The sequence below is a fragment of the Triticum urartu genome, chromosome 3 (assembly GCF_003073215.2).
Source record: "Triticum urartu cultivar G1812 chromosome 3, Tu2.1, whole genome shotgun sequence".
NCBI classification, from domain to species: domain Eukaryota; kingdom Viridiplantae; phylum Streptophyta; class Magnoliopsida; order Poales; family Poaceae; genus Triticum; species Triticum urartu.
Genome location: NC_053024.1, coordinates 609,297,938 through 609,368,844, shown reverse-complemented (window position 1 = coordinate 609,368,844; position 70,907 = coordinate 609,297,938). Strand labels below are relative to the sequence as shown.

Sequence of the window (70,907 nt, the reverse complement as noted above, 5' to 3'; positions counted from 1 at the left end):
GCGGCACACCTGACACGGGCTCGAATCCGTCAAAGATCAAGTCTCCGTGGATGTCGGCAGTGTAGTTTAAATTTCCAAATCTGACCTGATGGCCAGGGGTGTAGCTCTCGATCTGGTCCAGATGGCCAAGCGAATTGGCCCGCAGTGCGAAGCCGCCGAATACAAAGATCTGTCCGGGGAGGAAAACCTCACCCTAGACCGCATCGCTACCGATGATCGAGGGAGCCATCAAGCCTTATGGTGATGACACAGTGGAACTCTCAATGAAAGCACCAATGTCGGTGTCAAAACCGGCGGATCTCGGGTAGGGGGTCCCGAACTGTGCGTCTAAGGCGGATGGTAACAGGAGGCAGGGGACACGATGTTTACCCAGGTTCGGGCCCTCTTGATGGAGGTAATACCCTACATCCTGCTTGATTGTTCTTGATGATATAAGTATTACAAGAGTTGATCTACCATGAGATCGTAGAGGCTAAACTCTAGAAGCTAGCCTATGGTATGATTGTATGTTGTCCTATGGACTAAACCCTCCGGTTTATATAGAGACCGGAGGGGGCTAGGGTTACACAGAGTCGGTTAAAAGGGAGGATATCTACATATCCGTATTGCCTAGCTTGCCTTCCATGCCAAGGAGAATCCCATCCGGACACGGGACGAAGTCTTCAATCTTGTATCTTCATAGTCCAACAGTCCGGCCAAAGGATATAATCCGGCTGTCCGGAGACCCCCTAATCCAGGACTCCCTCACTAGCAAAGTGCATAAGTTTGATCAATGGTAATATAACATCAACTGGCACTGGGCACAATGTCAATAGGTTAGTCCCAAAAAATGATATAAAGTTGCTATAAAATGATTGTAAAACATCTAAGAATGATAATATAACAACATGAATACTTGATAAATTATAGATACGTTGGAGACGTATCAAGATGCATAGCAACAAGGGGGAGAGTGTGTCTACATACCCTCGTAGACCGTAAGGGGAAGCGTTTGACAACGCGGTTGATGTAGTCAAACTTCTTCTAGCTCCGACCGATCAAGTACCGAACGTACAACACCTCTGAGTTCTGCACATGTTCAGCTTGGTGGCGTCCCTTGCCTTCTTGATCCAATAAGACATCGAGCTAGTAGATGAGTTCTGTCAGCACGATGGCTGGTGATGGTGATGGTGAAGTGATCCGCGCAGGGCTTCGCCTAAGCACTACGAAGATATGACCGTGGGAGTAAACGGTGGAGAGGGGTGCCGCACACGGCTAGGCAATTGTCTGAGGTGTGCTACCCCCCCCCCACATATATATATACATAAACACTATTCTGATCACGGGATCAGAATAATATTCTGATCACAACATGAACTTCCCGAGTAACGCGCCTGACCTTCCCCGAGTACTAGGTTGAACTTCAGCTAAAAGGTGTCCAAATGGGGCTTGCGATATACCGTTGGATAGCTATGGACATCAGTATCATGACCCAAGTTAAATTTTTGGCAAAATGTAAGCGGTTTAAGAGCAGTTTTGAAAACCGTTACTTCTTCACAAAAAAACGTGAATCGTATTTTCGATCGCATTTTTAAACCGTTTATCAGAATGAGGCAAATAATATGGCGTTGGAAAGCTGCTGCAAAACCGCTCTTTCCATATGTTGAAAGTTTTCTCTAATTCCCTACGGTTAAAGAGTAATTCAGAAAATCATAAAATTTCGCAAACCGAACACCCGAGTTCGTATTTTCGACGCCATTTCTAAACGGCTAATCCAATTGAGGCAAATAATATGACGTTGTAAAGCTTATGAAAATGCGCTACTTTTTTATGTTAAAAGTTTTTTCTAATTTTGAATGGTTTAAAAGTAATTTAGAAAATGGTACAAGTTCCACCGAGTTCATATTTTCGAGCTAATTTTTTAACCGTACGTCCAAATGCAGCAAATGATATGGCATTGGAAAGCTCAAAGAAATGCGAATTTTTTTTGTATATATTGTTTCTCCTAATTTTGAATGGTTGAAAGTTTTCGAGCTAATTTTTTTGTATATATTGTTTCTAATTTTGAATGGTTGAAAGTTTTCTCTAATTCCCTACGGTTAAAGAGTAATTCAGAAAATCATAAAATTTCGCAAACCGCACACCCGAGTTCGTATTTTCGACGCCATTTCTAAACGGCTAATCCAATTGAGGCAAATAATATGACGTTGGAAAGCTTACAAAAATGCGCTACTTTTTTATGTTAAAAGTTTTTTCTAATTTTGAATGTTTAAAAGTAATTTAGAAAATGGTACAAGTTCCACCGAGTTCATATTTTCGAGCTAATTTTTTAACCGTACGTCCAAATGCAGCAAATGATATGGCGTTGGAAAGCTCAAAGAAATGCGAATTTTTTTTGTATAAATTGTTTCTCCTAATTCATTACGGTTTTATGTCAGTTTTGAAAATGGTTAAAAACGTATTTTTGCCGTAATTTCTACAAACTTTATCGGAATGATGCAAATAATATACCGCTGAAAAGCTACGGAAAATGCGAAACTTTTTCATGTTGATGGTTTTCTCTGATTCTTAGCCGTTTTCAAGTAATTTCGAAAATGGCGAGATCATTCGTTCTGCCCTTTTCGCGAAACACATTGTCAAAAATGCATCGCGTGAAGAACCTGAACTTCTCGGCGTGCGCACCTGAACTTCACTCTGTTTTTCAAGTGTTTTTTTTGCTCGTAGCTCTCCATCCACTGCTCGTAGCTCTTCATCCACTCACTGGAATTGAGCAAGTGATATACCGATGGAAAGCTGCTGTAAACACGCAACTTTTCCGTGTTGATCATTTTTTCATACTCGCGACGGTTTAAAACATTTTCATCCGAAATTCATTTAGCGTAGTAGTTGAACTTCCTGCTGTTTTCACGTTGAACTTTTGTGACATATTTTTGTTTGTAATTTTCTCATCCATTCATCGGTGTTACACAAATGATATTCCTTTTGTACAAACCTCTCTCACAATATTTTTTTTAACAAACCTCAATGGCGAGATCATGATTTTTGCGTTCACCGCGAATGGATATGCACTGCGTGAAGTAGTTGAACTTCAGGGGCATGCTTGTTTGAACTTCACTCTGTTTTTTACATGTAATTGAAGGTCGGACGTCTAGCACTAGAGTTCTCGAACTTCACTCAGAGAAGCACGTGAACTTCTTGCAACAAACGTTTTAGGCTTTTAGTTTTACATTCTTTTATCCTCACCTGAAACGCATTCCGCGTAGTAGTTGAACTCCCCGTTGTTTTTCTCTTGAACTTCTGTCACTCGCTCGTTGGCAGTTTTTGCTCTTGGGTCGTGATGAACTTGCGTTTTCGCAATTTTACTGCCTGATTTGTTTGACCTGAACTTCCTTCAGTGCTAGGTTAAACTTCCGCCAACATTGCCCAAATGGGGCTTGCGATATACCGTTGGAAAGCTATGGACACCAGTATCATGACCCAACTTAAATTTTTGGCAAAATGCAAGCGGTTTAAGGGCAGTTTTGAAAACCGTTTTTTCTTCGCACAAAAAACATGAATCGTATTTTCGATCGCATTTCTAAACCGTTTATCGGAATGAGGCATACAATATGGCGTTGGAAATCTGTTGCAAAACCGCTCCTTCCACATGTTGAAAGTTTTCTCTAATTCCCTATGGTTAAAGAGTAATTTGAAAAAACATAAAATTTCGTGAACCGAACAGCTGAGTTCGTTTTTTCGATGTCATTTCTAAACGGCTAATCCAATGGAGGCATATGATACGACATTGGAAAGCTTATGAAAATGCGCTACTTTTTCATCTTGAAAGTTTTTTTTTCTAATTTTGAATGGTTTAAGAGTAATTTAGAAAATGATCCAAGTCCTACCGAGTTCGTATTTTTGAGCTAATTTTTTAACCGTATGTCCGAATGCAGTAAGTGATATGGCGTTGGAAAGCTTGAACAAATGCGAAACTTTTTTGTATGTATTGTTTCTTCCAATTCTTTACGGTTTTAAGTCAGTTTTGAAAATGGCAAAAAACGTATTTTCGCTATAATTTCTACAAACTTTATCGGAATGGGGCAAATAATATATCGCTGAAAAGCTACGAAAAATGTGAATTTTTTTTCATGTTGATGGTTTTCTCTGATTCCTAGCCGTTTTCAAGTAATTTCTAAAACAGCGGGATCATGCGTTCTGCCTTTATCGCGAAACAGATTCTTCGAAAATGCACCGCGTGAAGAACCTGAACTTCTCGACGCGTGTACCTGAACTTCACTCTGTTTTTTCACGTTCTTTTTTTGCTTGTAGCTCTTCATCCACTGCTCGTAACTCTCCGTCCACTCACCGGAATTGAGCAGGTGATATACGGATGGAAAGCTGCTGTAAACATGCAAGTTTCCCGTGTTGATCATCTTTTCATACTCGCGACGATTTTAAAAGTTTTTCATCTGATATTCATTCAATGTAGTAGGTGAACTTTCTGGTGTTTTCACGTTGAACTTCTGTGACGTATTTTTCATTTGTAATTTTCACATCCATCCGTCAAGTGTTACACAAATGATACTCCTTTTGTACAAACCCCTCTCACAATATTTTTTTTAATTTCTTGCCGTTTTGAAATAAATTAGAAAATGACGAGATCATGATTTCTGCCTTCATCGCGAATGGAAATGCACTGCGTGAAGTAGTTGAACTTCTCGGGCATGTTTGATTGAACTTCACTCTGTTTTTGACGTGCTATTCTTTGCACTGCGTGAAGTAGTTGAACTTCTGGGGCAAGTCTGTTTGAACTTCACTCTGTTTCACTTTATTGTATTTTTCTTATATGAAACACACACCATGTAGTACGTGAACTTTCGGTTGTTATCACGTTGAACTTCTCTCTGCTTTGAGAGAGTTATTTTAAAACACAAAAAACAACATATTTTTTATGTATTTTGGACATCTAAATACACGGTGAACCTCTCACAAGAATTTTTTAACTTTTCCTCGCCGAGCACTTGAACTTCTAGCAACCATTTTTTTTGTTTATGAGATTGTTTTTAAAAGTGCAAAAAATGGCGTTGTGTTTTTATTTTTTGAACAGGTAAATCCTAGGTTTTAATGAACTCCGAACTTCTCTGTTATTTCAATTTGAACTTCACATTTTTATATTTTGAGTAAAGAATTGTATTCAATTTTTATACGGGAAAAAACTTAGTTTTGAAATAATTTTGGCTATTTTTTTCACGCACTTCACCATTTCGAATGAACAAACCCTTTGAATTCCTCGGACGTCCGCCTTTGAACTATCGTAGAAGATGAAGTGGAAATTCTCGAACATATTCTTTTTTTCTACTCTATAATGCTTTCCTTGATTTTGTTTGTAATTAATTGCAGCCATGCTATGACCAATTTGAGATGAACGAAATTAATAGTTTACATAGGCATAAAAACAAAAATTAGCATAAAAATTGAGGTTTTTATATACTACGATCTTCTCTGTTATTTTAAATTGAACTTCTTTAATCCTATTCTTAAAAATATATTTTTAAATAAGCATCAAACTTTTTAAAATTAAACTTCATACTTTTATTTTTCCTAGAAACGAAAATAATTTATGTTTTTCATATACATCAAACTACTCCATTATTTTAATTTGATCTTTGTCATTTTATTCTTTGGTAACAAGGAAATTTTGACTTTTTATAAATATTGAACTCCTCTATTTTTCTAATTTGGACTTCTTGGTTTATTTTCTGTTAGTAACAGAAATACCCTTGTTTTTTGTAGCAAATTTTTTGAACGATTCATTAGGAAGGTCAAGTCGGCCGTCGCTAGAAGGTCACAAGTTGTTGTTGATCCATAGGAGCACCAAGTCGTCGCCACACAAGGAAGAGTGTCGTGTCGTCATCGTCACTGGGCGGGTTACTAAGTTAAACACCCTAACTTTTCTTTTTCTGTTCTGCAGAATGCAAGTGTGATAACTTGACAACATGATGTACAAAGAGTGCCACTGTTCCAGAAAAATATACTTAACATACTTTTGACCTTCACGAATAAAACATTTTGACCTTTCAGCCCCTTTTTTTGTTCCAACAACTGACTAAACTAGGCAAAAACTTTTTTTTGCAGTTGAACTGATACACCAGGCAAAGCTGCAATAGTGGCTAATTTTTCAGATAGATAAACACAAAACATATGTTTTATGCACTGGAGTTTTGCTGCGGACACTTGAATACTTTTTTCCTTTTGCACAAACTACTTTACGAAGAATCATCACATTTCACAAAGGTCATTTAACCACAAGATTGTGGGCACACAGACTCGCAAACGGGAGGTGCACCATATTTTTTAGGAACACCAAGCTTGAGTGATAGTGGAAATAAAGAATCATAAACTAAAGAGTATATTGATCTAAGTGTTTTACGTACACACAAGAGTACATAAGCTTTTCAGACAACAACATGTTGCCTTAGAAGTTATCTAATAAATTATGAAGAAGTTAAGAAATGAAGAACAAGAGAGGAAAAACATGTTTGAATATACTAAAAAAACATCTTTGAACCTTCACATCCACATCACTCTGAACTTCAGTCCTCCTTCAAACCGCAAACTTTTTCCTGGTACACATATGTGACCTTCTCCTGTTTATTTATTTGAACTTATTTTCAAGACAAAAAGTTCTGGCGTCAATTTTCCTAACATGTAAAATGGAAGACAAACAAAATCATTAGCAAAAATAGACGGTGGGCCGAATATTGTTCCCACGTTATCCACATAAGTACACAAGTTGCTGAATTTTCTTTGATGTAATTTTTCAAATACAAGCACACAAAAAATCACCGAAGCAACATACTCTTTGACCATTTTCTACTAAGTAGCTATACTGATGCATTCTTTTTCCATTTTCTTTGACTCTTCAATTTTTTTCGTAAAAGAACAATACAAGGACTAAACTGACAAAATTAGAGTCTCAGAACTAAACGAAAGTTGCAGCATGCTCCACAGTGGAAGTATGATCTCATCTGATCAGATGATCAAAGTTTGTGTGCAGTAAAAAACAACTGTGCTTCGGCCTTCCATTTCAGAAGTCCTCTCCTCTTGGGTTGGATCAATCAAACCCAGAGGAATCATCCATCCATCCTCTCACCGAAACACAAGGCACGGATACACTAGTAGTCAAACATGGAAGCAACATTGACCAAAACCAAAACTAACAGTGTAGCCATCAGTAATTGCACCATGCCTTCCCCTCCCAAGTAAGCAATTCTTGCTAATAAATTGCTCCGGCGATGCACGCAAGGGACCAAAAAACTTGGGACATCTCCTGCCCTACTACCACCATCAGTAGTAATTCAGTACTATGCTCTGCTCCTCTTTGCTCTGTTGTATCACTGCTACTGCTGCTGCTACTCCACTTCCTTGACAGGCCGCCTGTCAACAGCACCGCCACCCTGCTACCGGCGGCAACTATTGGCGGCGTCCAAGACCCGCTGCACGATCATCACCTCCGCCGCATCGACCGCCTCCCATGTCCCACTGGTCACCACCTCCCTGCACCACACACACGTTGCAGGTCAAAATGACATCAGGCAGGACTGATTTCATGGGTAAAGAACATGCAAACCCGGTTGAGACCTGTTGTAGTACCTACCTCTCGCTCGTCCCAGCTTTGAGCTCCCCCTTAGAGATACTGATCTGCACGCCCGTAACCTGCACTTTGACGACGAACCATTAGTCCAAACCATAGCCTTGTCGGTTAACCATTTGTGGCTGCGCTTCGGTGGTGCGGGAGATATGTACGTACCCGTTCGATCTCACGTATGGTCCTCCCGGCATAGCCGATGACGGCGCCCACGTACTCGTCCGCGACACCCATGGTGAGGGTCCCTTGCACATCGTTGTCGTAGTCAGGCGATCTCACGGGTGTGTTAGGCTGGAGTAATTCAAGAGAAGATGGTTCAGGTTTTGCTGCAGAGGCCAATAGCACTAGTTGGTAAACTGGGGATAGTAGATATTTTGCAACCACTACATATGGAAAAATAGCTGCTGCAGGGGAGCCATGATGGATCTCGCCGGCCATGGCTCGATTTGCGAGTGGGGACGACAGCACGGTCCAAGAAACATGGGCGGAGGGCAGGCCGCGTCGGAGGGGAGGGAAGGTCGCGGCGGAGTGCTAGGAAGGTCATGTCGGAGGGGAAGTTGGGGGCGGGTGGAAGGGAGGTGGTCGGGGCAGAGAGCGGTGGTGGAGGTGGTCGGGGCGGTGGTTGGAGGCAAGGGCGGAGGTGGCTGGGGCGGGGTGAGCCGCCGAGGTGGCGAGCACGGCCGAGCTCGGCCTCCTCGCGCCGTCGGCCTGAGGCGGGTGCTGCCGGGGGAGCAAGGTGGGAAGGCGGCCGGATCCAGGAGTGGGGCAGCGTGGGGGCCGGCTCAGGCGCGCGAGCAGCGAGGCGGTCGGATCCAGGAGTGGGGAGGGGCGGGGGCTGGATCCCGGCCCGCGGAGTGGCGCGCGGGTTAGATGCGACGGCGGCGGCGGTTCTGGGGGCTGATGGTGGGGGACGATGGGTCGGAGTGCAGGAGGTGGGATCGAGGGAGTGCGGGAGATGCGGGATGGATGGTCATAGTATTTTTTTACTTCGTTCCAGCGTGGTTCGGGAGTTCGGGAACCTATGATCGAGCCCTTATAGGGCCGGTGTGATCCAAATAGTTATTCTAATCACAGGATTAGAATAGTCACCCTATATATATATATATATATATATATATATAGGTGGAGGGAGAGGGGAGGCAGCCAGGGTGCTCCCCAAGTAGGATCCGAATCTGACTTGGGGTTTCCCCAAGTGGCGTCCCTGCCTTATTTCACCGGAGAAGAAAGGGAAGGGGAAGAGAGAAAGGAAAGGGGGGCCGGACCCCCTTTTTCCTTCTCCCAATTCGGCCTCCTGCCATAGGGGGGCGCGCCACCCCTTGTGGGCTGGTGTGCTCCCCTCTCATGGCCCATATGGCTCATATATCCCCCCGGGGGTTCCCGTAACCCCTCCGATACTCCGATAAATACCCGATACACTCCGGAACACTTCCGGTGTCTGAATACTATCGTTCTATATATATATATATATACAAATATTTACCTCTCGACCATTTTGAGATTCCTCATCATGTTCGTGATCTCATCTGAGACTCCAAAAAACATTTGGTCACCAAATCACATAACTCATATAATACAATATCGTCATCGAATGTTAAGCATGCGGACCCTACGGGTTCGAGAACTAGGTAGACATGACCGAGACACATTTTCGATCAATAACCAATAGCGGAACCTGGATGCTCATATTGGCTCCTACATATTCTACGAAGATCTTTATCTGTCGAACTATTATGACAATATACACAATTCCCTTTGTCCATTGATATGTTACTTGCCCGAGATTCGATCGTCGGTATCTTCATACCTAGTTCAATCTCGTTACCAGAAAGTCTCTTTACTCATTCCATAATACATCACCTCATGACTAACTCCTTAGTCGTTTTCTTGCAAGCTTATGATGTGTATTACTGAGAGGCCCAGAGATACCTCTTCGATACTCGGAGTGACAAATCCTAATCTCGATCTATGCCAACTCAACAAACACCTTCGGAGATACATGTAGAGCATCTTTATAATCACCCAGTTACATTGTGATGTTTGATAGCACACAAGGCATTCCTCCGGTATCCAGGAGTTGCATAATCTCATAGTCGAGGGAATATGTATTTGACATGAAGAAAGCAATAGCAATAAAATTGAATGATCAATATGCTAAGCTAACAGATGGGTCTTGTCCATCACATCATTCTCCTAATGATGTGATCCCGTTATCAAATGAGAACTCATGTCTGTGGTCAGGAAACCTTAACCATCTTTGATCAATGAGCTAGTCAAGTAGAGGCTCACTAGGGACACATTGTTTGTCTATGTATTCACACATGTATTTAGGTTTCCGATCAATACAATTCTAGCATGAATAATAAACCTTTATCATGAATAAGGAAATACAAAATAACAACTTTATTATTGCCTCTAGGGCATATTTCCTTCATTACTGTCAAAAGCAAGTTCCCTATCCCAGTTATTGATGAGCTCTTGGATGAACTTGCAGGCTCTTGTTGGTTTTCCAAACTTGACTTGAGATCTGGATATCATCAAATCAGATTAGCCCCTGGAGAAGAGCATAAAACTGCATTTCAGACTCATTTTGGACATTTTGAGTTTCTGGTCCTTTCACAAATACTAACTGGTGGACCTAACACGTTTCAGTTTTCTATGAGTGACACCTTATCCCCTTGTTGAAGGAAATATGTAGTTTTCTTCTTTTATGATATATTGGTCTTCGGCGCTTCTTATGCTCTACATTTGCAACACTTTGTAGAAGTACTAAAATTATTAATGCAACATCAATGGCAGGTGAAACTGTCTGAATGCTCTTTTTCTCAAACACAAATTGCTTATTTGGGGAACATCATTAATGGACAAGGTGTTTCTACTGATCCAGCAAAAATCTCTGTTATTCAGGATTGGCCTACTCATGTATCTGCTTAGGGGTTTTCTGGGTTTGGCTGGCTATTACAGAAAGTGTATTCGTCATTATGGGATTGTGAGCAAGCCATTGCCAAATCTGTTGAAAAAAGGGGTGTCATTCCACTTGACAGCAAATGAACAACAAGCTTTTGCACTACTTAAGCATGCCCTAGTAACAACTCTTGTTTTCGCTCTTCCTAATTTCTCTTCAACTTTTGTGATAGAAACAGATGCTTGTGATGTGGGTATTGGGGCAGTACTTATGCAGAATGGGCATCCATTGGCTTATGTTAGCAAAGCTCTAGGCCCCAGGAATCAGACTCTTTATGTGTATGAAAAATAATACTTAGCAATCTTGTTGGCTGTTGACCATTGGAGACAGTATTTGCAGGTTTCAGAGCTTCTAATCTGAACTAACTAATGCTACTTCTTGAACTTGCGTTGATTTTTTCCTTGAAGAGGAAAGGGTGATGCAGCAAAGTAGAGATAAGTATTTCCCTTAGTTAAGAACCAATGTATCAATCCAGTAGGAGGCACAAGCAAGCCTCCGATCTACACACCTGCAAAAACTAACAACCACTTGCACACAACGCGAGAAAGGGGTTGTCAATCCCTTCACGGTCACGAACAAGAGTGAGATCTAATAAAGATAGATATAAAAGATAAGTAAAAGAGCAAACTAAAGTAAATATAAATAAATTGTAGCAAGGTTTTTTTTGGTTTTTTTGGTTTATAGATCTGAAAATATATGATGGAAAACAGACCCGGGGGCCATAGGTTTCACTAGAGGCCTCTCTCTTGAAAGAAAGCATACGGTGGGTAAACAAATTATTGTCGAGCAATTGATAGAAAAGCGCAAAGTTATGACGATATCCAAGGCAATGATCATGAATATAGGCATCACGTCCGCGTCAAGTACACCAAAATGATTCTGCATCTACTACTATTACTCCACATATCGACCGCTATCCAGCATGCATCTAGAGTATTAAGTTCATAAGAACGGAGTAACGCCTTAAGTAATATGACATGATGTAGAGGGATAAGGTCAAGCAATATGATGAAAACCCCATCTTTTTACCCTTGATGGCAACAATACAATACGTGCGTCGCTAGCCCTACTATGTCACTCGGTGAGGACACCGCAAGATTGAACCCAAAACTAAGCATCTCTCCCATTGCAAGAAAAACTAATCTAGTTGGCCAAACCAAACTGATATTTCGAAGAAAAATACGAAGATATTTGATCATGCATAAAAGAGTACAGAAAAGACTCAAATAATATTCATAGATAATCTGATCATAAATCCACAATTCGTTAGATCTCGACAAACACACCGCAAAAGAATATAACATCGGATAGTACTCCAAGAACATCGAGGAGAACATGGTATTGAAGATCATAGAGAGAGAAGAAGCCATCTAGCTACTAGCTATGGACCCATAGGTCTATGGTAAACTACTCACGCTTCATCGGAAGGGCAGCAAGGTTGATGTAGATGTCCTCCGTGATTGAATCCCCCTCCAGCAGGGTGCCATAAAAGGCCCCAAGATGGGATCTCACGGGAACAGATGGTTGCAACGGCGAAAAAGTATTTTGGTGGATGCCTCCGATGGTTTGGGAATATTTGGGAATTTATTGTGCAATGATTGGGGTTGGGGGACTCCCGAGGTGTCCATAAGCCAGGGGGCCTAGGGCGTGCCCTGATGGCTTGTGAGCCCCTCGGGAGTCCTCTGACCCCCTCTCCAAGTCCTACGGGTGTCTTCTAGTCCAAGAAAAATCATCACGAAAGTTTTATTTCGTCTGGACTCCGTTTGGTATTCCTTTTCTGTAAAACTCAAAAACAAGGAAAAACAGAAAGGGCTCTAGGTTAATAGGTTAGTCCCAAAAATAATATAAAATAGCATATTGATGCATATAAAACATCCAAAACAGATAATATAATAGCATGGGACAATCAAAAATTATAGATACGTTTGAGACGTATCAACCAATGAAGTTTGGCTAGTTTATCTGAACAGCGTTTTCACACCAAGTGGCAACGGAAAGCTCTTACAAAGCTATTGGGCCTTCAGTACAGGATTTGTTACAAAAGGGGGGTTGACAACAGTGTTGCTGATTCACTTTCCAGAAAACCACATAGTTCCTCTGGTATGTTACCCGAAATGCACCTTATCTCTTCAGCGCAACCTGCTTGGCTTGAAGATATTATGCAGAGCTATGTGGGTGATAAATTTTTCACTGAGTTACTTCAAAAATTATCCATGAGTTCCTCTTCTGATAGTAAGTTTACTTTGACAACTGGCATTCTTCGTACTGAGAATTGTGTTTGGGTAGATGATGTTCCAGAGTTGCACAAGCAAATTGTATCTGCTTTCCATGATAGTCCCATTGGAGGGCACTCGGGCTTCCCGGTTACTTATCGTCGTATCAGGCGACTATTTCATTGGAAACACATGAGGGGATTTATCAAACAGTATGTACAACATTGTCTGATTTGTCAGCAAGCAAAGCTAGAACATGTATCCTATCCTGGTCTGTTGCAGCCATTACCTGTTCCCAAACTTCCTTGGGACATGGTGACAATGGATTTCGTCGAGGGGTTGCCATCATCTGGTCAGTACAATTGCCTGTTTGTGGTCATCGATAAATTTTCCAAGTATGGTCATTTCGTTCCCATATGCGCCATCCATTCACTGCAGAAACATTCGCCGAAACCTTTCTCAATTCAGTATATCGCCTGCATGGTATGCCTCAATTTATTGCCTCAGACAGAGATCGTATCTTCACTAGTGTCTTTTGGCAAGAATTATTTTCTAAGTTTGGTACTCTACTTCGAATGAGCTCTGCTCGCCATCCACAGTCTGATGGGTAGACCGAACGAGTTAATCAGCGGGTGGAGTGCTTCTTACAATGCTTTGAGATTGTGTATGGGCATGCACCTCGTCACTTTGGTATCTCCCCGGTGCGGTGATTCAGTCTGTGGACGTGCAACAATGGTTGGATGATCGCAAAGTTGTGTTTGATTCTGTCTGTCAGCATTTATTGAGGCTCAGCAGCGTATGAAAACCCAAGCTGATAAGCACCGCACTGAACTTGTGTTTAATGTGGGCAACACAGTTTTTCTGAAACTCGGCCATATTTACAGTCTTCAGTGGAGTCGCGCGCCAACCACAAGCTTGCTTTCAAATTTTATGGCCCCTTTGAAGTGGTGGACGTGTGGGTGAAGTGGCTTACAGACTAGCCCTACCACCTACCGACCGTGTGCACCCAGTCTTCCATGTTTCACTATTGCGCAAGGCCCTTGCACCGGATGTCAAGTGCTTCCTTTACTTCCTGCTCCTGATGATCAGTTCCAGTATCCAAAGCAAATCCTTCAGCAACGAATTGTTTGTCGGGGCGCTGATTCCCTGATCCAAGTACTCGTCAAATGGAACGATGCACTTGGAGAGGTGGCCACTTGGGAAGACAAAGTGACACTACGCCAGAAGTTTCAACGTGTGCCGGCTTGGGGTCAAGCCGCTTCTAAGTCGGGTGGGATTGTCAGCGAGCAGGAGAAGCGCGAAAACGGGTTTCAAGCATTGGGCCGGCCTAAGCGACAGCCTCGCTTGCCCGCTCGGCTGGCTGGACCGGAGTGGGCCAAGTAGGACGTAGTACTTATATGTGTGGAGGGTTGGTGAGAGGGTAGGAAGGAAGAAACGGCTAGTGGCTGGCGTGTGTTGCGTGTGTGCTCTACCTCCTGAGGAAGACGACTCTCTCCTCCCTTGTGATCACCCCTTTGTAGCTCGAGATTTTGAAATCAATGGTATAATCTGAACCCTAGCCTTCACAGCATAGAACCGGCCCGAGCTCCGCCTTGGACATGGCCATGGCAGTCGTGGCCGGATTCGAACGGGGTGGGCGGTTGGATCACGTATTCGAGGAGGGGGGGGGTAGGTGCACATGTAGCTAGACGAGCTCGGACGGAGTAAGCACAAAAATGGACAGACAGCTATTCAATCACATAGCTTCCAGAAGGTCAGCGGTCGATCGCCACGCCAAGATCCCCTGCCGTATAGATGCGGACACGCGGTGAGGTGAGGTCAACTGGAAGGAAGGAATGAAGGTGCATCACGCTATTATTAGGAATTACGGATGGGGCGGCAGTTTGAATGATCACTACGTACTACTAACAAATCAGGGACTACTACATCCCGATGAATCCATATATAATCCGATAGTAGTGTCATACTGCTGGTACGACTTTTTTTTTATTATCTCAATTTCCTTGCTGCCCAAGCTTGTGACTCGCATGTTCTTCCTTTTCTATGCGCCGCCGCGATCGATCGTGTCATGATTCGCGAGGCCACACATGTCAAGTAGCAACAGCTACCAGCTAGCTAGCAGGCGACATATATCCACGGAACATATAGAAGGCAATTCAAAGCCATAGGGAGAACCTAATTAAGAGGCCGATCGGAGGCATGGGAGGGAGGGGGAGGGAGCAAGGCGGGGAGAGGAGCGACGTCGACGGCGGACGAGAGGACGGAGCTGACGACGGACATGGGAGGAGGCCCGCGGCGCCGCGCGTGCCGCTCTACCGGATGTTCGCCTTCGCGGACAGGACGGACGCGGCGCTCATGGCGGTGGGCGCGGCCACGGCGGTGGCCAACGGGATGGCGCAGCCGCTCATGACCTTCATCTTCGGCGACGTCATCGACGCCTTCGGCTCCGCCGCCTCGTCGCGGGACGTCCTGCACAGGGTCACCAAGGTGCGTGCGTGCGCGTGTATGCGCGACCGTATTTTTCATGTTTGTATGATATGACAACCGTAGAGCGAGCGAGGAGGCGTAGGAGAATTGAGAGTCCTGAGAAGGTTTGATTTTGATTCCATTCATCAACAGCTTCAAAGTTGTGAGTTCTAGTAATATTTCAGTTAGACGCACTAGTGTTATGAGATGGTGTATTGATGCATGGTTTGGTGGTAGTCACAAATTCTGAGATTTTGTATGGCCAGACGTTGGCATCTCAGGAGAGAAACAAGTAACAATAGCATCAATTAGGAGCGGGAGTCCTATTTTGCTTCCGTGCTCAAAGTTTGGTTAAAAGAAATCAGAATTTTTTTGAATTTTGTCCAATGAGCTCGGGATGAACAGTAAAATAAAAAAAATTGAAACAAAATTCTGATTTTTTTACCAAAGTTTGACAAATGTTTTGTATGCGTGACAAATTTCATCACGAAATGACATTCATGGAAGTCATGACAGAAAAATGAGCACTCCAAATTACTTTCAAAATAACATTTTTGGAGCATTGTTTTTTTCCACGACTTCCACCAATATTCTTGGTAAATTTTGCAAACACATAAAACATTTGTCAAAGTTTTAAAAAAAATCTTTTTTTTATTTTACTGTTCGTCAAGGAGCATCTTAGCTCGCAAGCAGATAATATTCCACATACGGCCAATTAGGAGCGCTATTAGTTCTTCTTCAATGAATGGTATCTTAGGACTTGCGTACAAGAGAGTGGGCTAGTCTATTCTTTTGTGACCATTGACTTTTTTGCTTTGCTATATATTCAACTTCGAGCTCCGCACTTGCAGTTACATCCCTCACCCTGGAATTTCAAAATCTAAACACGAAAGTATGTACCGGGAAAAGATCTACCATTCAACACTTCTTAAAGATCCATGCAAACTTTTGGATGTATATTGATGTAGTGTGGTACAAGAAGCAATACAAGAGAATAGTAATGGTGCATGTCACCGGAAATCCGTTCGTGCTCCCGAGAGCACGCGCTCCTGCACGCGAAAAAAATATTTAAAAGTGTGAAAAAATTAAACAAAAATTTGGCGCATACATCTCGATATTATATGTGTGCACGTCAAGTTTCAAAGAAAAACCGATATTTTTTGTGGCTTGTGTAAAAAACAAAAAGATGTCTTGCGAAAAGCATTTTTTAACACCAAATTTTTATCTTTTTCACACGCGGCACATAAGTTATCGGTTTTTCGCGAAACGACTTTGTGAACATATACAATATCGAGATGTACGTGCTAAATTTTTGTTTGAATTAATTTGACATTTTAAATTATGTTTAAAAAACATTTAAAAAATCAGGAGCGCGCTCCCATGTGCCAAAACGTCACTCTCGCATCTACAGAAATCCGTTGGTGCTCCCAAGAGCACGCGCTCCTGCACGCGAAAAGAATATTTTAAAGTGTGAAAAAAAATAAACAAAAATTTGGCACATACATCTTGATATTATATGTGTGCACGTCAAGTTTTTAAAGAAAACCGACATTTTTGTGGCTTGTGTAAAAAGACAAAAAGATGTCTTGCGAAAAGCATTTTTTAACACCAATTTTTTGTCTTTTTCACACGCGGCACATAAGTTGTCGGTTTTTCACGAAACGACTTTGTGAGCATGTACAATATCGAGATGTACGTGCTAAATTTTTGTTTGAATTAATTTGACATTTTAAATTATGTTTTAAACACATTTAAAAAATCAGGAGCACGCGCTCCCATGTGCCAAAACGTCACTCTCATCTATCTATGCTTTCTGTTCAATCTCTCCCCATAAGGGCATCTCCAATGGTAACCCGTAAATTTTCTCCCACACCTGTCCACGGACAGGAGGAACCAGTCTGCAAACATGAATGCGTGGGGCCGACATCCAACCATAGCCGCATACTTCTGGCCTTCCTCTTCTTCTTTAATCCGTACGATCAAATAGCCGCACACATAGAGTTCATACGTTCAAATAGCTGCATGCAGCACTAGTTTAAATTTAAAAAAGTTCAGATATTACATCCCAATATTGTTGTCCCCTTTAACCGCTCATTGATGCTCAATACGATCTCCCTTCGGTTGCTTGTGAGTTGGTCGATGCCAAATTTGTTGATGCATTTGAATAAACTCCTCAAATGTGACCGGATTCTGGTCCGAAAGTTTGATAGGATCACCCATGTTCTCAAATTCTAGAGCTGCAACATCATCGTCACCCTCATCCTCGACAATCATGTTGTGCATGATCACATAACATGTCATCACCTCCCATAAGGTCCCTGGGTCTCATTGTTTAGTAGGTCCACGAACAACTTCAAAACAGGCCCGGGGAACTCCAAATGCCTTCTCAACATCCTTTCTAGCTGCTTCTTGTCTTTGGGCAAAGTGAGCCTTCTTCTGGCCAACTGGATTAGAGATGGTGCTGACAAAGGTAATCCACGAAGGATAGGTACCGTCAACCAGATAGTAGCGCATGTTGTACCCATGTCCATTGACAGTGTATAGTTCGTGGCAAGGAGGGGCTTTTCCTTCAGTCAGCCTCGCAAACAACGGTGATCACTGCAGCACATTGATGTCATTGTGAGACCCAGGCATACCAAAGAAAGCGTGTCAAATCCAAAAATCATGTGATGCAACTGCTTCAAGAATGATGGTGGGCTTCTTAACATGACCCTGATATTGTCCTTGTAAAGCCTTCGGGTAGTTCTTCCATTTCCAATACATGTGGTCAAGAGATCCAAGCAAACATGGCCACCCTCTTGCTTCTGAGATTGCCAAGAACCTCTCAGTGTCTGCCACAGTTGGTTCTCTCGGGTACTGAGGTCCGAACACCTTGATCACAACAGTTGCAAACCTGATCATGGCATCTTTGCATGTGCTTTTAGACATTCGTAGGTACTCGTCCCATGAATCAGCGGTCGTGCCATATGCAAGCATCCGTAGTGCGGTCGTGCACTTCTGGTAACCAGAGAAGCCAATTGTTCCCATTGCGTCCTTCTTCAAGATAAAGTAGTCGTCATAGGACCCAACTCCATGGTACAAACGATCGAAGACAGTCTTGCGCATTCGAAAACGTCGGCGAAAATGGTCAGCAAAGAGTGCATCCGAGGCAAAGTAGTCGGCCATCAGTGTCAGATGGTCCCGCACACTGTTGCCGTTGAGCACTCGATGACCCTTGATCGAGCCCGTAAAATTGAGAACATGCTCCTCCGCATGCTCCGCGTCTTTAAGGACCACTTGCATCATCGTTGTCTCATCAGAGTACTCCTTCTCGTTGGACGATCCATCGGTCGACTCAACATAGTGCTCGTATATGTACTCCAAATCGGAATCCATAGCTAGAAAGAAGAAGCGAACATAGTTTTTAGCTCCGTTAATTCATCGAACAGTTGTCGGGCATGGTGAGTATAGCATTAGCGGATGGTACCTGACAGGGTAATCGGAGGACAAGGTTGAATGGCGACGGAGGAGAAGCGGGGTGAAGCCTGACTGGAATACTAGAGACGGAGACGTAGAATTCCGTTAGGGGTGTGGTGTGGCATGGCGGGCAGGGTGTGGAGCGGCGGTGAAGGCAAGATAGAAAGATGGAAGGAGAGAAAATAGGGAGGATGGAGGCGTGGGGTCCGTGAAGGGTTTTGGGTGGGCCGGAGGTGTCGGAGTCCTATGTGTCTGGTGTCCCGAGTCCCCCAATGCTCCCCCATGTTTGTCTCCGGTTTGAGGGAGAAAGTACGGCCGTGTCACGGACCGATACAGAGCGGCGTTGGATGGCTTCCGCGGTCCAGACGGATGCAGGCGGTTTGCGGGTCCGCCTTGGAGATGCCCTAATATAACAAGAGCAACATTTTATATTTCTAAGTGACATTTTAAACCAGTCATATATTTAAAACCAAAAATATGTTTTACATTTCTTTATATATTTGAATTCCCAGAGACAAGATAAATTTGGATACATTTCAAAGTTGTTTAATTTTCACTATTTCAATTTGACATTGATAGTTGTGATTGTGAAATTTCACTATTATATTTCGGTCTCACATTAACTGAAAATATACTCATAAGTAACTAAAATAAATGTTTTGAAATATATATTTACAACATCCAAAAATAAATGTTATTGAATTGTATTGTTAAAATTGTACTGAAACTGAAATATGTGCATGTTACTGAAATGTATGTGTTACTGAAGTGATTTCGTATTTCAAAAAAATGGTCTGGTAATTGAAATTCATATGCTTACAAAGTGATCTGGTAGTGAAATGCATCTTGTAAGAAAGTGATCTGGTATTGGAATACATCTCATATCGAAACGCAGCTTGCACTGAAATTTATCATCTGTATTTGACTTTTATGTCATTGAAATGGATGTGATACTAAATTTTATTGAAATGTATATTTAAAACTGTACTGAAATTGAAATATGTGTATGTTATTGAAATGGGCGTGGTATTGAAAATGGTTTGGTAATTGAAATTAATCTGGTATTTGAATTCATATGTTTAAAAAATGATTTGGTAGTGAAGCATCCGGTATTGAAATGCATCCGCTAACAAAGTGATATGGTACTAAAATGCACCTCATTACTGAAATATATGGCATTTTTTGAAATTTATAGGGACCTTATTATTGAAATATATTATATATAAAGTTGAAAAGTATCCGGTAACAAAGTGATTTAGTAATTGAAATGCATCTGGTAACTATGTTATTGAAATGTATGACATAAAGTGAGCGTAACACAAATAACAAATACAATATTACTTTCTGAGGCCAATACTTGTAGAAGACACAAATGACAAATACTTAGTTTTAGTTTGTCTTCCCAATCAATACTTTCATTTCTTTATCATAGCATAAGAGAGCGAAAAAATTGTAATTCCAATGCTACTGTAGACCTCATCCTTCTAATGGATCCATGACCATGTACGGTCTCCTAACTAATGTACACCCTCTTGTGTTTCAATATACGACATGGTGTTTCACTATAAATCTAGCAAAGGACCTAATATGACCGTTTAAGATTCTCCAACCCTGTCGCATGGAAATCTCTCATTGTATTTTCTCTCTCTTTTTTAATTTTGAATCACCCAACGAATTACAGGACACCAACGTCTTTCAATCTCCTAAGCCGATTTCATAGCAAGGCACAAGCATTGTGCTATCAACACTTGTAGTTGGGATAGTGTTCTTTGTCCTTTTATCTAATTTCTAATCAAAATTTTCTTGTTTTCAGGTGATCATTAACTTTGTTTATCTTGGTATTGGAGCAGGACTTGCTTCAACACTTCGTGAGTGCCTTTTGTATGCAATAAAATTGAGAAATATGTGTGTTAAAAAAATAGACATATGTCTGGACAGAAATTGCTTTATCTTTTTAATTAGGAATAGTGAAAATGCCCCCCCCCCCCACACACACACACACACAAATATGCCCAGAAAAATATCCCTGGCCCATGAAAGCTTCCAAATCGTTTCTAAATGTCCATACCACCATAAAGTCAGCCTAAATATGGAGTAGATAAAGGGCAATCTGGACATGCACTCCATGTGAGCTCCAGACCACACGTGACCCCAGCTATAGCCATTTTCACCTCTCATTTCTTTGTCTCCTATCTATCCTCATCGAAGACGACACCATGTTGCACGTCTTCCTCGCCTCACCCCTCCCATCCTTTCCCTCGGTGGGCTCGTCCAAATTGCAGAGCGGACCCACCATACAGATGCAACAAAAGCATATTGGATGGGTTTGTTGTGGGCCGTGTGATCAAACTATGATCCAGCAACCGTGAATGTTGTCGATGCGCGAAGAGTTATCAACCAACTTTTTTCAAGTGTTTCCTTTTATTGAAACCTTGAGTAGTTTAAGGTCTTTTTGGTTCTATGCTTTGGATTGCCACATTTTGTCACACATTTTTGCTAATTTGCCTAAGATTAGTTTAGCAAAATAAGAGCCATAAGTTGGCAAGTCTAAGGGAATCATGCCACACATTTTGTCTGTATGTAATGTGTGGCCCTAGTGTGGCTTGCCTAAAGTGTGACTTGAATCAAACACCCACCTCAGTTGATCAGACTTGCCTAATCTTAGGTGTGGCAACCTTTGACAAATTTAGTCTCAAACCAAACTGTCTCCAGTGTGCTACTCACTCCATTCACAAATATATTTCTGATTTGAAGGTACATAAACGCATCTTAGTCTGTCTGTTGCTCATTTCAATCCATAGTACTCCCTCTATAATATAAGAGTGTTTTGACATTATACTAGTGTAAAAAATGCTCTTATATTATGAGACGGTGTAAAAATGCTCTTATATTATGTGACAGAGGGAGTAGCATATATCAAAATATCTAAAACAACTTTTTTCTTTGGGCGATGATAGGCGCCGATGCGCCGGCACAAATTTGGGCCGATCGCTGCCCATCCGCCCGATTCGGACGCGCTCAGCCGTTCGATTGGGTTTCCTTCCCCGTGTCTTCTTCTTCCCCCACGCTCGCACCTCCATGAACAAGCACACAGCGGGCCTCGAAGCACCACCCCGCACGCTCGTCCGTCGTAGCACTAGTCGTCGGTTGACGGCCTCGGCGTTGTCTCATGTCTTTCTCGTCGGATCCACGCATGCAGCAACTTTCACCCGCGGTTGTAGCTTCCTCGTTGGCGGTGGCAGCTCCGGTAGCGCTGGTTGCCGGTCACAGCACCCCCGGCGACGAGCTCATGAAAAGGTGATCTCCTTTGGGTTTGTTGGTGGCAACAAAAATATCAGCGAGTAGTAGCAAAAAATTGTGCTGGTTCCAGCAATAAAAGCTCATCGGTGCCGCCACCCCGTCGCCATTGAAGCAAAATAGATCACCAGTTGTAGCTTTTGTGATTGCCGATTGCAGCAAAAACAACTTCTGGTCCAGCTCGGGGCTTCTTTGGTAATAGCAAAAAACCGACAACGGTTGTAGTTTTTCTAAACGCTAGTTGCAGCTCTGCCGGTGACTAGTTGCAGCTTCTACGGATGCCCGTTGCAGCTTTCTCGACCACAGCCATAGCGAAAAATGCTATTGTCAGGGGTTCCAACTTCTACGCCTCCCGTTCCAACATTACAAGAACACAGTTTCAACATCTTTCGGACACGGTTCCAACATCGCCAGAACACGATTCTAGCATGGCACCCTCGCAACTCCTCCGTCCATCGGCTGTAGCTCTCAGCGTGGCCGGTTGCAGCTCCAGCGTGGCAGGCAGAACTCCGTGGTGCGGATCTGACCGAGGACGGCCGGACCGGCTGATTCCCATGGCAGCGGCACCCTGGGAAGCCTCCGGCGGTGACGGTTGACCATGGCGGCGGGGTCCCTGAGAAAAAGGAGAGAGAAGGAGAGGGGGAGACGCGCTATTGACCGTGTGGCACGTGCGTAGACAAGGCGTCGGCCGACCAAGCCTAAACGTTTCCCTTTTCTTTTGAGGGAATATTCAAAAATCTTATATTCATGAATGGATCGAGTAATTGTTTAGAGCATGGTTAATAGAAACGCCGGCTACCGGTTGTATACATGTGCCATGTCAACAATAGCCTTTATAAAAGTAGGCTCATGTAATAGGCCGGCTCTATACCAGCTGTTGCATGATCAAAGTAATCAATGCTTGCATGCATGGGGAGAAAGTAAAATACAATTGATTGGATTGTGAGACATAGGAGACTGTGAACAGCAGGGCTAGCGCTGGCTTTGGGCTGCAAGCGAGCTGCTATTTCTCGCGTCACGTGGTGCAGCTAGGCGACTGACCAAGCGCCCGCTTCCTTCTCTCTCGTATTTAGGGTCCATTCTGCAATGCTCCAGCTCTAAGCTTCCTCAACTTCACAAATGAAGCTGAGGCGAACGCTCTAACTCCTAGAAGCTGGAATTGAGAAGCTAGCGATTTGTCTTAGAGCCTGTTCTAAACTCCTCCAACTCCAAACTTCTCTAATTCCCAGCCTGAAGCAAGCCCGAACGCCGTAGCTCCGTGAAGCTGAAATCCAAGAAGCTATCGTGGGCTGTAGTTCATTTTTCTGAAGCGAGACATTCCTAGCTCCACGTTTTGGTGAATCTGGAGTTCGGGTTATTTACGGCCGTAATGCCACCGCCCAAAAAAACGTTTCGATCAGCTCCTCCTCCCTCGATCCCGCACGCACCCACTCGTCACATCTCCCCTCTCCCTCGTCCCTCCTCTCGAACCCTCGCCGCCGCCGTTACCGCCGCCACGCCCGGCTGCCCCCGTCGCCGGCCCGATCCTCTCCTCCGACTACAGATCCGGACATCCAAGGCTGTTTCCCGCCGGATCCCGTCGTCGCCGCCGCCCGTCGCGCCTGCTACAAGGAACTGCAACCCCATGGCTCGGAGCCCCGACGTCATTGACGCCCGAGAGAACCTCAGAGTCAGGAGCAGCACCAAGACGACCACGCCCCTTCTCTTCTTCCCCTTCCCTTCTCTTCTTCCCGAGCCAAGAGCCGCTGTGAAGCCTGCCGAGCCGCCGCCTGTCTGCAGTTCCGCCCGAGATGGGCTCCTTCAGCCAGCCCAACGTGCCAACCAGCAGGCCTTCAGCCCCCAGCTGGGCTGCCAGCTCATCCAAGCGCTGGGAGAAGCTGCTGTAGCTCCAGAACGTTTTTTTGTTCGCCACCTGAAGCAAGAAGCGACCCAAGAAGCTGGATATGGAAAGTTTTGAAGAAGCTAGATGGTTTTAGAACAGGCCCTTAGTGTAAAAAAGGAGAAGATGGGGAAGCAGCTCTTTTCCAGATCCGTGAAAGGAAGAAGTTGGAGTTGAGGACAAATTACGCTGGGTTGCCACCGCCAAGTGACTCTCAGCGTACCGGTTCAAGTTTCTTTGCCGAACTCCCTCTCGCATGCGTTGGCAATTTGTATTGGGCCCCAACCTGGCCTGCCAATCCCGTCAAATGGGCTGGCAGCCTCGTGCGTATCGACCGAAAGCGGAAGCTGAGTTGCCGAACGCTTTCCAAGTCGCCACCAGAAGCGAGTCGTGCGAGAAGCTGAATTTAGGAAGTTTTGGAGAAGTTAGGCAGTTTTAGAACAGGCCCTTACTCTCCTCCAGCTCAGATTTTTGCTGATGTGGGATGCCTTGCAGCCTGCTGAGTAGGACTATTGTACCCCCTCCGGTCCTTTTTACTCTGCACATTGGATTTGCCGAAAGTCAAACTTTGCTAAGTTTGACCAAATTTATATTAAAAATTATTAGCATCTATAATATCTAATAAATATAATATGAAAATATATTTCAAGATGAATCTAATGATATAGATGTTGTTATGTGAATGTTTATATTTTTTTATATAAACTTGGTCAAAGTTGAATGAGATTGATTTCGGACAAACCTAATATGCAGAGTATGGAGTACCTGCTCTTAGGAGTCAGGACCAGAGGGGTTTATAGCGTCTTTACCAATGTATTAAAATCGTATTTACCGAATTAACGGAATCGCGAGCCTCTCAAGGCGGGCCAGGCCGCCCGCAACGACGCCGGCACCACGGCGGGGGGGAGGCACTGCTCCGGTGCTGAGGCAGAAGCACAGCGGCCGGTGGCTCGGTTCGAGCTCCCCGAGCACGCGCGCACGTCGATCTCCCCGCGCGGTCCACCGAGCCAGCCGCCCGCCCTCCGCCCGCCGGCGCAGCGAGCGGACGCACGTCCCCGAGCCCCGAGCTCTCCAGCAGCCGCACCATGAACCGGAGCTCGCCGCGCCCGGGCGGCTGCTAGCGCGGGCTCTTGCGCAGTGCGTGCTTGAGCTTGTGATGTAGGCTGCTGCTACCTGCTAATAGTGTGCTGCTGCTGATGCGTGCCTGATGCTGCTGCACGAGCGCGTGAGCTGTGTGCTGCTGCTGCTGTTGCATGCGAGGGTGGTGTTGCTCGTCGCTGGACGGAGAGCGCTGCCGTCCTGCCGCCGCGTGTGTGCATTCTGTATCTGGGGCGCTCCGCTACTTCCGGGGCTGTGCACGCAACGTGTTCGGTGAAATGTCTGAAAAAATGGGGAGTGCCATTGTCTACCCGGATAAATGGGGGAGAGGGGCGGACATGTCCGGGCAATGTCCGCAGAAAAATGGGGGGACAAATTTGAGGTTTGTGGTTGGAGATGCTCTGACTCCCTGGCTGCTTGTTCCTGAAAAAACAAATGTTGCAATACTGTTGTCCAGAGTAAATTTTATTTTTGAGAAAACGCAGATGCTTTGTGTCTTAAACTCTCAATGTACTGCTATGAATGAGATGGTTCAGAATACGAGCCTAAGAGTTAGATCATCTAGAGTAACTTTAAGGGTATTACTCAAAGCATCCTTCATTTGATTGATCAGTTTGATGTTTTGATAGAGGTATCATGCTGGACAATTACTGGAGAAAGACAGGCAGCACGAATCAGAGCTATGTATCTCAAGGCGATTCTCAGACAGGACATTGCTTTCTTTGACAAGGAAATGAGCACTGGACAAGTTGTTGAGAGGATGTCTGGGGACACATTCCTCATTCAAGATGCCATTGGAGAAAAGGTAGGCTGTTTTATCACAAGGAGTGCTTGTGACACATTATTCAAAGCATTGTTAGATGCTATAATCTTACAGCCAATATGCATAAGCTTGTATATAAAAAAGCTCTTGTCATTCATTTTGTCACTGTAGATGACCGATCTCTTTGACCAATATGGGAAAGTGTGTGTATTTCCTGACATTGAAGGTGGTATAATGATTTTACATTCTTTTATGTGCTAACCTAACAGTATGTTCACGAACTAGAAGCTAGCTCTTTAGAAAAGATTGGTAGCTGAAAGTCATAGAGAAAATAAATTGTCGTATTTTTTTACTCAAAATGAACCTATGATATGAGTCTGGGCTCAGCTCTGTTATACGGACAACACATAATTTTGCACCTGTCTTCAGTCGACAAGTAATGGGTGCACACTGCATTCACATGGATCCATATTAATAATAAGCAACGAAATACCAGTTTGATAGACTTGCAGAAATGAAGACCCACTCAGTCAATTGGATATATAACATGAACTTGCTACCAGACATTGCAAAGCTTAGTCCATTAACCTTCTGTATAAGTATCTAATAATAACTAGGATTCCATTTTATTTTAACACTTTGCTATACATTTTTCTCATAGGTTGGCAAGATCATACAGCTCCTTTCTACCTTTTTTGGAGGCTTCATTGTTGCATTTGTGAGAGGATGGCTCTTGACACTTGTTATGCTCTCAAGCATCCCTCCAGTAGCCGTGGCTGGTGCTATTGTGTCAAGGATGATGACAACGTTGTCCACTAAAATGCAAGCAAAATATGGTGATGCTGGAGACATTGTTGAGCAAACTATTGGGACCATTCGAACGGTGAGTGCTAGTGGATACATGGTCTACTTCGTTTGATGCCCATGACCATGCGAGTCAAAGTTTTACACATTTGGCCCTTATAAGGTGTGATGACAAAATTTTATGAAGGTTCCATTTTTGGGGGGCTTTCTAAGCCATTTTTAGCCAAAGTTAGAACAACTCATCTGGCCAATTTGGACGCCAATATTTTGTGGAAGTCTATGTTTGCCTTCTGTTTTCCTGTTCTTTGATTTGTGGCCCAAACCAAATAGAAATTATGCTTTATTTTTGGTATTGATTCTTGTGGTCACTATTCTCTTCTTATGCTTATGCTTTGAAGGTTGTCTCATTCAATGGTGAGAAGCAAGCTATAACAACATATAACAAGTTCATAAGAAAAGCATATGAGTCTGCTCGTCGAGAAGGTGCTGTCAGTGGCCTTGGAGTGGGTTCAATAATGGCAATCTTGTTTTGCAGCTATGGGTTGGCAGTTTGGTATGGATCTAAATTGATAGTTGACCGAGGATATAATGGTGGCATAGTTATTACTATTATAATGTCCGTCATGGTTGGCGCAATGTAAGTTCCGTACATTAGTCCTTACCACTTTAATATTCTGAGTACATACTTAAAACTTGTTTCAGATGTTGTTGAAGGGCGGAGATTATAACTAGGGGTGCATTTTTTTAGAGGAAAAAGCAGGACTCTGCTGCGTGCATTTTATTGATTTTTCAAAATAATGTATACAGAAAAAATAGTTCAAAAAGATAAAAGAAAAGAACTACACAATACATCAACAACAAATATCCTGGGGAGCAAGCTATCTAAAAGAGTTGACCCAGGCCTCAAAATCAATATACTTCTTTCTGTGAGCTCTGAAGATAATCCATTTGAGCTCCTCTTTGAATCTAGGGGTGCAATGTTGAGAGCATTATTGGTGGGCTTTAGATTTTTGAATGAACTTTCTTGAGTACTGGGTCATTTTATTCTTGAATTATATGTGGTTAAGAATGACTTCAAAGAACATTATATCTGATAAGTGGCAATTTAGACATAGTTAGATTAATAGATGATTACTGTGCCACGTTTCCCCATGGACGTGCCTCTCCGTGTGTCATGTGGGCATATGACATATGATGCTAGAAGGTCACGGCTGCCGCACCAGACCAGCCCACAGTTCTCCGAAGGATGTAACATCATGCTTGCTAATTTGTTTCTGATAAGGATGTGGGATCCGTAAAGCAGCAGTCAAACTTTCAAACATAGTATGTCAAATAGGGTCTTCCATGTCTGTTTTCGAGATCTTCTGGTTTCTGACTCGAGTTGTGTCTCTTCTGCAGGTCCTTAGGTCAGGCAGCACCATCAATAACAGCTTTTGCACAAGGTCAAGGAGCAGCATATAGAATGTTCAAGACAATTGAAAGGCAACCATGTATTGATGTATATAACACCACAGGTATCATATTGGAAGACATCAAGGGTGATGTTGAACTGAAGGATGTCTACTTCAGCTATCCTACCAGGCCTGAACATTTGGTATTTGATGGATTCTCCTTACGGGTACCAAGTGGAACTACAATGGCACTAGTTGGAGTGAGCGGTAGTGGAAAGTCAACTGTGGTCAGTTTGGTGGAGAGATTCTACGATCCACAGTCTGGGGAAGTCTTGATAGATGGAGTTGACATTAGAAGAATGACTCTTGGGTGGATAAGAGGAAAAATCGGTCTCGTCAGCCAAGAACCAGTGTTGTTCTCGAGTACGATCAGAGAAAATATTTCCTATGGGAAGGATGGTCTTAATCTCGAAGAGATCAGAAGAGCAATCGAGCTTGCAAATGCAGCAAACTTCATTGATAAACTGCCAAATGTACAGTGCGAAATTAAGATGTACATAATGTTAATTCTGTTGCTAACTCACTCATGATTAATTAAAAGTATGTATATTTTGTGAAACATTGCAGGGTCTTGAGACAATGGTTGGGGAACGTGGGATTCAGCTGTCTGGAGGGCAGAAGCAAAGAATAGCAATTGCTAGAGCGATTATAAAAAACCCTAGGATATTGCTACTTGATGAAGCAACCAGCGCGCTGGATATGGAATCTGAGAGGGTAGTTCAAGAAGCTTTGGATAGGGTAATGTTAGAAAGGACTACAATTATTGTTGCGCATCGCCTAAGCACAGTAAAGAACGCTGATGTCATATCCGTCCTACAACACGGGAAGATTGTGGAACAAGGTATGTCATATGAGAATTGACAACTTCTGTATTGGATGTACATACTCCGTTTCAAAATAGATGTCCTGACTTGCTACTTGATCTGTGAATTTGGAGCAGGTTCACATGTACAACTGGTGAACAAACCTGAAGGTGCATACTCTCAGCTGATTCATCTGCAAGAGACTCTGCAGGTAGCAGAAGCCCCTAACGTCGATCCTGATGCGATAATAATGGAAAACAGTTTTGGCTCTAGGTTGTTCACAAGGAAACCAAGAAGCCAAGGCAGCTCCTTTAGGAGATCAACCAGTAAAGGCTCCTCTTTTGGGCACAGTGGTACACATCCTTACCCTGATCCATGTGATCCCATGGAATTCAACAATGATCAAGACCTAGAGGAGAGTGCAGATAAAATATCTAGTGACAGAAAGAAAGCTCCAATCGGCCGACTCTTTTATCTGAACAAACCAGAGGCTCCTGTTCTTGCTCTTGGTTCGATTGCTGCTGCAATGCACGGGGCTATTTTGCCTGTATATGGCATATTGATTTCAAGTGCAATAAAGACGTTTTATGAGCCGCCAGCAGAACTACTCAAGGACTCGAGGTTCTGGGCAAGCATGTTTGCCATGCTGGGTGCTTGTGCACTTGTTCTGATTCCAATAGAGTACTTCTTGTTTGGATTAGCAGGTGGGAAGCTTGTGGAGCGCATACGGTCGCTGACATTCCGAAGTGTCATGCACCAGGACATCAACTGGTTTGATAAACCTGAACACTCTAGGTCTGTGTTTAGTCTTTTTCGCATCATGATGTGTTGTCACAAATCTTCCTTTTGCCCTAACAGTTAGTATACAGATTTTTTTAAGAATATTCATTCATGCTAACTAGCTTGAGCAGTCTTCTTACAATTTTTATCAATACTAAGATTAATCCATCTGGCATTTTCAAATAAAAAATTGTGAAGAGTTATACTTGTCAACTAGTGCAATATTCTACAGATTAACTTAGACAAGTTTCAACTTTTGTTCTAGTGGAGCAATAGGTGCAAGGCTATCGACTGATGCTCTGAACGTGAAGCGGCTTGTAGGAGAAAATTTAGCACTTAATGTCCAGACTATATCAACCATCATAGTAGGTTTCACAATAGCTATGGTGGCAAACTGGAAGCTGGCATTGATTATCACAGTGGTGGTTCCATTGGTGGGTTTCCAAGCCTATGCTCAAATGAAGTTCCTGAAAGGTCTCAATAAAAACGCAAAGGTGCATGCTGTGAATTAGCAATTACTTTTATTCATTTTTCCTCAAAAACAACACCAACAAAATGACCAATGTTCATACACGTATTCGTCAGACGGAGAGTTGTTTTGTCTAATAGTTTGGTGGGATGCAGTTAAAGTACGAGGAAGCAAGTCATGTAGCAACCAACGCCGTTGGAGGAATCAGAACTGTGGCGTCGTTTTGCGCAGAGCAGAAGGTGATGGATGCCTATGAAAAGAAATGTGAATCTCCAACAAGGCAGGGAGTGAGGGAAGGTGTTGTTGGTGGCTTGGGATTTGGGTTCTCGTTCCTTGTGTTCTACCTTACTTATGCTCTCTGCTTCTACGTCGGTGCAAAGTTTGTTCATGGAGGAACGGCAACATTTCCTGAGGTGTTTCGGGTACGAGCACATTATTCTTATTCAGAACTTGAGTGTTGATTGTTCTAACCTCGTATTTTTGTTAACTAATCCACCGATTCTCAGGTCTTCTTCGTATTAGTTTTGGCGGCTAGTGGGATCTCACGAACAAGCGCAGTAGGTGCAGATAGCACCAAGGCTAGTGAATCGGCCATCTCCGTGTTCGAAATTCTTGACCGTAAGTCCAAGATAGATTCCAGCAGCGAGGAGGGCATGGTGGTTGCAAATCTCAGGGGTGACATTGAGTTCCAGAATGTGTGCTTCAGCTACCCCTTACGCCCAAATGTTCAAATATTCACTGATCTGTCCTTGAGCATTCCTTCTGGAAAGGTTACTTTCTTTCTATGTCAACTTTTTTTTGACAACCTTCTTTCTATGTTAACTAATAAGTATGCTAGCTAGTACGAAGGTTAATCTGGTGACACTATCTTTACAGACGGCTGCCCTTGTTGGAGAGAGTGGAAGTGGAAAGTCCACTGCCATTGCGCTGCTCGAGAGGTTCTACGACCCGAGTTCAGGCAGGATCCTTTTTGATGGCATTGAGCTTCCGGCCCTCAAGGTCAGTTGGCTTCGGCTGCAGATTGGGCTCGTGGCGCAGGAGCCAGTGCTGTTCAACGACACCATCCGCGCCAACATAGCCTACGGAAAGCAAGGGGAGGCCTCCGAAGAAGAGATCGTGGCTGCAGCCGAAGCAGCCAACGCGCACCAGTTCATCTCCGGGCTGCCCGACGGCTACAACACCGTCGTCGGCGAGAGGGGAATCCAGCTGTCCGGCGGGCAGAAGCAGCGGGTAGCCATCGCGAGGGCCGTCGTCAAGGACCCCAAGGTGCTCCTGCTGGACGAGGCAACGAGCGCTCTAGACGCGGAGTCAGAGCGTGTGGTGCAGGAGGCACTGGACCAGGTGATGGTCGGGAGGACGACTGTGGTGGTGGCGCATCGCCTGTCGACTGTGAGAGGCGCCGACATTATCAGCGTGGTGAAGAACGGGACGATAGTGGAGAAAGGAAGGCATGAAGAACTGCTGCGGATCAAGGATGGAGCCTACGCTTCCCTTGTCGAGCTTAGCTCCACTTCAAGATAAGATACTCATCTTTCTCTACCAGAAAATTCCATGGAATGAAAGGCCAGCAATTCAGTGTATTTGAGTTTATAGGCCAGTTAATGTGGGTGTAGGATCTTTCCTTTCATTTTAGTAGATGGGTATCTGCAGACAAGCAGATGCAATCAGACAAACTGTATGCAAATAATTACTGATTGTCGTTCAAGCGAGGATGCCGATGAAGCTTTTCCAAAACACGGCAATAAGAAGAAATTATTTGCCTGATCAGAGTATAAGAACATGAGTTAGAACTCTGGGCAACCTATTCCCTTGGAAATGTAAGCTTGTGGCTATTTTAATATGTTCAGTTTCTTGGGCTGCCTGTAGTTTGCTGGACCTTTATGGAAGTCCAGAAATGTTGCTTTGCTTTGCTCTGTGTTCAAGTTTCCAGCCTTTTTGCAGCACTGGCACCCGCTTGCTAGGCAGCGGGACATGGAGTGGCTAAGGGGTGTGATCAATGCTCTCATTACGGTCGAACGCCGCCTTGCTTAGGCTCCTAGCCTGCGTGTCGTCTACTCCGTGGAGCCTTGTATCATTTTTTTGGCATGTCTATGCTGTTGCTTCAGCAATTCTTCTATTTTTCTTTGTGCACTTAAACTCTAGTGATCTAAACGCTCTTATATTTCTTTATGGAGAGAGTATATAAAGTGAGGCAAAAACCCGTTTCAAGGGGTAAAAGGATTTGGTCGGTCTGCGACGAGCATCGTGAGTTTGCTTTGTGTGCGCTTGAAATACTGGGGCCTGAATCTGAACAAAATAAGAAGTGAGGACGTTTACAAAATTATAAGTCAGCTCTATTGCCAACTTGTTCTCCAAAAGAATCCCCTCAGATCAAATTAGTGATCATGATTAAAATAGGATTGTCTGATGTAGGAGAAGCGGCATACAAATCCTGGTAAGCCAAATCAACTGTATGGTAATGCGATTATAGTGGACAGTCAAATACGGCAAGCTCAAAAGCTGCAGTTACATCACAAATGGCTATACCACATTTACAAATCTGGCATGTAGTCAAGATATTGAAGAGCATGTCACAGGTACAACGACACTGACTTGGTAAAACAGAAGCCTACGAAATGTAATGCTGGAAATTCAAAGTGCGTTGATTTTTGTCAGAAAACTACCATCAGAGCTGCAAAGATCCCTGCGTTAAACAAGAATGTACTCTTAACAAGTCAAACTAGTATAGGCGTCATATTTCATAGGTCATGCACCAGAACCTAGCTGCTCAACCTCAACCAGGAGTCTGCATTCCCAACCGAACTTACATTCATATACCTGTTTCAAAATTGACGCAGAGTGTTGTCTCCAAGCTCCATACATCTAAGTTGCCAAGTTGGCATATAAAAATATGTGAACTTTATCCCACTTCAATACTTTGGTACATTTAACAGATAAATGTCTCTACAGAACATTATCTTGCTGGGCATGCAAAGCAAGTATCCTTGAATCAGAGATACACATATAACATTCATAAGTCACGAAATAATTAGAGAAACAGAAACAGAAAAATCACATCTACGCAGCTAGCCTGCGTAAGACAGAGTTATCTTATCAGGATGTACTGTGAAACTATTATCTCCATAAGTGCAATGTTTTTTTTTTGCAGGAACATAAGTACAATACTAACCACATGTATCTACCACGTGGACGGCACAATAATGTTAGGAATGATGTTAGCATTCAGCTCTTCAGCTTAGCCATTTCCAATGATGAGATGGGGACCTGGCATCTTCAGTAATGAGGTGGAGGAATATAATTGGAGGTATCATTACTCATGACATCACTGTTTACAGCTGTTTTCACATGATTTGCTTATAACCATATTGATGTACTTAAATACTGCTACTTGCAGCTTTGCAGATGTTCTCAACATGGTTAATTGGCACAAAAGCTATTTTAAGTGATAAGCTCATAAAAACACAAGTATATTAATGAAACATAATCATGCAGTCGCTTCTGTCTGTTGATACTGACAGAAGGCAAAGGAGGGTTGCCTTTTCTTTTTCTGAAAACAAACACTGCTCTGAGTTCATCATGGTCAACCAAGCATTCTCGCTGGAGTAGGCAAACCAAGATGTTGAACGAACAAGATACAATGCATTGCATGATTTTACGGTTAGCAGCCCACTACATATCCAGTCATAACAGGCCAAATATTATCAGACAATTAGATACACAGAAGTCAAAAACACCGAGAAATATCCCCTTGTTCAATTTGCTACGGCTTGAGATATACACTTGGATAATAAGAACGTTTAAGGACCAAATACAAATCGAACAGTACACTTAAAGAAAGTTATAAGAACAAAACCGATCCATAGTATAAATAAAGACACCTAAAATCAACAATAAAAATCTCTAATAATATACATGTGCACACACCATATCTGTGGAAAATATGAACTAAAAGAATCTATGACAAAGACATGTAGAATAGTAGAGTTACAGGTGCCACCGCCTCACCGGTCCTTTTGCTCACCGAATCAATCGACGAATCTATGATTTGCCGCCGGCCGCGGGGCGGCCGCTGTCGTAGTCGACGATCTCGTCGTCGGTCATGGATCGGGAGTGCTGGACAATGGAGCGGCCGATGGAGTTGATCCAGTCCTCCTTCTCCTTGTCGGAGTCGGCGACGAAGTACATGGTCTCGCCCGGGGTGGAGAGCTCGAAGGCGAACTTGCGGTTGAGCACGTCCTCGGCGCCCTTGACGGTGAGGCAGGAGGCGACGGCGATGACGCCGCGGGGCACGGACGCGCGCGTGACGGACGAGTCCTTGAACCAGAAGATCTTCCCCTGCTTGAGCACGAACCACCGCCGCCGCCACGTCTTGATGTACTCGCCCTGCTTGTCCAGCCACCCGCCGCGCTCCGGCTCGCGCCAGAACTCGATGCCGTCCGTGGCGTCCGCGGGCGGGGCGCCGGTGCCCATCACCGCTCGCCACAGGCTCGCCGCCATGAGATGCGGAGGGATTTGGGGATCGGGTCGGGCGGATCGGGAGAGTTCGTTCGGTTGGTTTTTTCCCCTGGTTTTGACGGAACGGGACGGGCTGGGGGTCGGACTGTGTACCGAACTGATGATTTGTATCGGTGTATCTGCGTTGCTCACGTGGATAGAAACAACTTAAAAGGCAACTCAAGAAAATTTAAAGAGAGTCATCGCAGAGAGAGAGTCTCCAGGTTTTTTTTTTCTGCCTTGTAGCATCTTCAATGCGGACCCTTAAACATCCGTAGCCGTCGCGGCCGTGCGATGTCGGGATGTGTTTTGCCATTCAAGACGGGTATACATCGGTTTACTGACCAGTCTGAACGTGTTTTTTCCGCAAATCCAAAATGAAATGAGGCCTTTGCGGGCGTGCGGGTCGCTGCACTCGCGCTTTTCCATCGAATGCATGCGTCGCTTGCCGTGTCATATTCATGCCGGCCCAGAGTATGCAAACGGCCGGCAGTGATGCCGTGCGATGTGACCGAGTGTGAGGGCAGCGCTGATAGACGCGACTTCTCGGGCGTCGTCGCTTCAATGTGGACGCCGCGTCCTTAGCAAACCAACTCCAACAGTTGTGCCGCATTGAAGCGGGCTGAATGCCCATTCGACTGGACTGGTCATGACTATTTAAGCCGTGCGCCGGCGATGCACATCCGCACTTCGTCCTCTTCGAGCCCCTCCTCCTCTCCGTCCTCTCGGAGCCCCTCCAACTCCAACAGCGATGTCGAAGTCTTGGTTCTCCATGCAGGTAGGCGCTGGCGGTGGCATCTCTTCATCAGGCGGTTCCTGGCACCGCCATCCTCGCTCTCTGGGCCCCTCGGCATCCACGCGGCCAGCTCCTTCGGCAAGGAGGAGGACCAACGGCAGCAACGGTGGTCCCGTCTCCTCCCAGAGGCAGCTCTATCGGACGAAGAATTTGTCTGTCGGATGGGGTTGGCGCCACCATCGCCGGTGCATGTCAAGGAGGAGCCACCCTCCCCGTTGTGGGTCCACGTGAAGCAGGAGCCGACATCCCCACTTGGATCAAGGTGGAGCCTGTGTTACCCCGTGCAACCGCGGCGTCCACATCGCATGTCACGTCAATGAGGAGCCCTTGTCCCATCCACGCCCTCACGCGCAACCGTGACGTCCAGATCGGACGCCACGTCAAGGAGGAGCTCGTGTCGCCGCCGGCACACAACAGGTATGCCCGCATTGACGGGCCCGCGCATCCGCCACCGTCGCCCCATCACGGAGGAGCTGCCGCCCGTGATCACGAAGGCACGAGACTGCATCCTCCACTACCTCGAAGGAGGAGGCGGTTATGGCGGTCCCTCGGGTTCGAGGGCCATCGTGTCCGAGGAGGAGTGTGTGGTGAGGCAATAGGCGCAGTATGACTGGTGCAACGCCGCTAACCGCTCTACGTTCGCTAAGTTTGATGTGGCACCGGAATCGGTCCACAATGATCCGGACCTCGCCTCGCATGGGCCTTCGACCGCTCCATCACCACCACGGAGACGGCCGCCAAGCGCCGGCGCCGACTTTACGGCGAGGAGTGGTCGCTTAGCGACTCCTCCGCTAACTCTGGCAGGGGCAAGGCATCTGTCAGAGCTCTGCGGGCGCCGTCTGCATTGGCCACGGCGATCCTCCGCACCATGCAGGAGGAGGCCCAGCGGCTCCTCCGTGAGCGGCAGGCAGCTACCGGACACAACTGTTGCGGCCCTCCAGCGCCCTTCCGCCGCTGGAGGGACGACAGCGAAAGCATGAATGGTGACAACGCTGCGATAGGCAGGACGACCATGTGTATAAGGTGGTCAATCGTCCGGTATAGGGTCTAGGGTTTTTTCTTCTAGTTTTTAGTTAAATGGTCAAAATATCGACTGATTTTGTGTAAATTATGTCTGACCTTTAATGAAATCCGACTTGTTTGATAAATTTCATTTGGTTTGTTAATTTTGTTTTGAAATGAAAGTGGATAGCATTGGATGACCGTCTCCCACATCCATGTCCCCAGACCGCTCCCTCCCTCGGTTCGCGAACGGATACGGTGTCCAATTTGCAAGTCAATGTTGGAGATGCCTTATCCACTCTTTCTATCCAAGGCATTGACTTGTCTACTGGGAGTATTTTTTACATCTACTGGTAGTTGTTGTTGAAAAAAAACTAGAGAAAAACTTCCAATATTTATCAAACATCATGACAACATAAAAGAACACAAGAAGCGATGAGCCAAAGACGTGTCGTTATCGTTGACCCTCCCTCATCAGAGTCGGACAAACCTAGGCAATCGAGAAGTCGTCATGCTAAGGTCCTAAGACCACTGCACTAGATCAGAAGGATCCAACTTGTAAACACACAAACATCGACGAACAAAGACTGGATCAAGTGGATACACACATCAATCCCACATGATCTGTCAAAAACATACCTTCACACGCACTCTGACGATGCTAGATGATGATGACAATATACTACTTATATGATTAAGTGTATACATATGATATTAATTCCCTTGGCATTATTTAAATCTTAAGTTATACCATCTCGTGCTATTAAATAAAGGATTAAAAGGACAGGGTTTCATTTAAATTTGCTCATCATCTTTGTCACATTCATCCTACTTTTTCACATCTCTACACATCACAAAAATGACTTAGTAAAATTTATTGTAAATTTATTTTGAAGAATACATCAATGACGTATCATATTTTCTATAGTAGAAGGCGAGTTATAATTACAAGAAACCATTAACAATGCGAACATACACGGCGACACGCCGACACCAACACACTACACATGGCCTACTCTCCCACGAAAGGATCTAAACCTCCTGCTCCAAACCCCGCGCGCAGCATGTCCACCGTGTGAAAAATTTCATCCCATGTGGTTCCTGCAGGAGCGGCGAGTGGGAGAACAATGGAGTTGATCCACTCCTCCTTCTGCTCCTCGGAGTCGGCGGCGAAGTACATGGTCTCGCCCGGGGTGGAGAGCTCGAAGGCGAACTTGCGGTCGGGCACGCCCTCGGCGCCCTTGACGGCGAGGCAGGAGGCGAGGAAGATGACGCCGCGGGGCACCGACGCGTGGTCGACGTCCGAGTCCTTGAACCAGAAGAGCATCCCCTGCTTGAGCACGAACCAGCGCCGGCGCCACGCCTTGCTGTGCTCCCCCTGCTGGTCCAGCCACCCCGCGCACTCGGGCTGGTGCCAGAACTCGATGTAGTCCAGGAACTCCGCGTCCGCGGCCGGGGCGCCGGCGCCCATCGCCTCTCGCCACAGGCTCGCCGCCATGAGTTGTGGTGGGATCTGGGGATCCGGTCGAGCGCGTCGGGAGATTTATTGGGGACAGCTCGTTCGTTAGGTTGGGTTTCCCCCCTGGGCCCTGCTTTTAACGGAACGGGCCGGGCCGGAGTCGGACTGTGTGCTGTACAACCGAGCTGGTCTGTATCGGTATCGGCATGGGTATAGAAGGACGCCGACAACAGTTTCAATCATCGCAAAAAATAAAATTAAAAAAAAAAGACAAAGACAAAGAGCGAGTCGGGGCGTCTCTCCTCGTTCACCTTGCCTCTGGAAGGCATTTATCTCGTCTAATGTGACTTTGTATTGAATTTTTTCGCGTGTGAAAAAGACAAAATCTAGTGTTAAAATATGCTTTTCACAAGACATTCTTTTGTCTTTTTTACACAAGTCACAAAAATTGTTGATTTCTCGAAACTTAACGTGCACACATACAATGTCGAGATGTATGTGCCAAATTTTTGTTTGAAATTTTTTCACACTTTGAGTTTTTTTTTGATGGCAGGAGCGCGAGCTCCCATGTGCCAAAGCGAATTTCTGAAGATCGGAGTATACGTATTTTGTTAGAAATAAAGATTAGTTACACGGTAACAGTTACATGAAAATTTTCATATGTTTTGTTTACATATAAAAATCGCTAGTCTGGGTCCTTGTTGTTGCATTAAACAAAAATAATGTAATTCAGTTCTTGTACAACTCAAGTACTTCATACATGCTTAATTATTTTGGTAGGAAAGATTTCTTATTTCTAATTAAGAAACAATTATACATTCTACAGTATTAAAATTAATAGAAGAATCTAGAAAGATGGTACATGCTAAATTGTCCAACATATAATAATATATTCTGAACCTAGACTTATGCCTTCGCCTAATACAGAGGGCAGAAGGATTAGCTATGCAATGAAGATAATCTGATATGTAGCGTGTGTTATGAAGAAACAATGGACAACACACAATGTGTATCCTCACTGTGAGAAACGTCATCTGATTTCATTGGCTAAAAAAATCAGAAAATATTACTTACCTTCATCCGGCATTAGTTGACGCTCAAACTGATGTACCTTGCACCGAAATACATCTAGATACTCTCTTTGGTCATTTTTACTCCGCATATAAATTTGTCTGAACTCAAACTTCATAAAATTTGACCATATTTATATGAAAAAAATAGCAACATCTATAATATATGCTATAGTTATACAATATGAAATTTTTAATTCATGACGTATGTAATGATGTTGATTTCATATTGTGAACGTGGATATTTTGTTCTATAAAAAGTTGGTCAAGTTTACGAAGTTTGACTTCAAACAATCTTATATACGGAGTAGAAAGGACAGGAGGAAGCACATCCGTTTGAGCATAAACTAATTCTGGACGCAGGGAGTAGATAACTTCAACTGAAAAAATCATTAAAGTGTTATATAAACATCAAAGTAAGCTGGAATCCAAGTCCCTTATGGTTGTGCTAAATCTCAGCTGACTGAGATTTAACAAAGTCTCGGTAGACTGAGTTTTAACAAAGTCTAAGTCCTTCTCGTCAGATTTGGCACAGAGATTTGGGCTGAAACTTTTTTCTTTTGTATGAACTATGTACTAGTACAAATGCATGTGCGTTACACCGGGCAAAAAAAGGGGGCACAACCTGTTTCATGTGCCAAAAAAAGTGTATTCCTCAAAACATTATTGCGCAATAAATAAAGTTTGTGGTTAGCTTAGAAAAAAACCTACTTCATGTGCCATTGTGCATCATTTTCTATATCCATTTTTAATAAACGTCGATGATAAGGTAAAACATGGAACTTTTCTTATTTTAATAAAAGTTAATGTTTACATAAAAATTGGAGCACCTTTTTAAGAATAGTTAACGTTTTTACTAAACCGGAACATTTCTCTAAGAAGGAACATTTTTTAACATATGTTTTTATAAGAATGTTCTGTTTTTTTAAATCATATTTTATTTGTAATTGTTTTTTGCACTATTTGAGTTTGGCCCAAACATAAGGACTTGCCTACACAAATCCACACACGCTCTAAAAAAAAGACGTTGTCGCTGCGAGGCGAACTGCACGCATTGTCTCTCTTCCTGTTCCCCATCTCACTATCCCTAATAAACGAATTGTCCGTGCATTGCAACATGAACCGTAACATAATTTGCATGTTCGAAAGTCGGCTGGGATTCATTTATCTTGGCTAAAGCAAATGCCTAACTAAATTCTGGCGTTGTTGCTCCATGTAGTCCCCCTGTATGCCTTGCTGAAGAATAAAGAATGAGCTGTGATATAATTTGCATGTTTAAAAAATATTAACCGAGTAACCCTAAATATAAATGCAGAGTTGCAAAATATACATAAACAGAGCATATTCTGATCAGGTGTCTATTTAAATTAATCATTTTCCATGTAAAAAACTATTTTTGCTCAGTCCAATAGTAAAATCATCTTACAGTTTCATCCCTTTCTTAAAAGCACAAATGTAAAACAGTGTTTGAATTGAAACCTTATCTCTGTTTATCAGGAAATCAAACTCTCACATCACAAAGTTAGCACCAAATTATTTTCAGTAGCCACAATTCACCTTGTAGAAGTACTTTGTGCCAGGCTGCAATCCCTTCATTACACCGTCGAAGTCGAACCCAGGGTGGCTAGGTTGTCACAATCGTGATTTTGAATCGGATCGGAGCTCTGATGGTAGAATCGTAAATCGTAGAATCTTCACTACCAGAATCATAGAAATGTAGATTTTATAAACTAAAATCGTAGAATCAGATGGGTAAATTTAGATCGTAAAGTCGTAAAATCGTATAACAAAATCATGATTCTAACAACCTCCCAGGGTGGTGCCACCTGACACTCTGGTTCGCCATTCGCCGCTACTTGTACGACCTCGTGTCTGCTGGCACGTCTCCTCATTCCTCGTCGCGCCAGCCGGGGGACAAGATGGTGGGCGCTACGGAGCATACGCTGCCATGACCAACTGAGGGCAGGCATATATATAAAACAAAATTGATGATGTCAACAAAAATTCTGGTTAAAAATGCCTAAGAATAACACGTGCATGGCCGCACTCACATGCACGCATTCATTCAGTTTTGTTGCCAACTTACCATCAAACCTTTCCACATATCACATTCTTTTAACGTCAGGTATCCGGTAAAAAATTACCCCACAAAAAAAGTATCCAATAAAAAATTAACAAAATGTGCAGTATCTGTCGATTGGTGCGGTCAACCGAGATGTACCGTTCCTACTATTTGTGCGACAGGAATTATATGGTACACATATTAATCACGAGGATCAGAAGGACAAATAACAAAACTTCCTTGGGCAAGGTAATTACTATTTGTCCTATTATTTCTACCAATTAAAGTAATAGTATGCATTCAGTAATAACAAGGGTGGCACGATTGTCACATTGTACATGGTTATGCTTGTCCACACTTCCTTAGGCAGGCAACACCTTCTTCCTGATACTCTTGCTTTGTGATCCAGAATTCCGGCGCATCCTGTTTGTTCGAGACGGACAAGTCAGCAAAATATACCAGCAGACCCAGACATGATAACAAGCCCATGGTTTCTTTTTTATGCTAAGCTGCGGTTCAATATATTCCTATTGTTAGTAGCTTACATATTTGAATGCACCACCATGATTGGTTAGCGAAAAGAAAAACAGTGAACTAAGCACAGCTTACTCTTTTTTTTCACGAATACGCAAGAGCTTGCGTATCATTGCATTGATAGATAGAGAGAACGGAAAAACAGAATACAACTATACGGCTAAAGCCCATGTACATGAAGCAGGCGAGGAAGCAACCATGAACAGAACGGCTAGAGGGATTGGTCAGCTCTCAACATCACGTAAGAGAATTACATCGGAAGGATTCAAAACAAGCATCACAAGGGAAATGTGACCCGCATCAAAGGTGTTACTCAGTCTCTCAAAAGTGCTCTCAAGGGTACGGTGTGCAGTGGGCATGACCTCCACATTCCCCCTCTCGTCCTCTCCCACCCAACCCATCCTCCCACCCAGTTTTCACGATTTCCTTCCTAAAAGCCGCACACCCCAACCCCCACCTCGTTTATCATCTGAAAACTGCCTGTAGCTCTTCTCCACTATCCACCGATCCTTCCTCTCCTCTCCTCGCAGGGTTGCAAACAAATTGAGTTCAAGCGTATTTGACTAATCTCAGCTCAACTCACACTAAAGTTGGAGAGAGCTCAGACTAAGTCGAGTCAAGGAAGTGTGGACAACAGCCGCTGGCCTCTCAGTCTGTGTCGCCCGCGCCTCCCGCACGGTTTGTTCAGTCGCGGCACCTGTTTCAATTGGGCGTTGACTCAAGCCACTGCCTTCTAGATCGGCTTCCAAAAAAAGCAACAAAAAAACAGGTACTATGTCTCCATCGTTAGGCTATGTCGCCATCCCTCTATGCCCGATGATTTTTTATGGTACTAACTACACCGAGTTCGTTGCCTTATGCGCATTCATATGTGTGGCATCTGTCTATGGGGCTTTTATTCCGGCGTGATCCCTTGCCCGCCCCGGCCAGCTCCTCTTGTGGCTCCTACCCCGTCAATGCCACCGGCTCTTGCTGCGGATGCTTCTCAGGCTGCTAAGAATGCAACTAAGGTTGTTGATGATGTTGCGGTTCATGCTTATGACCAGTAGGCCTTGGCATATGAGGAGGCTCTTCCCACTTATATGATGTTATGTCTGCTTACACTCATTGGTTTAATGATGATGCTCATGTTGCGGTTGTTCTTACTTCAGTTTTCTGCCTCAGTTTGCCTCTGAGTTTATGGGCCTTACTACCGTCTTTGAGATGTGGACCTGTCTTCGCCAGCGCTATCAGTCCTCTAGTGATGCCTTATACCTGTCTGTGGTCCGCCAGGAGCATGCTCTTCACCAGGGTGACTCCGATGTTGATGATTTCTACGCACAGAGTAGTTTGGCTATTTGGCATCAGCTTGACTCTCTTCGCACAGCTAGTTGTGGTACTTGCCAGTGTTGCCAGGCTCTGTTCACCCGGGTAACAAGGTGCACACATCTTCTGGAACCGTGCTTCCACTCTGACACCCTCAGCCATCGCCTTGACAGAGCAGGATTGTGACTTGTCCCTTCTATCAGCATCCATCTTCTACGACCTTTTTAGTGGAGGATATCCCTTTCCTCACTTTTCCCGACACGCTTATCACTCCTATTGAACCCCTGTTCACGCATCCAACTGCTCCTATTTATTCGACTATTGCAAATCCGCCGCCGCCATCTCCTATGGTTTCCTCATCTCGCTTGACACAGGATTCTGCCCTTTCATGCCCGGTGGCTTCCCCGTCCGTGTCCCCATCACCCGAGTCTATCCCGGTGATTCCTCTTAGTATTCTTCCCTCTTTTTCTCACTATTATATTCATCATCTGCATGTTGTGGATGAGTCTACTACTGAGCCATCTACCTCTGATGTGCCATCCTCCTTGTCTCAGCCTACTTATGGCTTATGTCATCGCCCGCTTCTACCTATTGACCGCTATGGTTTTTATAGCGCTAGCGTGTTGTTCTTGAGTGACTTTTTATGGCGATGTTGTTCATCCCGAATGGCAGCTTGCTATGGCAAAGGAGATTGCTTCTCTTGAGCGCACCGGCACGTGGGATCTTGTTTCTTTTCCTCCTCGTGTTCGTCCCATCACTTGTAAGTGGGTCTACAGGGTTAAGACTCACTCCGATGGTTCTCCTGAGCGCTATAAAGCTCGTCTTGTGGCTCGTGGCTTTCAGCAAGAGCATGGTTGTGATTATGGTGAGACTTTTCCTCCTATGGCCCATATGACCCTGTCCGCACACTTCTTGCTGTGGCATCTGTTCACCATTGGTCCATATCTCAGCTTGATGTTAAGAATGCCTTTCTTAATGGTGAGTTGTGTGAGGAGGTTTACATGCCAGACACCACCTGGATATTCTGTTCCCGGTGGCATCGCATGTCGTCTTTATCGCTCTCTCTATGCCTTAAGAAAGCCTCGCGTGCCTGGTTTGAGAGTTTCGCCTCTGTGGTTACTGTCGATGGATTTTTGGGGAGCGTTGATGATCCTACGTTGTTTGCCCACCTTTCTCCTCGTGGTCGGACTCTTCTTTTATACGTTGATGACATAATCATCACTAGCAACGACTCTGAGTACATTGCACGGCCGAGCTGCTGAAGAAGCAAAGCGAAGCTAGCCATACGATGATCCTGGAGCTGCAAGGGCTTGCTCAGGCAAAAGAGGAGGCACAGGGCACCCTTAAGGCCAAGATCAAAGCACCAAATTGCAGATCGGATGGATCGACAGAAGGCGCAGGAGCCAGAGATCAAGGGCCTGAAGGAGACCTCCAAGAAGGCCGACACTGAGTGAGGTTGGTGCCAGACAAGCTCCAGGCAACCCAACTGGTCGTGTCATGTAAGTGTTAAAGACTTCCCAAATTTATTGTTTTGGTTTTCTACCTCTGCTCGGCTCTTTTGCTTAGTAACCATTACTTAGCCTTGTACCTAGATCTGGAGGAGGCGAGGTAAGCATCACTGCACTTTCAACACCTTCTGATTTGACTACCTCAATGAGGACATCGTTGTGACGCTGCCGGATTGCCTGTGAAGGATCAACCAGATATACAAAAGCATCGATTCGTTCTATTTTGGAATGACTAGGACTAGGTTACTAGACAACATCAGCTTGAGGTTGTCTAGGGCCAATCGGGCCTTCATTGGTCTAGACGAGTTTGTATGACTTCTTGAGGAGTCGATACAGCGGCAAAGCCTTCTCATTGAGTCGGGAGACGAAAAGACTCAGGGTGGCGACGGAGCGAGCTAGCTTTTGGACCTCCTTCAGGTTCCCGGGCTTGCCGAGTTTGGAGATCGCACTATCTTGTCGGGGTTGGACTCAATGTCGTGCTAAGAAACGATGAAGTCGAGCAGTTTTCCCAAGGGCCACGAACACACATTTGTCTGTGTTTAGCTTCATTTCGAATCGACACGGGTTAGCAAACGTCTACGCTAGATCTGCTAGGAGGTCAACCTGTTTCTTCGTGTTGACCACAACGTCGTCGACGTAGGCCTAGACATTGATGCCAATTTGGTCGTGGAGGCATTTTTGCATGATGCGCTGATATGTTGTGACAGCATTCTTGAGCCGGAAGGGCATCATGATGTAACAGAAAGCTTCAGAAGGGGTGATGAAGGAGGTCATCTCCTGATCCGATCCCTTCATCCTAATCTGGTGATAGCGAGTAGGATGCAAGGGAGTGGGAAAGGATCTTTGGGGCAGGCTTTGTCGAGACTGATGTAGTCAATGCACATGAGGCAAGTGTAGTTCTTCTCCATGGATGAACCCAGCCGCCAGAAGCCGGGCTAGCTCTTCTTCGATAACCTTACATCGTTCTTCATCGAATTGGCGTAGGGATCGCTTCACGGTCTGCATGCCCTTCATGACGTTTAGGGAGTGCTCGGCGACGTACGCTGGTATACCAGGCATGTCATGCGGAGATGTCCCAGTTCTCACAGAAATCTACAAGCACGCTTTCCTATGCACTACAAGGTCGATGATGATCTCAGCGCTCGTCATGGTGTCGATCAGGTGCACCTTAAATTTCTTGGTGTCCTGGCCCGACTGGAAAGCGAAGGCTGATTTGGCCTTCTAGCTCAGAGAATAGCCCTATGGATCCATTGTTGCTTTCGACACACTCGACGGCGACGAGCTCAGATTTAGCTAGGTCAACATTGGCCACCTCGCAATCATGCAAGTGTTTGAAGTCGTCGATGACCATGATTATCTTGTTGGAACGCAACATATCTTGAGTTTTAAGTACACGTAACATGGGATCGCCATGAACTTTGTGTACGCATGGCAACCGAGAAGAGCATGATAAGCGCCCTCGAAGGGACGACCTCGATGGAAAGCATTTCAACTCAGAAGTTTCCGAGGGTGCTAGAAATAACATCCAAGGAGATCTAACCAAAGGTTGGGCATAATTCTCATGCACAATGTCGCGGAAAGCAGTGGAGTTTGGCCAAAGGCGTAAGAGCGAGATGCCCATCTTCTCCATCGTCTCAGTGTAGAGTATGTTTATGACGATGCCACCATCCATCAGGACTTTGGACAACTGGTAGCCCCAATAATCGGGTCGAGAACCAAGGCAGATCTCCCTAGGTGGGGAATATAGTCTGGGTGAACGACCCGGTCCAAAGAGATCACTGAGTCGGACCCGTCAAGCCACTGGGGCATGTCGGTACCTACGCCTTCTGAAAGTTCGAATCATATTAGCTTAGGCTTCCTTTATTCTCTCTTTTCTTAACCTCACGCAATGCGATCTTTCGGGCCGGCTTGGACTCGAGGACACGGAAGACCACGTTCACATTCTTTACATTCTTGGGGAATGTTTAGTTCTCATCATAGCAGTCCTAGATTCAATCCTAACCTACTACATGTCGGTCTTCCTCATTCCCAAAAAGGTTCTCAAAACAATAGATGCAATTCGACGTGCCTTCTTTTGGACGGCAGAGGACATTTGTTCTGGTGCACATCTGACTGGTTCCCAAGCCGGTCATAGGCCACGCGAGGCCGGCGAGGGCGACAGTCGGCTTCTACCCGGTCAATTTGGTGGCTTGGAATGTGACTAGGACATGAATATCCAACCATGTTGGTGTCGGTGCGCATCTGAGGTGGTTAACAACTGGTTGCATGATTTACTAGTCACACCATGTTCCACAATCATCGCCTTGATCATGGCTTAGCGCGATTGAACTGCTTAGCCGTCGGGTGATCTGGCTTGAGCTGGATGTTGTCGGCCAGAGCCAGTCACCGGCTTCGATTGAGCTCTATGGTGATTACCCACCTATCATGTCTAGCTGCAAGGGAGTCGCACTCCTTCTGAAGGTGGAGTTGTGCCTGCGCAAGGGCCTTGTGTTGAGCTTCCAAGGCCTTAGTGGTCACATCCTCGCCGAGATTGGCGTATGCAAAGCTAGTTGATCGGATGTCGCCGCCTCGAGGTTGGCCTCATCCTCAACGTCAACGTTGTTGCCGGTGCTAGTGGCCACGGCTCAATTGTCGATTGCTTGCAGCGGTATTGGTGTTGCTAAGGATCAACATACGCAAAGCTAGTTGCTCGGCTACCGCCGCCTCAGGGTCGGCCTCGTCCTCAACGTCAACGTTGTTGTCGGTGTTGGCGGTCTGGCTCCGATGTCGGTTGCAACATTATGGTGTTGGCCATGAGGACCTCTGCGATAGGGCAGTTGTGCCTGCTCGCATCCCCCATCAGACTTGGATTCATTCCAGATGGGGACAAGTGATTCCACCATTGCAATGAGCTAGGAAGCCTACTCAGCCTAGTGGATTGTTGCTTGTTGCTGGAGATCCCAGGGGTTGCTGGATGCTCGCTCCTCTGCTCGGCGAAGCGCCGGGTTTTGAAGACAGGTTCCGCTGAAATGAACGGTAATGAATTCCAGGCTCCAAAAGGTGAGAACCTCGCCCTCACATAGGATGGTGGTGAGCGCGAGGCACCAAAAGTAAAAGTTTGGCTCGGAACGTAGACGTTGGCGATAACACGGGATCCCAGATGGATTTGATCTTTGGTCCATGCTTGGCGCGCCAACTGTCGGTTCATTATACCGGTACTAATCTCAATGGGATGTCACACGTAGCAGGAAGACCAGACGGGATTCACACAAGGCAATTACCCAGGTTCAAGCCCTCACGGTGGAGGTAAAACCCTACTCCTACTATGATTATATTTATGGCGGTGAGCCTCATGCGAGAGCTTGAATATGGTGTACAATGGAGATCGCTAGGATCACATAGGTGTGTGTGAGATTAGATGATCTATAGTCTAACCCTAGCCTTGCCTTATATAGGGGACAAGGCCTGGGGTTTACAGGATGTCCGTCTCGGTTACGCACGGGTAGGATCCTCCGAGATACCTGAGATGCTTTGCTTTGATCGCCAAGCTGATGGTCCGCCAGGTAGTGGCCTGGGTTGTACGTGGCTGATGGGCCGACTCCCGGCCTGCCGATGTGCCCCCCCCCCCTTCCATGGCACTATCACATGCTTTCTTTGGAAGTTAAGTGAAGACTTAAACCCAGGCTGGATATTTAGTAGTTCAAAATTCAAATTTGGCCAAGACTTCCTAGGCAATACTTTCGGTAGTAAGTCATCTACTTAGGCTCTGCTGTGTTGAACTTATTTTATATTCTGCTACGAAAATATAGCCACAAAATGCTAAAATAAGCAAAAGCTGGTTGGAAAAGCTGGATTACCATAAAGTAACATAGTGTGAGCATAGCCTTAAGACTATATTGCAAGCTTAAGATTTGTGGATTTGGCACCCCCTAAACAGTCATTTCTCATATTAAAACTAGATAGTATTGGCGCTGCATCCTTATAATTTTCTCCTCTTGGTTTTCTGTCTAACTTCGCTGCTCTTGGATAAACATAAAAAATATGTGTCATTTTGTATTTAGAATTTGTCGGTACAAACCACTTTAAATTTAAGAGGTGAACTAAACTACAATACTTCAGGCAAATAAAGCTAAAAAATTTCTAGAAGTTATTACCTTCATAATTCCAGCAAGTACTGCACCTCCTAGATAGACCATATGCTTTCTCCGTGGAGGATCCTCTATACGCAGGCGTAATTTCTGTACATACTCAAGAACAGACAGGTTATGAAAGGAGAGCGGGAACAAACATTATTACTGAATATAAAATGTGGTATTCTGGTACATGCGTTCAGATTCTCCTTTGACTGTTACCAATTTTAATAAGCTAATAATGCGATCAGATTGCCTGTATTTGCAAACCCTAAGCTATATTCTCATTGATGGAAAGGTGAGGCAACAAGACTTGATAGATAAGGGCTGAATGAGTTGTACTGCTCATTAGAGTTTGCCAGCTTAAAAGAAAAATGGTACAAATTGGAAATGTAGTTGTACAAAAATAATAATATCAACTGTGTAGTCCATCAGAGGAGAATTAAACAAAATTACCTTAAGTCCATCCTTGTTTCCCTTCAAAACCACGTCGAGGTAGCGATCAAGAATTTCCTTCTCCAGCCTTCAGAAAGGTGGCAGTTTGTTAGTCATACGAAACCTAGATCCTTGTATAGATCAGCGCAAAAGAAAAACAATGACTGGTCAACAGGGAGAAAGAACCAGAACAACAGCAAACAGCCAAGAAGGGAGAAAAAAACAGTGTGGTGTGTAAGTGATGATATTGGAAACAGGTGACTCAGAATGTACTGTAGTAAATAGCACAAAATGCAAGAAATGAACTATACAAGGAACTATGCAAGAATTAACATCTTACCGACTTGGCAGACCAGGATACATGGTACTTCCTCCACTAAGAACGATATGTTGGTAAAGCTGCAAATATTATTGAACATCGAATTAAAAAAAAAAGCCAGCATGCAGTGATATATCTAGGGAAGTAGACACTCTAAATGTATGAAGACTAAAACTTCAATATGTTCTCAGGTTCTTCTTTAGTTAATATATATCAAACTGAAAATTTAGTGTATTTGTTCCCTTACAAGGCATTAACAGAATTCAAATTAAGAAAAAAAGGAAGTGGGTATATGCTAGTCTAAGGGGATAACGTACATACATAAAGCTTATAAAACTCAAGATGCAATGTCAGACACTCGATTAAGTCTCCACCAATAGCAAGTGCACCTCATGATGCATTTTCTATGAGTATATTTACATAGATAATCACAAGTAATGCATATCTCTAGATAAATGTAGTCCGGAAGAACTGCAGTTGTACAATATAATCAATCAGTTATTCGTATACTTGTTCCATCTAAATACTTCAAGCAATAAAAATAACAGAAAGAATGGACAGGCAAAATTTACTATATTGTACTGGGACTACTGTAAGGTTTGTATACCGTCATGCGGTTGTCAATGTCCATTTCCTGAATGCAATGGAATGCCATATCTGCCAACCCATCACCTTCAACATCTATGAGTTCCTGTTCAGTAAATATTTTTACCAAGATTACCACACTGATGATACTTAATATTTTTGCAGAGAACTGCATAGCTATCTATCACCGGAAGACTTTCGGCAAGAATGGAAGGAAAACAAACTTACAGGAGTAAAAAGAGCCTCAGGAGCCTGAAACCGTTCAGTGCCCACTTTAATTACTCTTCCATCTGGAAGCTGATCACAAAGAATTTAGCTCAAAATAAAAAAAACAATAAAACAAAGTAGGATAATATACTTACAGTGTAACTTTTAACAAGAATTGTAGTTTCAAGTCCTAGCTGGTATTCACGTTTGTAGTCATAGCTGTACATCTTTTAATGTCATGCCTATGACATATAACAGCAATCTGTAGCCAAGAAATAAGAACAACAAAACAACTCACCTTATATAGCATAGCTTCTCTTTTATTTCTCTTACTGTCTCAAAATCAGCAGATTTGTTCATAGCATACCTTTTGAAATAGAACAATAAAGAGGATGAGGAAAATGCAAGAAAGCTGAAGACTGCATCATCACAGCAACTTTAACATCTTAAGATGGTAACTGGTAAGGGAATACCCTCTTCTTGAGAGTAGATCAACAAGATAGGATGTGATATGCCTTCCAGCTACATTCATTCTTTTCGTTAGATGTGGATAAGAATATCCATCAACCACGGGCACCTGCGTGTGTAAATAAAACATCAGCAACAAAATGAAAGCTACGGACAGAAAGTAAGTAGTAAAAACAAGGACAATTAGGAAATTCATAAGGGCTGTGAATCTGTGATCTCTACAAAGAAACAAGGAACCTTAAATGAAACAGGGGCTGTGAATCAAAATGAAAGCTACAGACAGCAACAAAATGAAAGCCCACACAAAAATTAGTGAAACAAATTGACATGCGTGATTGCTGAGGTGACATGATTGCATGGATAGATGAGTGCACAAATTGTAACTTATGACCACATGCATGACTTGATGACGTGGCATAGTTGCATGAAGAGGAAAAATAGGTAGTGGGTTGCAACTATTTAAGAATAGAGGATAAGGTTTATAAATTTAGATAATCTTATTCAAAATTATAAGACTTGCATGCAATTTTCATGAGATTTTCTCCATTTTGTTCTCATTTATCTTCCCTCTATCTTCAATATCTATGACTGAACACCATGACTTTTCTTAATCCATGTTTGAAACCAAAATACAAATTTTAAATGGTGGAGTTTTAAGTAGTGATTTTAGTGTAGTTTTCTCACAGGACCTCCAAAAAGTCAGGTATATCCTGATCCCAAAATTAGAAGGGTAACTCCTTTGGTTGGCTCAATGCAATTACAGGTACACCGGCAAACATTATACAAATGTGCTAGATAGTCAGATAGTATTTCTATAGCTATCACAGAGAATGCTAGAGATAGAATCTGTTCATACCACATGGGTGACACCATCACCAGAATCTATGACAAGTCCAGTCAGCAAGCCTGGGAAGTAAACATACGTGTAAAATGAGTACTAGTACAATTTTGTGTGCATTTCTATGTCCTTGATTCTGTTTAAAGAGGTAAAGTAAGTACCTTGAGCATATAGCGAAAGAACTGCTTGGATCTGGATGAAGACCCCAGAAAAGTTGTATTTCTCAAACATTGTCTCGATCTGTTGATCGTGGGGTTCAATTTACTAGTCATTATGTAGAAGCTCAATTTGCAATATAAAATAGCCTGAGAAATTAAAATAACCTACCATTTGCTCACGGTTTTTCACAGGATTGAGTGGCGGATCTGTCAGTAAAATTTTACACTCGGATGGATCAACCTATATGAAAGAAGAGAAATGTAATGCTTTACATGGATCTAAGAGAATTAAGGATTATAATCAAAGGTATTGAGAAAGTATCTTTCAAAAGGATTCACACCACAAGCAAAGTAAAGAATATCAATATGCATACCTTCAGCTCGCTATAAAATGCATGATCCCATATATGGCCCATATCATCCCAATTTTGAACAATCCCATTTGTGACAGGATATGATACATCAAGCTGATGTCTCAAATCAGCGCAAGCAGCTCCTACCACAATATCCTGTGTTGAACATAAACACTAATTACGAGGTGTACTCAACATTAAGAGACAAAATAAATGATGGAATCCAAACTGTCAATTCTTGCTCCTGGAGTGACTCCTCATAGCGAAGCAATGGCCGTCCAACGACACAAGGAAAGACAGATGTAGGGAAGTTTTCTCCCGCAAAGCCGCACTTTACATACTGCAACGTAGGTGCCAAATTAGAACAGCAAAACCACCCGACCATAACAGAGAGTATTTCACGTTTCTCTGTCATGGAAAAGATAATCAAAATCAAGAAACTGGCAACAGGTCAGCTAGAGGTTTCACGAACACAATTTACAATTTGAATATTATTTCTGCTCACTAAAAAATCAATAATAGCTCAGTGAAACCAAAGATGTGCCTACTGATTTCCACATAACAATTTAGCGCCCTGTTATGTCATATCCGCTCAAAGCAGAAAAGGCTGATCTGAACCTAAAGATAAAATTTACATGCCAGATCCAAATGCAACTCGGAAAGCAATCCCAGCAGAAATACGATAAACAAAGGGGGCAGAACGTTCTCGAACATTTCTATTCCCCTACAACTCGGGCACCAACTCCGCACTCCACAGCGGTGACTCGATACAGATTTGGAATACCCTCAGATGATTCCGTTCGAACCTGGCTACCCTATTCCCCAAGCCTAACCATGACTCATCCGCCTCGATCAATCACCGGCAGCCGGAGGCCGGTGGGATTTCGTACGAAGTATTCTAGAAACAAGGACAAGAGCCGGTGGGGAGAGGCAGATCTACGGTGAGCATGCTCGAGGGGGAGGGGGGGGGGGGGGGGGGGGGGGGGGGGGGGGGGGGGGGGGGGGGGGGGGGGGGGGGGGGGGGGGGCGCGCGGCGGCGGCGGTGGGATGGAGTCTTACCCCGGTGCCGTTGTCGCACACCACCACCTTGTTGCTCTCCATTCTAGCCGTCCTCCCTCGCCAACCTCCGGAGGGTGTGTTCGGCTTTTGGTTGAGGCCTCTCGATTGGTGTTTTTTTTTTCGAAAATGATCAACGCCTATCCTATTGTTAGGGCATCTTTAGCAGACCCTACATCCGGCCCGCCCGCAAAACGCGTTTACAATTCGCGGAAAACAGCCTTTACGGTCTAGCTCGAACAGCCGCAGATGCACACCCCAAACGGACTCGTAAAAAAGAATATTCATGGAATATACATTTTTTACGGGTCGGCTTTTTGCGGGGTCTATTCGAACACCGCCGCGTCGATTCGCAAACCAAAGACGCTCAATTCTCGAATTTGACATACGTTCTCGCAAATAAGTTCAAATTCAAACAATATAACACATTTTACGCACAAATAAAAGCTTTAATTTAATAGGACAAACGCAAAAGAGGGTCTTACAAAAGTGACGACCACGTCCGGCATCATCTTGGTTGATCTTCACTTTGCGCCGTCGAGTACATCTTGAAATTCATCGCCACCATCGAATCCACCTCCGGCGCTTGTTCCAACTCCCGCACCGAAATCATCGACATTGCACCATATGGAGCAGAGAAAACATTTCCGGCACTATAACACGCACTGGCTGATGCAACCATTCTCCTTTTCAAGATTTCTCTCCTTGCCATATCATGTCATTCTTTGGTGAGGTCCTCCATGTCATTGCGGTGCATTGTCATGATCTTATTCTCTTCGGCGAGCAACTTGGACATGGCTTTGTTTTCAATGGCACGTGCTCTTTTCTCCTCAATGGTCGCTTTGCGCAGTCCCTCTTTCTTGAGCAATTGCCACTTTTCTTACTTCTCATTTGCCTTCTTCTCGGCCAACTCTATCTTGATCTCCAACGACTTCAACAACATCAACTCATTTGATTGCACCATGGAATCAATCTTCTCCCACAAGCTCGATGCTTCGTGCTCTCTCTTCATCCTCTCCTTAGTCTTCTTGTCGCCATCGGGCTTGTTCAAATTTCTTGGGCCATCATCATCCTCATCTTCATCCATATTTGTAAGTGAAACTCTCTTCGGTGGGGATTCTTTGTCGATCAACTTCCACTTCTCGCACTTTTTAAGCAAGTCCCAACAATGCTCTAATTTGAAGAATTTGCTTTCCGAAGCTTCCATGTCTTTGTATCTATGTTGGGCAATTTTGTCCTACACAATTTAAACAAAGTGAAATGATGCAATATGATGATGCGCAACTTGAACAAAGGCAAAACAAACTCACATAGTCGGATTTCACGGTTCCACTTGGAGGTGCATTGCGTACTTGCTCCAAGCAAGCTGCCCAACGGCTGCACATAGCTTGATCACATCCCAACGCCCTTGAAGCGACCGAAATGTGCGTGGAGTCCTATTGAGGTACTTTGCCATCATGCGGAAGTATTGATCTTCGATCCTTTGCCAATACCTCTTGCCAGTTTGAGAAGTACCCGTGCATGCATCAAGAGACACCGCACTCCATGCCCTGATCAGAATTTGATCTTCCAAGATCGTGTAGTTCTTCGATCTCTGGCTTTTCCCAGTTTTTGTTTGCGATTGCTCATACGTTACCTCATCGATCTCCTCCAATTCTTCCTCACCACCATGATCATCCACGCCTCCCTCTGTTTCATTGTAGTCGAATGCGGCGAACGGGGCCTGATCGATGTCAATGGCGTTGGTGTCCAACAAGTTCATGAACTCGGCAGTTGCATTGTTCGAACCACCGCTATAATGAACGACAACAAGTCACGAGCTATCGCAAATGGCGAAAAGCAAATAAAATTGCCCTGACCGAAGACGCATACCTTCCGGCCATTTCGTCAAATTCCTCGCTTGCGGTGGGAGCAGCACCGTTGAGCGGCATCGCTGGGGAACCTCTTTCCGGGGCGGAGGGAGTGGATGAAGGAGGCGGCTTCTTTGTAGCCGGAATCCTCTTCCTCTTTACATCGGCGGCCTTGGCGACCTTCTCCACCGTCGGTCGGGATCGCGCAGCGGCGTTGGCGCCCGGAGCGCGTGCCTTCGCAGCGGGGGCAGCCGGATTCCTGATAACCCACAAGTATAGGGGATCGCAACAGTTTCCGAGGGTAGAGTATTCAACCCAAATTTATTGATTCGACACAAGGGGGGCCAAAGAATATTCTCAAGTATTAGCAGCTGAGTTGTCAATTCAACCACACCTGGAAACTTAATATTTGTAGTAAAGTGTTTAGTAGAAAAGTAATATGATAGTAGTGGTAACGGTAACAAAAGGTAACAGTAGCAAAAGTAATGTTTTTGGTATTTTGTAGTGATGATAGCAATAGCAACGGAAAAGTAAATAAGCGAAGAACAATATATGGAAAGCTCGTAGGCAATGGATCAGTGATGGAGAATTATGCTGGATGCGGTTCATCATGTAACAATCATAACCTAGGGTGACACAGAACTAGCTCCAATTCATCGATGTAATGTAGGCATGTATTTCGAATATAGTCATATGTGCTTATGGAAAAGAACTTGCATGACATCTTTTGTCCCACCCTCCCGTGGCAGCGGGGTCCTAGCGGAAACTAAGGGATATTAAGGTCTCCTTTTAATAGAGTGCCGGAACAAAGCATTAGCACATAGTGAATACATGAACTCCTCAAACTACGGTCATCACCGGTAAGTATCCCGATTATTGTCACTTCGGGGTTAACGGGTCATAACACATAATAGGTGACTATAGACTTGCAAGATAGAATCAAGAACTCTCATATATTGATGAAAATATAATAGGTTCAGATATGAAATCATGGCACTCGGGCCCTAGTGACAAGCATTAAGCATAGGAAAGTCATAGCAACATCAATCTCAGAACATAGTGGATACTAGGGATCAAACCCTAACAAAACTAACTCGATTACATGATAGATCTCATCCAACCCATCACCGTCCAGCAAGTCTACGATGGAATTACTCACGCACGGCAGTGAGCATCATGAAATTGGTGATGGAGGATGGTTGATGATGACGATGGCGACGGATTCCCCTCTCCGGAGCCCCGAATGGACTCCAGATCAGCCCTCCTGAGAGGTTTTAGGGCTTGGCGGCGGCTCCGTATCGTAAAACGCGATGATTTCTTCTCTCTGATTTTTTCTCCCTGAAAGCAAATATGTAGAGTTGGGGTTGAGGTCGGAGGAGCTCTAGGGGGCCCACGAGGTAGGGGGGCAGGCGCGCCCCACCCTCGTGGACAGGTGGTGGGCCTCCTGGTCTATCTTTTGCACGTATTTTTTATATTTTCTGAATAGATGTTCCGTGAAGTTTCAGGTCATTTCGAGAACTTTTGTTTCTGCACATAAATAACACCATGGTAATTCTGCTGAAAACAGCGTCGGTCCGGGTTAGTTCCATTCAAATCATGCAAGTTAGAATCCAAAACAAGGGCGAAAGTGTTTGGAAAAGTAGATATGATGGAGACATATCAACTCCCCCAAGTTTAAACCTTTGCTTGTCCTCAAGCAATTTAGTTGATAAACTGAAAGTGATAAAGAAAAACTTTTACAAACTCTGTTTGCTATTGTTGTTGTAAATATGTAAAGCCAGCATTCAAGTTTTCAGCAAAGATTATGACTAACCACATTCACAATAACGCTTAGGTCTCAAGTTTACTCATATCAATGGCATAATCAACTAGCGAGCAATAATAATAAATCTCGGATGACAACACTTTCTCAAAACAATCATAATATGATATAATAAGATGGTATCTCGCTAGCCCTTTCTGAGACCGCAAAACATAAATGCAGAGCACCTTTAAAGATCAAGGACTGACTAGACATTGTAATTCATGGTAAAAGAGATCCAGTCAAGTCATACTCAATGTAAACTAACAGTAATGAATGCAAATGACAGCGGTGCTCTCCAACTGGTGCTTTTTAATAAGAGGATGATGACTCAGCATAAAAGTAAATAGATAGGCCCTTCGCAGAGGGAAGCAGTGATTTGTAGAGGTGCCAGAGCTCGGTTTTGAAATAGAGATGAATAATATTTTGGGCGGTATACTTTCATTGTCAACATAACAACCAAGAGATGGCGATATCTTCCATGTTACACACATTATAGGCGGTTCCCAAACAGAATGGTAAAGTTTATACTCCCCCTTCCACCAACAAGTATTAATCCATGGCTTGCTCGAAACAATGAGTACCTCCAACTAACAAGAGTCTCAGGGGGAGTTTTGTTTGCAATTATTTTGATTTAGTTTGCATAAAGCATGGGACTGGGCATCCCGGTGACCAGCCATTTTTCTCGTGAGTGAGGAGCGGAGTCCACTCCTCTTGAGAATAACCCGCCTAACATGGAAGATACGGACAACCCTAGTTGATACATTAGCTATTCGAGCATACAAAACAGGATATTTATTTGAAGGTTTAGAGTTTGGCACATACAAATTTGCTTGGAACGGCAGGTAGATACCGTATATAGGTAGGTATGTTGGACTCATATGGAATAACTTTGGGGTTTAAGGGATTTGATGCACAAGCAGTATTCCCGCTTAGTACAGGTGAAGGCTAGCAAAAGACTGGGAAGCGACCAGCTAGAGAGCGACAACAGTCATGAACATGCATTAAAATTAATCAACACCGAATGCAAGCATGAGTAGGATATAATCCACCATGAACATAAATATCATGAAGGCTATGTTGATTTTGTTTCAACTACATGTGTGAACATGCGCCAAGTCAAGTCACTTAAATCATTCAGAGGAGGATACCACCCTATCATACCACATCATAACCATTTTAATAGCATGTTGGCACGCAAGGTAAACCATTATAAGCTCCTAGCTAATCAAGCATGGTACAAGAAACTATGATCTCTAGTTGTCATTGCAAACATGTTTACCCATAATAGGCTGAATCAGGAACGATGAACTAATCATATTTACAAAAACAAAAGAGGTCGAGTTCATACCAGCTTTTCTCATCTCAGTTAGTCCATCATATATCGTCATAATTGGCTTTCACTTGCACGACTGAATGATGTGAATAATAATAATAGTGCACGTGCATTGGACTAAGCTGGAATCTGCAAGCATTCAATAAACAGGAGAAGACAAGGCAATATGGGCTTTTTGTCAGATCAACAATTATGCATATAAGATCCACTTCAACAATTTAATCATGGTCTTCTCCTATCGACCCCCAAAGAAAAGAAATAAAACTATTTATACGGGAAAGCTCCCAACAAGCAAAAGAAGAACAGGAAATCTTTTTGGGTTTTCTTTTTAATTACTACTACAAGCATGGAAAGTAAACTAATTAAAAACTACAACTAATTTTTTTTGTTTTTCTTAAGGTTTATCAAACACACAAGAAGAAAGCATAAAAAGGAAAAATAAACTAGCATGGATGATACAATGAAAAAGTATGAGCACCGACATCTAGCAATGAGTGTGTGAACATAAATGTAATATCGGTGGGAAATACGTACTCCCCCAAGCTTAGGCTTTTGGCCTAAGTTGGTCTATGGCCACAACTGGCCTGGCGGATATCCATAATAATAGTTGGGGTCGTACTGTGATGAAGAAGATTCTGACTGCCACTGGTTGGCAATCATCTCCGGATCCCAATGGTAATTAGACTGTCGTGGAGGATCAACTTGTGGCTCCGACTCTGGCTCTGTGGGTGGTGCAGGGTTCCGGTAGGCGTGAATGTCCTCCGACGAGACGAGGTACTGGCCTGCAGATAAATCAAACAAGTAAGGAGCAGGCAAGGTAATCGTCTCCGGATGATGTTTATCAAAGAACAATTTGTATTTAAGCTTCCCTTCCCTATTCTTTATAATAAAATCATGTGCTATCATACTCTTATAATCTAAATAAACATGAGGCAGCAATTTTCCTTCCTTCTCATAATGCCTAATAGGTATGTTAAAATGTGCAGCTAGACGTGAAGTATAGATACCACCAAAGATGGGGCCCTTTGTACGGTTCAGACTCAACCGTTTAGCAATAATACCGCCCATACTCACAGAGTTATCACAGAATAAACCATGGAACAAAATAATAATACCAGGAACACTAAGGTTTTCACAGTTTCCGCGACCAATTAAGCAACGACTAGCAAATATTGCAAAGTAGCGTAAAACAGGAAAATGTATGCTAGTGATTCGTGCATCGGAAACCTTCCTCGTTTCCCCTACAGTGATGGTATCAATAAACCCATCCACATCGTCACGATGTGGTTCCTCTATTTTGCCCTCGAAAGGGATCAAACAAACCCGACAAAAATCATAAAGTGACATCTTCTTAACCACATCATATAAATGAAACTCTACTGAAGGAGGTGATTCCCTAGGATAATAGTAGAAGTTTTGCACAAAAGTATTGGTGAGTAAGAGATACTGTTCACGTTGGTCGTGGAGGAAGTCGGTGAGGCCTGCATTCTTAGCCAATTCATAAAATTCCTCATAAATCACGGTGGCTCTCAAGAAATCATCGGAGGGCCATTCACACGGCCTAACCTCCGCGGTGCGAGGCAAATTATATTTGGGCTTCCGTGCCTCTTCATTTTGCTTTTTCCTTGAGCTTCGGCTCGATGAGCCCCTCAAAAATCTCTTCATTATTTTCTGAATTTTTTTGAAATTTTTAGTAACTTCAAAAATAAAAGTAAGTGATGACCCACAAGTATAGGGGATCTATCGTAGTCCTTTCGATAAGTAAGAGTGTCGAACCCAACAAGGAGCAGAAGGAAATGATAAGCGGTTTCCAGCAAGGTATTCTCTGCAAGTACTGAAATAAGTGGTAATAGATAGTTTTGCGATAAAATAATTTGTAACGAGCAACAAGTAACAAAAGTAAATAAGGTGCAGCAAGGTGGCCCAATCCTTTTTGTAGCAAAGGACAAGCCTGGACAAACTCTTATAAAATGTAAAGTGCTCCCGAGGACACATGGGAATATCGTCAAGCTAGTTTTCATCACGCTCATATGATCCGCATTCGGTACTTTGATAATTTGGTATGTGGGTGGACCGGTGCTTGGGTATTGCCCTTACTTGGACAAGCATCCCACTTATGATTAACCTCTATTGCAAGCATCCACAACTACAACAAAAGTATTAAGGTAAACCTAACCATAACATGAAACATATGGATCCAAATCAGCCCCTTATGAAGCAATGCATAAACTAGGGTTTAAGCTTCTGTCACTCTAGCAACCCATCATCTACTTATTACTCCCCAATGCCTTCCTCTAGGCCCAAATAATGGTGAAGTTTCATGTAGTCGACGTTCACATAACACCACTAGAGGAGAGACAACATACATCTCATCAAAATATCGAACAAATACCAAATTCACATGACTACTAATAGCAAGACTTGTCCCATGTCCTCGGGAACAAAAGTAACTACTCACAAAGCATAAACATGTTCATAATCAGAGGGGTATTAATATGCATATAGGATCTGAACATATGATCTTCCACCAATTAAACCAACTAGCATCAACTACAAGGAGTAATTAACACTACTAGCAACCTACTAGCACCAATCCCGGACTTGGAGACAATAATTGGATACAAGAGATGAACTAGGGTTTTGAGATGAGATGGTGCTGATGAAGATGTTGATGAAGATTGCCCTCTCCCGATGAGAGGAGCGTTGGTGATGACGATGGTGATGATTTCCCCCTCTGGGAGGGAAGTTTCCCCGGCAGAACAGCTCCGCCAGAGCCCTAGATTGGTTCCGCCAAGGTTCCACCTCGTGGCGGCGGAATTTCGTCCGAGAAGATGGCTTATGATTTTTTTCCCATCGAAAGACTCCATATAGCAGAAGATGGTCACTGGAGGGCCACCAGGGGGCCCACGAGGTAGGGGGCGCGCCCCCATCCTCATGGGAAGGGTGTGGCCCCCTGGTGAAGTTCTTGCTCTCAGTATTTTTTATATATTTGGAAAATATCTTCCGCGAAGTTTCAGGACTTTTGGAGTTGTGCAGAATAGGTCTCTACTATTTGCTCATTTTCCGGCCCAGAATCCCAGCTGTCGGCATTCTCCCTCTTTATGTAAACCTTGTAAAATAAGAGAGAATAGGCATAAGTATTGTGACATATTGTGTAATAACAGCCCATAATGAAATAAATATTGATATAAAAGCATGATGCAAAATGGACGTATCAACTCCCCCAAGCTTAGACCTCGCTTGTTCTCAAGCGAAAAGCCGAAATCAAAAAATATGTCCACATGTTTAGAGATAGAGGTGTCGATAAAAATAAAATACGGACATGAGAGCATCATGATCATTCTTAGAACATCAACTTATATAATTCTTGTCATATGATCTCTAATGCTAGAGAAATAATTCAATGTAAACTTTATTGAAAACTAACAAACTACAATCTCAGTCATTGAAGCAATTGCAATTTATCATAACATAGGAAAGAGTCAATGTATAAGAGCTTTTCAGCAAGTCCACATACTCAACTATCATATAATCTTCCACAATTACTAACACTCACGCAATACTTATGGGTATGGAGTTTTAATCGGACACAGAGAAAGATAGGGGCTTATAGTTTTGCCTCCCAACGTTTTACCTCAATGGTAATGTCAACAATAATAGTTCATGAAAACTCACATCCAATTAGCCATATATACCAGGATCTTTCCAACATGCTGTGCTTGCCAAAGGATAAAGTGTAAAAAGGGAAGGGTGAAAATCACCATGACTCTTGGCAAGGTAGGAGACAAAAGTAAAAGATAGGCCCTTCGTAGAGGGAAGTAGAGGTTGTCATGCGCTTTTATGGTTGGATGCACAAAATCTTAATGCGAAAGAACATCACTTTATATTGCCACTTGTGATATGGACCTTTATTATGCAGTCTGTCACTTTTATTACTTCCATATCAAACGATCGTATAAAGCTTATTTCATCCACACCAATCAATCACACATATTTAGAGAGCAATTTTTATTGCTTGCACCGATGACAACTTACTTGATGGATCTTACTCGATCCATAGGTAGATATGGTGGACTCTTATGGCAAGACTGGTTTAAGGGTATTTGGAAGCACAAGTAGTATCTCTACTTGGTGCAATGAATTTGGATAGCATGAGGGGGAAAGGCAAGCTCATCATGTTGGAAGATCCAAGACAATATAATTCATCTCAGATGTAAGAAAACATAACCCATTATGTTGTCTTCCTTGTCCAATGTCAACTCTTTAGCATGTCATATTTTAATGAGTGCTCACAATCATAAAAGATGTCCAAGATAGTATATTTATATGTGAAGACCTCTCTTTCTTTATTACTTCCTATTAATTGCAACGATGACCAAAACTGTGTTTGTCAACCCTCAACAACTTTTATTCATCATACTCTTTCTATGCGAGCTCATTACTCTCCATAAGACTCACATGATCTCTTTGTTTCTTTTTATTCCTTTCTCCTTTTCTTTTATTCACTTAAGATCATGGCAGAATAATCAAGCTCACGGACTCGATTACATAGAAGGATAATAAAGCAAAACTCACAACTAGATCATACTAAAAACTTTTATTCTACTAGATCAAGATATTACCAAAAGGATCAAACTAAGAAAAATGGTAAAGATAAAAGTGATGGTGATACGATACCGGGGCACTCCCCCAAGCTCGGCAGTTGCCAAGTGGAGTGCCCATACCAGATACTCAATTCTTCTTTGTTGGTGGAGATGGTGGTGATTTTGTTGATGGCGTAGGCTTGTCGTCCTTCTTCCAAGGCATAGGCTCACCATCATAGAAAGATGACCGAGTCTCAGGGATCCTCAAATCTGCAGCGAAACTAATCCTTTTGAATCTATATTCATACTCACAGTTTTGGTTTTGTAGGTCATAGATTTGAGCTTGAAGGTGCTCATTTTTCTCGTGAAGCTTGAAGATGGTCTCCCCGATGTTGTCGGCATCCAGCTTGTATTTGTTGGTGAATTCTGCGATCATCATGTGGTTGGAGTTGAGTCCACGCTCCACCATCCCCTAACACTTGAAAACTTGTTGCTTCATTGCTTCGAGCCTCGTCTCCACGCTTTCGGTCCCCTTGGGTCCCTCAGCATCACGGATGTGCAGCAACCCATCACGCATCTCAATGGTTTGAGGGTGTCGCTGCACCTCCGCGAGGTAAGGGTCGATGACCTTCTCAAAGAACTTGTCCTTGGGAGCACTTGGAGACGCCATGATAATCTAGATCTGTCAGAAAAACAGCTCGAAACAAAGACATGAGATTTTTGCGTGTTACGGGAGTCAAAACCTCCGGGAGATTATATAATGAATTTTTACCGACCAAAATACGTGTCGTGTACGAAAATGGAGTCCGGAGAGCACACGAGGTGCCCACGAGGTAGGGGGCGCGCCCAGGGGGGTAGGGCGCGCCCTCCACCCTCGTGGAGCCCTCGTGTCCTTCCCGGACTGCTGCTTATTTTTCTATTTTTCTAAATATTCCAAAACGGAGAAATATTGCCTTAAAAACTGTTTTGGAGTCGGTTTACTTACCGTACCACATACCTATTCCTTTTCAGAGTCTGGAACGTTCTGGAAAGTGTCCCTTATGTATTCCTCCGAGGTTACGGTTTCAATAACATTGGTTTCAACATTTATGGGATTACCTGAGATATAATGTTTAATTCTTTGACCGTTCACCACCTTCGGATTGGTGCCTTCGAAGTTGTTGATTTTTATGGCACCGGAACGGTAGACCTCCTCAATAACGTAAGGACCTTCCCATTTAGAGAGAAGTTTTCCTGCAAAAGGTCTTAAACGAGAGTTGTATAGCAATACATAATCACCTACATTAAACTCACGCTTTTGTATCCTTTTGTCATGCCATCTTTTAACTTTTTCTTTAAACAACTTGGCATTTTTGTAGGCTTGGGTTCTCCATTCATCAAGTGAGCTAATATCAAATAACCTCTTTTCACCGGCAAGTTTAAAATCATAGTTAAGTTCTTTAATAGCCCAATAAGCCTTGTGTTCTAGTTCGAGAGGTAAGTGACATGCTTTTCCATAGACCATTTTATATGGAGACATACCCATAGGATTTTTATATGCAGTTCTATAGGCCCATAATGCATCATCAAGTTTCTTGGACCAATTCTTTCTAGACCTATTAACAGTCTTTTGCAAAATTAATTTGAGTTCTCTATTACTCAATTCTACTTGGCCACTAGACTGAGGGTGATAAGGAGATGCAATTCTATGATTAACATCATATTTAGCAAGCATTTTACGGAAAGCACCATGAATAAAATGTGAACCACCATCAGTCATTAAATATCTAGGGACTCCAAATCTTGGAAAAATAACTTCTTTAAGCATTTTAATAGAGGTGTTATGATCAGCACTACTAGTTGGAATAGCTTCTACCCACTTAGTAACGTAATCAACAGCAACTAAAATATGTGTATAACCATTAGAGGAAGGAAAAGGTCCCATATAGTCAAAGCCCCAAACATCAAATGGTTCAATAACAAGTGAATAATTCATAGGCATTTCTTGACGTCTACTAATATTACCGATTATTTGACATTCATCACAAGATAAGACAAACTTACAGGCATCCTTGAAGAGAGTAGGCCAATAAAAACCAGATTGTGGTACCTTATGTGCAGTTCTATCTCCAGCATGGTGTCCTCCATAAGCTTTGGAGTGACACTTGCGTAGGATCTGTTCCTGTTCACGCTCAGGTACACAATGTCTAATAACACCATCTACTCATTCTTTATAAAGATGTGGGTCATCCCAAAAGTAATGCCTCGAGTCATAGAAGAACTTTTTCTTTTGCTGGTATGTGAAACTAGGTGGTATAAACTTAGCAACAATGTAATTAGCATAATCAACATACCATGGAGCAGTATGAGAAGCATTTATGACATTTAAGTGCTCATCAGGAAAGCTATCATAAATAGGTAGTGGGTCATCAGGCACATTTTCTAACCTAGACAAGTTGTCTGCAACGGGGTTCTCAGCTCCTTTTCTATCAACAATATGCAAATCAAATTCTTGTAGCAAGAGAACCCATCTAATAAGTCTAGGTTTAGCATCTTTCTTTTCCATGAGATATTTAATAGCAGCATGATCAGTGTGAATAGTTACTTTAGAATCAACAATATAAGGTCTAAACTTATCACAAGCAAATACAACTGCTAAGAATTCTTTTTCAGTAGTAGCATAATTTCTTTGAGAATTGTCTAGAGTTTTGTTGGGGAACGTTGCAGAAAACAAAAAATTTCCTACGGTTTCACCAAGATCCATCTATGAGTTCATCTAGCAATGAGTGATCGGATTGCATCTACATACCTTTGTAGATCACGCGCGGAAGCATTCAAAGAACGGGGATGAGGAAGTTGTACTCGACGTGATCCAAATCACCGGAGATCCTTGCGCCGAACGGACGGCATCTCCGTGTTCAACACACGTACGGTCAGCGTGACGTCTCCTCCTTCTTGATCCAGCAAGGGGGGAGGAGAGGTTGATGAAGATCCAGCAGCACGACGGTGTGGTGGTGAATGCAGGGCGTCACCACAGCAGGGCTTCGCCGTTATACTGCGAGAGGGAGAGGTGTAGCAGGGGAGAGGGAGGCGCCAGGACTCAAGGGTGCGGCTGCCCCCTCCCTCCCCCCTTTATATAGGCCCCCTAGGGGGGTGCGCCGGCCCTAGGAGATGGGATCTCCTAGGGGGGGCGGCGGCCAAGGGGTGGAGTGCCCCCCAAGCCAGGTGGGGCGCCCCCCCACCCTAGGGTTCCCAACCCTAGGCGCATGGGGTGGACCAAGGGGGGCGCACCAGCCCACTACGGGCTGGTTCCCCTCCCCACTTTGGCCCATGGGGCCCTCCGGGGTGGGTGGCCCCACCCGGTGGACCCCCGGGACCCTTCCGGTGGTCCCGGTACAATACCGGTGACCCCCCAAACTCTCCCGATGGCCGAAACTGCACTTCCTATATATAATTCTTCACCTCCAGACCATTCCGGAACTCCTCGTGACGTCCAGGATCTCATCCGGGACTCCGAACAACTTTCGGGTTACTGCATATTCATATCTCTACAACCCTAGCGTCACCGAACCTTAAGTGTGTAGACCCTACGGGTTCGGGAGACATGTAGACATGACCGAGACGGCTCTCCGGTCAATAACCAACAGCGGGATCTGGATACCCATGTTGGCTCCCACATGCTCCTCGATGATCTCATTGGATGAACCATAATGTCGAGGATTCAAGCAACCCCGTATACAATTCCCTTTGTCAATCGGTACGTTACTTGCCCGAGATTCGATCATCGGTATCCCAATACCTCGTTCAATCTCGTTACCGGCAAGTCACTTTACTCGTACCGTAATGCATGATCCCGTGACCAGACACTTGGTCACTTTGAGCTCATTATGATGATGCATTACCGAGTGGGCCCAGAGATACCTCTCCGTCATACGGAGTGACAAATCCCAGTCTTGATCCGTGTCAACCCAACAGACACTTTCGGAGATACCCGTAGCATACCTTTATAGTCACCCAGTTACGTTGTGACGTTTGTATACCCAGAGCACTCCTAGGGTATCCGGGAGTTACACGATCTCATGGTCTAAGGAAAAAATACTTGACATTGGAAAAACTCTAGCAAACGAACTATACGATCTTGTGCTATGTTTAGGATTGGGTCTTGTCCATCACATCATTCTCCTAATGATGTGATCCCGTTATCAATGACATCCTTATGTCCATAGCCAGGAAACCATGACTATCTGTTGATCAACGAGCTAGTCAACTAGAGGCTCACTAGGGACACATTGTGGTCTATGTATTCACACATGTATTACGATTTCCGGATAATACAATTAAAGCATGAACAATAGACAATTATCATAAACAAGGAAATATAATAATCATTTTATTATTGCCTCTAGGGCATATTTCCAATAGTCTCCCACTTGCACTAGAGTCAATCATCTAGTTACATTGTGATGAATCGAACACCCATGGAATTCTGGTGTTGATCATGTTTTGCTCTAGGGAGAGGTTTAGTCAACGGATCTGCTACATTCAGGTCCATATGTACTTTACAAATCTCTATGTCTCCATTTTGAACACTTTCACAAATGGAGTTGAAGCGACGCTTGATATGCCTGGTCTTCCTGTGAAACCTGGGCTCCTTGGCAAGGGCAATATCTCCAGTGTTGTCACAGAAGAGAGTCATCGGGCCCGGCGCATTGGGTATGACTCCTAGGTCGGTAATGAACTCCTTCACCCAGACTGCTTCATGTGCTGTCTCCGAGGCTGCCATGTACTCCGCTTCACATGTAGATCCCGCCACAACGCTTTGCTTGCAACTGTACCAGCTTACTGCCCCACCATTCAAAATATACACGTATCCGGTTTGTGACTTAGAGTCATCCAGATCTGTGTCGAAGCTAGCGTCGATGTAACCCTTTACGACGAGCTCTTTGTCACCTCCATAAACAAGAAACATTTCCTTAGTCCTCTTCAGGTACTTCAGGATATTCTTGACCGCTGTCCAGTGTTCCTTGCCGGGATTACTTTGGTACCTACCTACCAAACTTACGGCAAGGTTTACATCAGGTCTGGTACACAGCATGGCATACATAATAGAACCTATGGCTGAGGCATAGGGGATGACACTCATCTCTTCTATATCTTCTGCCGTGGTCGGACATTGAGCTGAGCTCAATTTCACACCTTGCAACACAGGCAAGAACCCCTTCTTAGACTGATCCATATTGAACTTCTTCAATATCTTATCAAGGTATGTGCTTTGTGAAAGACCTATGAGGCATCTTGATCTATCTCTATAGATCTTGATGCCTAATATATAAGCAGCTTCTCCAAGGTCCTTCATTGAAAAACTCTTATTCAAGTAGGCCTTAATGCTGTCCAAAAGCTCTATATCATTTCCCATCAAAAGTATGTCATCTACATATAATATGAGAAATGCTACAGAGCTCCCACTCACTTTCTTGTAAACGCAGGCTTCTCCATAAGTCTGCATAAACCCAAACGCTTTGATCATCTCATCAAAGCGAATGTTCCAACTCCGAGATGCTTGCACCAGCCCATAAATCGAGCGTTGGAGCTTGCACACTTTGTCAGCATTCTTAGGATCGACAAAACCTTCCGGCTGCATCATATACAGTTCTTCCTTAAGATAACCGTTAAGGAATGCCGTTTTGACGTCCATTTGCCATATCTCATAATCATAGTATGCGGCAATTGCTAACATGATTCGGACGGACTTCAGCTTTGCTACGGGAGAGAATGTCTCATCGTAGTCAACCCCTTGAACTTGTCGATAACCCTTAGCGACAAGCCTAGCTTTATAGATGGTCACATTACCATCCGCGTCTGTCTTCTTCTTAAGGATCCATTTATTTTCTATGGCTCGCCGATCGTCAGGCAAGTCAGTCAAAGTCCATACTTCGTTTTCATACATGGATCCTATCTCGGATTTCATGGCTTCCAGCCATTTGTCGGAATCCGGGCCCGCCATCGCTTCTTCATAGTTCGAAGGTTCACCGTTGTCTAACAACATGATTTCCAAGACAGGGTTGCCGTACCACTCTGGTGCGGAACGTGTCCTTGTGGACCTTCAAAGTTCAGTAGGAGCTTGATCAGAAGTATCTTGATCATCAACATTAACTTCCTCTCTAATTGGTGCAGGCACCACAGGAACATTTTCCTGAGTTGCGCCACTTTCCGGTTCAAGAGGTAATACTTCATCAAGTTCTACTTTCCTCCCACTTACTTCTTTCGAGAGAAACTCCTTCTCTAGAAAGGATCCATTCTTGGCAACAAAGATCTTGCCTTCGGATCTGAGGTAGAAGGTATACCCAATAGTTTCTTTAGGGTATCCTATGAAGACGCATTTTTTTCCGACTTGGGTTCGAGCTTTTCAGGTTGAAGTTTCTTGACATAAGCATCGCATCCCCAAACTTTTAGAAACGACAGCTTAGGCTTCTTCCCAAACCATAATTCATACGGTGTCGTCTCAACGGATTTCGACGGAGCCCTATTTAAAGTGAATGCGGCAGTCTCTAAAGCATAGCCCCAAAATGACAGCGGTAAATCGGTAAGAGACATCATAGATCGCACCATATCCAATAGAGTGCGATTACGACGTTCGGACACACCATTACGCTGAGGTGTTCCAGGCGGCGTGAGTTGTGAAACTATTCCACATTTTCTTAAGTGTGTACCAAATTCGTGACTCAAGTATTCTCCTCCACGATCTGATCGCAAAAACTTGATTTTTCTGTCACGTTGATTCTCAACCTCACTCTGAAATTCCTTGAACTTTTTAAAGGTTTCAGACTTGTGTTTCATTAAGTAGATATACCCATATCTACTCAAGTCATCAGTGAGGGTGAGAACATAATGATAGCCACCACGAGCCTCAACACTCATTGGACCGCACACATCAGTATGTATGATTTCCAATAGGTTGGTTGCTCGCTCCATTGTTCCTGAGAATGGAGTCTTGGTCATCTTACCCATGAGGCATGGTTCGCACGTGTCAAATGGTTCGTAATCAAGAGACTCTAAAAGTCCATCTACATGGAGCTTCTTCATGCGTTTGACACCTATGTGACCAAGGCGGCAGTGCCACAAGTATGTGGGACTATCATTATCAACCTTACATCTTTTGGTATTCACACTATGAATATGTGTAGCATTACGCTCGAGATTCATTAAGAATAAACCATTCACCATAGGAGCATGACCATAAAACATATCTCTCATATAAATAGAACAACCATTATTCTCGGATTTAAATGAGTAGCCATCTCGAATTAAACGAGATCCTGATACAATGTTCATGCTCAAAGCTGGTACTAAATAACAATTATTGAGGTTTAAAACTAATCTCGTAGGTAAATGTAGAGGTAGCGTGCCGACGGCGATCACATCGACCTTGGAACCATTCCCGACGCGCATCGTCACCTCGTCCTTCGCCAGTCTCCGTTTATTCCGCAGCTCCTGCTTTGAGTTACAAATGTGAGAAACTGCACCGGTATCAAATACCCAGGAGCTACTACGAGTACTGGTAAGGTACACATCAATTACATGTATATCACATATACCTTTCGTTTTGCCGGCCTTCTTGTCCGCTAAGTATTTGGGGCAGTTCCGCTTCCAGTGACCACTTCCCTTGCAATAAAAACACTCAGTCTCGGGCTTGGGTCCATTCTTTGGCTTCTTCCCGGCAGCTTGCTTACCGGGCGCGGCAACTCCCTTGCCGTCCTTCTTGAAGTTCTTCTTACCCTTGCCTTTCTTGAACTTAGTGGTTTTATTCACCATCAACACTTGATGGTCCTTTTTGACTTCTACCTCTGCTGATTTCAGCATTGAAAATACTTCAGGAATGGTCTTTTCCATCCCCTGCATATTGAAGATCATCACAAAGCTCTTGTAGCTCGGTGGAAGCGACTGAAGGATTCTGTCAATGACCGCGTCATCCGGGAGATTAACTCCCAGCTGAGTTAAGCGGTTATGTAATCCAGACATAGTGAGTATGTGCTCACTGACATAACTATTTTCCTCCACCTTACAGCTGAAGAACTTGTTGGAGACTTCATATCTCTCGACCCGGGCATGAGCTTGGAAAACCATTTTTAGCTCTTCGAACATCTCATATGCTCCGTGTCGCTCAAAACGCTTTTGGAGCCCCGGTTCTAAGCTGTAAAGCATGCCGCACTGAACGAGGGAGTAATCATCAGCACGTGTCTGCCAAGCGTTCATAACGTCTTGGTTCTGTGGGACGGGTGCGTCACCTAGCGGTGCTAGTAGGACATAATATTTCTTGGCAGCTATGAGGATGATCCTTAGGTTCTGGACCCAGTCCGTATAGTTGCTGCCATCGTCTTTCAGCTTGGGTTTCTCTAGGAACGCGTTGAAGTTGAGGACAACGTTGGCCATTTGATCTACAAGACATATTGTAAAGATTTTAGACTAATTTCATGATAATTAAGTTCATCTAATCAAATTATATAATGAACTCCCACTTAGATAGACATCCCTCCAGTCATCTAAGTATAACAT

At 43.9% G+C, this 70,907-nt stretch overlaps 5 protein-coding genes across 7 annotated transcripts; 1 reads left to right on the top strand and 4 right to left on the bottom strand.

Annotated features, from left to right (window-relative positions):
• Positions 1 to 7,394: 7,394 nt before the first annotated feature.
• On the bottom strand, positions 7,395 to 8,133 carry LOC125548834. Its single transcript, XM_048712367.1, has 3 exons — positions 7,769 to 8,133; positions 7,616 to 7,674; positions 7,395 to 7,515 (listed from the first exon to the last, which is right to left on the bottom strand). The coding sequence occupies exons 1-3, from the start codon at positions 8,042 to 8,044 to the stop codon at positions 7,419 to 7,421; spliced, it is 432 nt and encodes a 143-aa protein (XP_048568324.1). The 5' UTR covers positions 8,045 to 8,133; the 3' UTR covers positions 7,395 to 7,418.
• A 6,660-nt stretch (positions 8,134 to 14,793) lies between these two features.
• Positions 14,794 to 31,814, top strand: LOC125545323 (ABC transporter B family member 4-like). 3 transcript variants are annotated; one of them, XM_048709228.1, is made up of 12 exons: positions 14,794 to 15,268; positions 20,517 to 20,571; positions 25,607 to 25,782; positions 26,402 to 26,623; positions 26,943 to 27,181; positions 27,943 to 28,468; positions 28,563 to 28,836; positions 28,936 to 29,593; positions 29,844 to 30,072; positions 30,203 to 30,469; positions 30,554 to 30,817; positions 30,924 to 31,814. In XM_048709228.1, the coding sequence occupies exons 1-12, from the start codon at positions 14,981 to 14,983 to the stop codon at positions 31,566 to 31,568; spliced, it is 3,843 nt and encodes a 1,280-aa protein (XP_048565185.1). In that variant the 5' UTR covers positions 14,794 to 14,980; the 3' UTR covers positions 31,569 to 31,814. The 3 variants fall into 3 exon arrangements, with proteins under 3 accessions (XP_048565185.1, XP_048565188.1, XP_048565186.1); XM_048709231.1 differs by lacking the exon at positions 20,517 to 20,571 and having other exon boundaries at positions 15,138 to 15,268; XM_048709229.1 differs by lacking the exons at positions 14,794 to 15,268; positions 20,517 to 20,571 and adding an exon at positions 24,696 to 25,359.
• Positions 31,815 to 33,774: 1,960 nt separating this feature from the next.
• LOC125545324 (pleckstrin homology domain-containing protein 1-like) lies at positions 33,775 to 34,671 on the bottom strand. Its single transcript, XM_048709232.1, has one exon. The coding sequence runs from the start codon at positions 34,542 to 34,544 to the stop codon at positions 34,086 to 34,088; it is 459 nt and encodes a 152-aa protein (XP_048565189.1). The 5' UTR covers positions 34,545 to 34,671; the 3' UTR covers positions 33,775 to 34,085.
• A 2,532-nt stretch (positions 34,672 to 37,203) lies between these two features.
• LOC125548833 (pleckstrin homology domain-containing protein 1-like) lies at positions 37,204 to 37,892 on the bottom strand. The gene has a single exon (XM_048712366.1). The coding sequence runs from the start codon at positions 37,835 to 37,837 to the stop codon at positions 37,352 to 37,354; it is 486 nt and encodes a 161-aa protein (XP_048568323.1). The 5' UTR covers positions 37,838 to 37,892; the 3' UTR covers positions 37,204 to 37,351.
• A 3,109-nt stretch (positions 37,893 to 41,001) lies between these two features.
• LOC125545322 (actin-related protein 2) lies at positions 41,002 to 52,954 on the bottom strand. The gene is made up of 15 exons (XM_048709227.1): positions 52,809 to 52,954; positions 51,979 to 52,089; positions 51,771 to 51,905; positions 51,566 to 51,637; positions 51,400 to 51,478; positions 51,257 to 51,306; positions 50,406 to 50,509; positions 50,231 to 50,299; positions 50,088 to 50,151; positions 49,954 to 50,022; positions 49,748 to 49,831; positions 49,162 to 49,220; positions 48,843 to 48,909; positions 48,411 to 48,494; positions 41,002 to 41,353 (listed from the first exon to the last, which is right to left on the bottom strand). The coding sequence occupies exons 1-15, from the start codon at positions 52,848 to 52,850 to the stop codon at positions 41,273 to 41,275; spliced, it is 1,170 nt and encodes a 389-aa protein (XP_048565184.1). The 5' UTR covers positions 52,851 to 52,954; the 3' UTR covers positions 41,002 to 41,272.
• Between the last annotated feature and the right edge of the window lie 17,953 nt (positions 52,955 to 70,907).

What these genes read in the sequence shown, in the direction of transcription:
- LOC125548834 (XM_048712367.1), bottom strand. Translation starts at nt 8,044, where the DNA reads ATGGCCGGCGAGATCCATCATGGCTCCCCTGCAGCAGCTATTTTTCCA. An exon ending in CCATACGTGAGATCGAACGG is followed by an intron (nt 7,675 to 7,768) that starts GTACGTACATAT and finishes GTCAAAGTGCAG; the next exon opens with GTTACGGGCGTGCAGATCAG. An exon ending in AAAGCTGGGACGAGCGAGAG is followed by an intron (nt 7,516 to 7,615) that starts GTAGGTACTACA and finishes TGTGTGGTGCAG; the next exon opens with GGAGGTGGTGACCAGTGGGA.
- LOC125545323 (XM_048709228.1), top strand. Translation starts at nt 14,981, where the DNA reads ATGGGAGGGAGGGGGAGGGAGCAAGGCGGGGAGAGGAGCGACGTCGAC. An exon ending in CTATTGGGACCATTCGAACG is followed by an intron (nt 26,624 to 26,942) that starts GTGAGTGCTAGT and finishes TATGCTTTGAAG; the next exon opens with GTTGTCTCATTCAATGGTGA. An exon ending in TGAGCATTCCTTCTGGAAAG is followed by an intron (nt 30,818 to 30,923) that starts GTTACTTTCTTT and finishes CTATCTTTACAG; the next exon opens with ACGGCTGCCCTTGTTGGAGA.
- LOC125545324 (XM_048709232.1), bottom strand. Translation starts at nt 34,544, where the DNA reads ATGGCGGCGAGCCTGTGGCGAGCGGTGATGGGCACCGGCGCCCCGCCC.
- LOC125548833 (XM_048712366.1), bottom strand. Translation starts at nt 37,837, where the DNA reads ATGGCGGCGAGCCTGTGGCGAGAGGCGATGGGCGCCGGCGCCCCGGCC.
- LOC125545322 (XM_048709227.1), bottom strand. Translation starts at nt 52,850, where the DNA reads ATGGAGAGCAACAAGGTGGTGGTGTGCGACAACGGCACCGGG. An exon ending in CATTTTATAGCGAGCTGAAG is followed by an intron (nt 51,638 to 51,770) that starts GTATGCATATTG and finishes TCTTTCATATAG; the next exon opens with GTTGATCCATCCGAGTGTAA. An exon ending in TACTTGCTGGAATTATGAAG is followed by an intron (nt 41,354 to 48,410) that starts GTAATAACTTCT and finishes TCGAACAAACAG; the next exon opens with GATGCGCCGGAATTCTGGAT.